At 38.3% G+C, this 72,089-nt stretch overlaps 4 protein-coding genes and 2 pseudogenes across 4 annotated transcripts; all 6 read right to left on the reverse strand.

The window, feature by feature from the left end:
• Positions 1-356: 356 nt before the first annotated feature.
• On the reverse strand, positions 357-1,292 carry LOC123278075 (olfactory receptor 4D9-like). Its single transcript, XM_070503745.1, has one exon. The coding sequence runs from the start codon at positions 1,290-1,292 to the stop codon at positions 357-359; it is 936 nt and encodes a 311-aa protein (XP_070359846.1).
• An 8,161-nt stretch (positions 1,293-9,453) lies between these two features.
• On the reverse strand, positions 9,454-10,389 carry LOC123278079 (olfactory receptor 4D11-like). The gene has a single exon (XM_044750420.2). It carries the CDS (start codon positions 10,387-10,389, stop codon positions 9,454-9,456), a length of 936 nt encoding a protein of 311 aa, XP_044606355.2.
• A 6,498-nt stretch (positions 10,390-16,887) lies between these two features.
• Positions 16,888-17,823, reverse strand: LOC123277931 (olfactory receptor 4D10-like). The gene has a single exon (XM_070503746.1). The coding sequence runs from the start codon at positions 17,821-17,823 to the stop codon at positions 16,888-16,890; it is 936 nt and encodes a 311-aa protein (XP_070359847.1).
• A 10,987-nt stretch (positions 17,824-28,810) lies between these two features.
• On the reverse strand, positions 28,811-29,744 carry LOC123277917 (olfactory receptor 4D9-like; annotated as a pseudogene).
• A 16,700-nt stretch (positions 29,745-46,444) lies between these two features.
• LOC123278058 (olfactory receptor 4D10-like) lies at positions 46,445-47,380 on the reverse strand. Its single transcript, XM_044750367.2, has one exon. It carries the CDS (start codon positions 47,378-47,380, stop codon positions 46,445-46,447), a length of 936 nt encoding a protein of 311 aa, XP_044606302.2.
• Positions 47,381-65,043: 17,663 nt separating this feature from the next.
• Positions 65,044-65,950, reverse strand: LOC139044330 (olfactory receptor 4D9-like; annotated as a pseudogene).
• Positions 65,951-72,089: the final 6,139 nt, after the last annotated feature.

Here is a 72,089-nt window from a genome sequence, read left to right on the forward strand (position 1 = left end):
TGCACTTTGTCCATATCCTCTTATAGCATCTTGGAGTGTGCCTGTAGGACAGTGACTATCTTTAATCTTTCTGCAGCAGTCTGAATCCCACCTCTGCCAAGCACATAATATGTACTCTGTAAATATATGTGGAATGAATAATTGAAAGCGAGTAGTGGAAGACATAATGGGTCTCACCTTAAAGTGGTATCACCCATGGGTCCCCAGTACGTACTATAGGACCAGCCTCTTTTAGGACCCCATGGTATCCATAGATGCCCCTTTCTTCTTGGCTTTAAGGTGATCTCTGGACATTTTGAGGAAGTGAAATTTAATATCTATCTTTAAATTTCAGTGTTAGCACATCCTCATAGAATTTAAATCTTTTCTGAATGCCATAGTCGTTTCTTTAGTTTCCTCATGGCTGACTTCATTTCCTGATTTCTCAGGGTGTAGATCATAGGATTGAGCAACGGAGAGATGACAGTGAAGGTGACAGAAATGGCAGTATCTGTGGGGAGGGCAGTGAAGGGCCGGGCATAGACATAGATGCAGGGCACAAAGTGCAGGGTCACCACAGTGATGTGTGAGGTGCAGGTGGAGATGGCTTTCCTCCTGCCCTCTCCGGTATGAGATCTCAGCATCCTCAGGATGACTGTGTAGGATATGAGGAGAAAGAAGAATATAAACCAACTGACCAATCCATTATTAGAGATCATCAGGAGCTCCAGAGTGAAGGTGTCAGTGCAGGCGAGTTTGAGCACCTGGGGGACATCACAGTAGAAAGTGGCAAGAACATTGGGTCCACAGAAGGGGAGGGGCAGCAAGAGGGAAATTTGCACAATGGAGTGGACAAAGCCCCCCACCCAGGAGGCCACAACCGGGCTAGCGCATCGTCCCCTATTCATGATGGTCATATAATGGAGGGGTTTTGAGATGGCTATGTAGCGATCAAATGCCATCACAGAGAGAGAAAAAACATCCGCACCTCCCAGAAGGTGGAAGAAGAACATTTGAGTGACACAGCCACTGAAGGAGATGGTTTTTCTCTCTGACAGAAGATCAGCTAGGACCTTAGGCGCTGTGATGGAGAAAAAGCAGATGTCAAGAACAGATAGATTGCGGAGCAGGAAGTACATGGGAGTGTGAAGGTGAGCTTCGCAGGTAACTGTAACCATGATGAGGAGGTTTCCCATCAGAGTTGTCATGTACACGAAAAACAAGAAGACAAATGAGACCCAGCTCAGCTCTCGAGACTGGGTAATTCCCAGGAAAATAAATTCTTTCACTGTGGTATAATTTCCCTGCTCCATTGGGTCCCAGATCCTTTTTGAAGTATATCTCTGGAAGAAATAAAAGTGCAGTTAAAGAAAGTTTTATGAAATCTACTGTTGTCTTTCTGTCACTTGCGTCTGATGCTTTCCTGGGGAGGAAGTTCATCTTTTATGTATGTGGCCGTGCCTGCAATTCTGTGCCACCAGTGGAAGAGGACCCAGGTTTTTGACTCAGTCATCCAAACAGGTAGGTTCTATCACTGTGGCCACTGAAACACAGGTGACAGATCCGTGAACCTATTCAATTGTACTTTTAATACAAAATATGACAGTTATTAAAAAATAAGCATGAATTTGATATGAAGAATGTTTCTTCACAAAAGACACCATTATGCGAATTAACAGACAACCTGCAAATGGGAGGATATTTACAATACGTATACTAAGAAAAGCTTCAGGTCCAAAATATGTAAAGAATTTTACAAATCAGTAAAGAACGATAGATGTTGAAAGAGAAAACAGCAAAGACACTAACCAAAACTTTACCAAGGAGGATATTCAAATTCCAATTCAACTTCATGAATTATCAGGGAAATGTAAATTGAAATTACAGCAAGGAACTACTACCTACATACCAAAATGGCTAAACTGAAAAAGATGAAAAATATCTTGTGATGGTGAAGACGTGGAACAACTGGAACCTCTCATAGCCTGCTGGTGGGTGTGCAAATCGGGAGAATCACTTTGCTGTCTGATTATATCTGCTAACGCCATTATCTATATCCATATCCATATCTATACCTATATCTATGTATATCTATCTAATCACCTATCTTAGAATGGATACATATATATAGTTCATTCAGTTGTACGTATTGATTTTTCTGAGGATACATCTCCGTCCTCAGAATAATCTATTTCACTCCTAGGAAGTATGTACATATGTGCATATGTCATCTCCACCAAGATGTATCCTAGAATATTCATAGAAGCACTGTTTGTAATTGCCTCAAACTGGAAATGACGCAAATGCCCATCAACAGTAGAAAAGATAAATAAATTGTTAAATTCATACAATACCATAGAGCCATGGGAATGATCAATGTATGGTACATGAAACAACACAAATGTCTCATAAGCACAATGTAGAGTCTAAGCCAGGCACAACAGAGTGTGCACCCACTTATTTTGTTCACATAAAGAACAAAAAGTATACCAAACTAAAGGAAATATGAGGGAGGATTTTGAACTACTGAGAATGTTCTGTTTCTTAATCTAGGTGCTTGTTACAAAAATTTATTGCTTGTGTGAAAATTCATTGAGCTGTACACTAATGTGCATTTTTCTGTATGTTTGTATATTATCCTTCAGCAGAAAGTTAAAAATAATGAACATGGTGATTATAACATTTTAATCTCATGTCTAAAGAATGACTTTCATCCAAGTGAGGTTTAATTGACGACCCACTTCATAATGGTTACTTTTATAGTTATATAGTTACAGCCTTTACCAGCTACAACTTGAGTTACCTTTTTATCTTTTTCTCACCCACAGACTTTAGGTCCTCCCGAATTCTTGTGTTAGGCAGGTTGCCCTTCTGTCCACATGTAGTGCCTTCTCAGATTCTGATTTTTGTTTCTCTATGTTTTCTTTACTTTGTTCTTTAAACCTCAGAAAAAAATCCTTAAAAGACCATGTTTCCCCAAGCAGCACTCTCATTTTTGCTGACCTGGAAGAATAAGATAAGAGCCTCCTTTCGGATTCCATGGTCATCAGTTCGGATTCATCTCAGTCTCCTCGTCTTTGGTGTTTATGTCAATGGCACAGAGTGATACGAACACATGTTCAGAATAACGATTGTGGGAAATTTCAGGTCTCTAGCATCTCAGATGTAAGAATTCCCTACACTATACTTACCATGGCTAGAAGGTGGAGAAATCACCCCTAAAGCACTGTTCAGTTAATCTAGAGTGTGGAAACAGATTTTAATGAATGACAGCAGTCCACTCTAGAATCTTCCTTTTGGATATTGGACTGATAAGTCAATGGTTTTCAAATCTTCTGCTGAGGAAACCACTGCAACAAGCCTCATAGATTACGTTGTCACTTGTGCTCTCCTTTCCTCCTTTCTTTTCCTCCCCTGTTTCTCTTTCCTTCTTTGCTTCCTTCTTCTAGCTATTTCTGTGACCGTATGAGGGTTCAGCAGAGCAACAGAATCAATAGGACATATATAGATATACAAGGTAAAATTATAATGAAGAGTTGGCTCACGTGATTATGGAAGCTGAGAAGTCCCAAGATCTGCTGTCTGCAAGTTGGAGACCCCGGAAGGCTGATGGTATAATTCAGTGCTAGTTTGATGACCTGAGAAGTAGGGAAGGCAATGTGTAAATCGCAGTCCGAGGGAAGGAGACAATGAGATGAGATGTCCCAGCTCACGCTGTGAGGCAGGGAAAATGGGGCACATTTCTCCTTCCTCCACCTTTTGTTCTACTCAGACCCTCAGTGAATTGGATGATGTGTATCTTAATTGAGAAGGCAATTAGTCTGCTTTACGGAGTCCATCTATTCAACTGCTAATCTCATCTGGAAACACTCTCAGAGACACACCCAGAAATAATGTTTAATCTGGGTGCCATGTCGCCTGTCAAGTTGACAGAAATTAACCATCATAATGACATTGAGATGGTCTTTTTGAGTGAAAGGCGACTCAAACATAGATCTTTTCATCAGGAGGTTTACAGTTAAGACAATAAGAGTGTTGCAGGTGGTGGAGTCGGCAGAAAGAAAAGGGAGGAGGTCCAAAATCATGAGGATGTATATGAAAATAGCCCCATTTGGGCATACGATGTTTGTAAACTCCATCCAGGAGGTGTGCTGAACAGTATCATATCCCACACTTGCATTTTGGATACACATGTGTGGATCCTCTGGAACAGTCAGGCAATTTGGATTTTACCACCTTCCTAGTTGGTGTGGCCTTGGGCAAATCACTCCATAATTGTACCAAACTCATGAGAAATACATGGGAGTTCCACAGGGAATGGCTTAGAGTCAATTCTCAGCCTGCACCACTATAATTTATCTACCACACGAAAATAATGAGACCTACCTCATACACAAGGTGCTTCTAAGGAATAGATGAGATTGTATGTCTGTTTAGGAAACTGAAAGCAGCTGAGGAATCTGATTTTGCCAGTCTCATCAGCTCCAGGTGAGTGCTTCTTTCCTTATACATGCCAGGTTCATCTGTGGGGTTGTCTGGGACTGGTTCATCTTGCTATTGATTGTGTCGTTCAAAGCCCTCTTCTCAACACTTGAGGTAAGTGACAAATACTCTCTCTCCTCTAGGGACTTTTTTCTTTTTCACTTATGAATTTGTGCTAAGACGTGTTCAAAAAATCAGAGTATTGTATCATACACCTCCTTAGAAACATAAATAAATTTGTGTATGCAGTTTAGATATAGTTATTTATATTACAATCCTTTATGGAAAGAAAATAGATTATAATCCTCATTTACAAATCCAATCATCTTGATATCAGGCCCCAGGGGGGTCCATGCTACTTTCAAGGTCTCAACATTATGTAAATGTTGGCAAAATAATGGAGGTCTGCTTTGCTGAAGTTTGTTTTTAGAAAACTTTTGTGGAGTGATTCTTGTACTGACTGCTTCATTTTATCTCTCCAAAACCTATAATATCCATGTGAAATTGATATTATTGTCTTGATTTTATAGATGAGAAACTGAGACACAGAAAGATTAAGTAACTTGCTCAAGGTCTCCCAGCTGGTAAAGCCAGGTCTCAATCCTAGATTTGTCTCATTCCAAAGACTTATGCTCTTAACTACTGCAACTATAGTTCTTCCCAGTGTTGATCAGCCCTTCCCAGAAAATGGTACAAAGAAAAAGGCTCAGAAAAATCTTTTTCAAAACAAGTTAGTCTGTGGGTGTAAGGAGCCTGCAGGTGGTGAGTGAGAGCTGTGACTGAGACTGCCATAGTATGAGATGATGTCAGAAGTGACTCTGAAAAAAAAAAAGCAGAGTTTGAAGAAAGCAAATTTTATAGTCATTGTGGGTACCTCAACCAACTGCCTGGATCAGCTTCATAGTGCTTCAGTGGCAGGGGAAATGAGTTCTGAGTAGCATCTCCTCAAACATGAACTCTCAAAAGCAATGGATCTGGTCTGTTCCTATGGATGCTGTCTTTTTGTAAAGAGTGGGAAGGATACTTTGAAAGTATAGGATTATGCACATTGTAGTGAAACTCATGCATATAAGAGGAGGAAGGGGGCAAATGGATAGAGAAATATAATTTTATGTGTTGCAAGGTCAAAGTAAGGATCACAGGATTTCTTAAAAATCACACCAAAGGGGACCATCCTTTGGAAAGAAGCTTATCAAGCATCTCGTAAGAACCTGCAAACTGAATGTTATCCCTATACTCCAGCTTCCCACTGAGGAAATGCTGCTCCTTTTTCTCTTTCTTAACATTGAAAAGCCTCTACTCTTGAATGAATCTCTAAAAATTTTAGGAACATTATTCATATTCAGTTGCACATGAGGACACAGATAAGCTAGCCATTCAAAGACCTTGCTTAAAGCCCCAAACTTCTACTTCCAGACAAGAAGCAAAGCTGGCTAGGAAGCATATAATGAATTTAGGAAGGCTTTTAGAGTGCTGTTTTTCAAGGCAATCACCCTCCTGAGAGCTGGGGATATGAACACCTTCTCAATTGCCTTCAAATAATTTTCAACCTCAACATCATGCCAAGTAGAATACATCCCATCCCCTTGAGTCAACTGACCTTCTAATATTTTTCAAGCCACACCTCCCAATTTCCTAGTCATGAAAAACTAACCTTTTTCTTTTCTTCATTAAGAGTTTTGGTTTCAAAAGGAACATTCCACACAATGGCAGCATTTTTGACAAATAAGCCCTAACAGCTTATCAGTTTTAGAAGTTCACACACACCAACACTAACTGACATCAGTCTTCAAGTGGGAAATTGATCCTCTTATAATGCTCCAACTGCATCTTATAAGATGTAGGTTCTGGGGAAATTCATTGTTTAATGGAAAGCCTAGCTCAAGGCTAGTGATTTTTTTTTATCTTCTTCCTTCATATGGGAAATGGCAACCTCAGGGAATCATATCATTCAACAATTCCACTTTGCCTTACCATGACTCAACTACGTCTATTAGTCTGTCAGCCACAAGCCTATTAAAGTAATCAATAAAGGGAATATAGTTGCATATGGATGTGGAAACTGAGTGACCAATTCAATGGAGTTCCTGTGGGAGTCATTAAAATGTCATCAAGCCCTCCTCCTCTCTCTCCCTCATCTCCATGTTCCATCTCACATGTACATGCAGAGGCACCAGTGCACTTTCAGTACACATATGTTTCTCTAGACAGTGCATCATCCCTCTTGGTTCAAGAAGAAAGCATTTTAAACTACACCAGGGGCTGTGCTGTCTTCCTTCTAACCAAAATTGCTTTGCTTTAATTGACTGAGATGTAAAGCTTAATTAAAAGAGTAGTAATGGAAAAATCAAATCTTTGTGGCTACTGTCAGGGCAGCTGTCAGAGATTGATTGATGTGGATTTATATGTCCAATTTCGTTGAATGCAATGTGTTCATTTATACCACACAATCATATTAATCTACATCTCTAAGACCCACAGCTCCCTTAGAATCTAGGAAGGTAGCCTAGTGACAGCTGTTGATATTCATCAGGTTAATTACTTCAGAATTATTTTATGTTATTGTGTTCACAGGTACCCAGAGATGTTGATCATTGAAATATTTGATTCAGGGAGCAATGTAAGAAAGGGTATTTTGAAAGCTATGTGTGTGTCCAGAGCAGCCAGTCGACTTTTGCATGGGTCTTAGCAGCAGAGCTTAAAAATAATAAAGGCTGATTTAGTTGGAAAAAATGCAGCCCACCTTTGGATTTTACACCATCCAGATCAATGATAGATGTTTTTGTAATCAGATGTAATTCTTTCCCCTTCCCCTGGATTATTGAATCAGATTGTGTTGTGTGTTTAAACGTGGCTTGAGGAAGTCTCAGGGACAGTGATATGGCAAGGGTTCTTTGGTTCTTGGTCTCTTGGGGTTATGCTTCTGAGATACAGTTAGTGATTCAGACCCCATAGATCTTTGGTGCCATCCAATTCTGACATAGTGATAAAAATCTGATTTGAGTAAGTCACGAGACATAGGAAGGAGAGAAAAGGACACGTTGGCATGAAATAGACTATAAAGTAGTTTGTGGTATGCATTTTTCATAGGCAATTTCATATAGGAAAGCTTAGAGACTCGCGACCAGTGCTGCCTGAGCAAAGGAAGCAGGACCTTGTGAACGGTGACTCGACAAATGTGAATTATTCTTAGAATTTTCATTTTAGGGGAAGCAGGTTAATATTGTAAAAATTTAGTATTGATAGACCAGGTGACAAGCAATTGCAATGAATTGAACCAGTTTGGCAATGAATGCTTATGGTGCCATTCCAGATCCAAAGTGGGACATAAGTAAATTTTGTCCTCAACGCTCAATATACTTTGGCTAACTCTACTTGGGCCCTTCTCTGTCCTGGGTGCTCTGACATCTTGTTCTGATCCCTTATCTCTACTCTAGAAGCCAAGGGTTTATATTTGACCCATTACCTTCTTTTAATATGAAACTCTCCTATGCTTTATCTCAACAGTTTCTGGATGACTCTTTAAGTTGTAACAATAATAAGCAAAGCTATTGTCATATTTTAATGACCAAAAGCTGGAAATTTTAAGATGAAAGATGCTTTGAATTCAACGTACATTCCCATGTTTTCTACCCCATCAGTTTTTTCCCAATAATGAGGAGTATGGGTCCTGTAGGAGAAGAGTGTAACAGGTCGATGGGGATTAGGGTTAGGGTTGGGTCAGAATGTGCGTAATGCACAGCCATTTGGATGATATTAATAATGACATTAGCCTTTCACTGAGCATATACTACCTGCCAGGCATTGTATGTTTCACATATACCATCTCATTTTAACCCTGACAACAACTCCATGACATGTAAATAAGTACCTTTTTATAGGTGACCTATGACTTCTGAAGACATAAAATAACCTGCTCAAGATTAGGCAACTGGGGGATGGCAGAGATAGGATTTGGACCCAAGGCTATATGACTCTGAGGTTAGAGCATTCAGCTATAATGGTTTACTTTTACCATGATTTCCCAGACAAAAACACTAGCCTATACTTCTTCACAAACACCAATAGATTGAAAAACAGACTGTTTAGGGTTTTATCTTCTTTAATCCTTCCTTTCTCTCTTGGGCAGTGAGAAGTGGGAAGAGTGTAAATTCTCAATGGAGAAGCCAATCTGAGATTGGCCCTGGTAAGGCTGGACTAGAAGATCAGTTTTGGAATAATGAGAATGGCTTGCTCTTTGTGTAGGATCTCTGAGGTTCTGCCTTTGTCTAAACCTACCACAAGAATGTGAATCTGGTACATGTAGTTCTGCATGAGATAAATCCCTGTAGGCCATTATTGGAAATCTTTCAAGCCTTCTTCATTCCTGATAGGAATCCAGGAGGACAACCATTGTGCGCCTTTGAGGTTCTCAAGAGGTCACAAGCCCATGTAGAGTTCAACTAAGCAGAAAAAATGTCTTAATCTGTGATGGGCCATATGTCCCCATATATGTGTGCTTCAGATGCACTGATCATGAAATCTTTCTAGAACAGGATCACAGTTTGGCATAGACAGGTCCAGTAATGTAATAAATTACATCCACATAGTTTAAGAGCAATCAATCGGGTATATGAAGACTTATCTCTGTAATTAAGTGGATGTGGGATCTTGAGCAAATCACTCTAACTCTAGGCTTCTGTTTACCTACCTCTTGAAAAGGAGATGGATTCAATCATTCTCTTCACTTGCCATATAGTTGTCCTGATTGACACATTGTTACTTTGATCTTCGAATGGAAATACATCAATGAGCTCAAACGTATAACACTAGTTCCTTCATGCTTACCAGAAGCTTGGGTTACCAGCAACCTATTAACTTTACTAGGAAAATAAATTGTTACCTAGTAAATGTATATTAGTTTATTGACAACATATTTGAGTATGTAAATAGAACTTGTGGGAAAAATAATGTATTTAGTCCTTGGTGATGAAGAGGTTGGAAACTCTTACTCTATTCCACCACAGAAGGCATGAGTCTTCTCTTCAGTCTCTTCATGGCTGACTTCATTTCTTGGTTCCTCAGAGTGTAGATCAAGGGGTTCATCAGAGGGGAGATGACAGTGAAGGTGACAGAGATGGCTTTATCTGTGGGGAGGGCAGTGAAGGGCCGGGCGTAGACATAGATGCAGGGCACAAAGTGCAGGGTCACCACCGTGATGTGTGCGGTGCAGGTGGAGATGGCTTTCCTCCTGCCCTCCCCTGCCTGAGACCTCAGCATCATTAGGATGACTGTGTAGGACACAAGCAGGAAGATAAACCACAGGGTAGTCACTAAGCCATTGTTGGAAATCATCAGGAGCTCAAGTGCAAAGGTGTCTGTACAGGCGAGTTTGAGGATCTGGGGGACATCGCAGTAGAAAGTGTCAAGAACATTGGGTCCACAGAAAGGGAGGGGCAGCAACAGGGAAATTTGCATGATGGAGTGGACAAAGCCCCCCACCCAGGAAGCCAAAATGAGGGCAGTGCATCGTCCCCTACTCATGATGGTGACATAATGCAGGGGCTTGGAGATGGCTGCGTAGCGATCAAATGCCATCACAGAGAGAGAGAAAATATCCGCTCCACCAAGCAGGTGGAAGAAAAATATTTGCATCATGCAGGTAGTATAGGATATGGTCTTTATCTTTGACAGAAGGTCTGCATGGACCTTTGGAGCAGTGATGGAGGAGAAGCAGATGTCAAGGATGGCTAGATTGCGGAGCAGGAAGTACATGGGGGTGTGAAGGCGAGACTCACAGGTCACAGTGACCATGATGAGGAGGTTTCCCAGCAGAGTTGTCATGTACACAAAACACAAGAAAATAAATAAGACCAAACTCAGATCTTGTGACTGAGTAAGTCCTAGAAATATAAATTCTTTTACCCTGGTGCCATTTCCCAACTCCATTGAATCATATTTCTTCTTCTTCGTATTGCTTGGAAAAAATTAAAAGTGTTATTTCAGAAAGTGTTTACTTTCCCTTAATAGATTCATGTTTACAGAGTCAGGTATTAGGTCAGAAAACTAGTGAGGTGTTATCAGTACATGAAGAGCCTTTCCAAGGTTATTGCTAACATGTCCTACATGACATCTCATTACACAAGCATGCATTTAGTTATTGTCTTCTTCTGTAATTTATAAGTATTTCAGAAAATGCATAAAAATAGTGTTCTCAGAATATAAGTTCCAAGTATCCAAGATAAACAAGTGAATGTTAAATATTCAGAAATGGAGTATTTTGGCACAAGGGATACAAAAATGGATGCAGTTTGGTGTGTGGATAAGACAATGCCTATTAGGTACGACGGGGGTCCTTTGAGGATCCGCACGAGTATGGGTTTTTTTCCAGACTGGGTGCTCCGTTTAAATACTTTAAGAACTCCTATCTGCAACATGGTTGTCCTTCAACTGAATTTCACAGAAGCACTCCTCCTTTTTTTGAATCACAAGTTTAATGCTGTGAAAAATTAGAAAATTTTAAAGCTGTAAAATTCTTCTCTATTGTTCTTATCTTCCTTAAATGGATTTCTTTGTTTCTGTCTTTACTTTAAACTACTTTAGGTACCAAAAGCCCTGGAGTTGAATAACTCCTCAGCTATGAAATAAAAGTGGTAACGCAGAGCTTCTCTTATGTTCACTGGTCAAATTTATTTCCTAAATGCTATTTTTTTATTGTGCTGTCATTGACATAAAATAGAATCATATGTTTGAAGCGTACACCTTGATAAATTTTGACATAAGCGTATACCCACGAAATCATCACTGTGTTGAAGATAGTTAATATATTTATCAATGCAAAAATGTCTTTGTGGCCATTTATAATATGTCCCTTCTGCCCTTCCTTCTTCAGGTAACCATTGATCTGTGCTCTGTCGCTATGTATTAGTTTGTGTTTTCTAGAACTTTCTATAAATGGAATCCTACAATGTGTACTCTCTTTTTGTTTGGCTTCTTTCACTTACAAAATACATCCATGTTTTTGCATGCGCCAATATTTTTTTCCTTTTTATAGTATGCATGTGCCACATTTTGTTTTTCAGTTTGCCTGTTGATGAATCTTTGGATTGTTTCTAGTTTTTGGCTATTACACATAAAGCTTTTATGAATGTTCGTGTATAGGTCTTTGTGTGGACATATGTTCCCATTTCTCTTAGGTACGTACCTAAGAATGGGATGGTTGTAACTCTTAAAATTCAATAGGAAAACAAACCACCTAATTAAAAAACGGGGCAAATGCTTTGAACAGGCACTTCAACAAGAAGATATAGGGATGGCCGATAAGCACATGAAAACATGCTCAACATCATTCATCACTGGGGAAATGTAAATGAAAGCCATAGTGAGATAACAGTACACATCTACTAAAATGGCTAAAATAAAGAAGATGGATATATGAAGAGTTGACAAAAATGTAGAGGAATTGTAACTCTGGTGGGAATGTACAATGATGCAACCACTTTTGAAAACAGTTTATCAGTTTCCTAAAATGTTAAGTGTGTGCTTACAATCTAATCATTTTGCTTTTGAATTCCTTTCTTATTTTTTGTGAATCCTTGAAAGGGACTTAATTTCTTTCTTTACAGTTTATCTCTTTTTTATTACCATAATCAGAAAGAAAAGAAAGATGAAAGTCACTTCTTTCACTTTTGGGGTGGGTTTTCCAGTTCAAATGAAGAAATTTATTTTCACCTAGCTCACTTTCTGTTCAAGTTGTCTTTCTTCTGTATGTAATTTTGTTTAAAGTCTACTTAATATGGGAGACTAAACAAGCCACCAAGAGTAATCAGAGCATGCAGGCAGGTACCTGGCAGCCTCTGGCATCACACAGCCTGTTCAAATCCCAGCTGGGTACTTACTGGTTATGGTATAAGAGAAGTTACTTTACCCCTTTGGCCTCAGCTTCCGCATCAGTATTTGGAAACAATAGCATCTTCCTTGTGTGATTTTTGTGAGGATTAAATGAATTAATCTATGCAAAAGCATCAATACTTAGAGCATTGCCTAAGCAATAAGTGTGCTTATGTGTGTGTTACCTTAAAGTAAAACTCCAGGTTAGTAACTGTCACAGGCACACAGCTCCTTTAAATGTACTGACAATCTTTTAGAGGAGCTGTACATTTTCTAGAATATGTTTTCTAAAACAGCTTCAACAAAACATACTTTTTTGGGGGAAAATAGGGGGTATTTTTCTTTTACTGTCAGTGAGAGTGGCCCAGAGGGTGGTTTCAGTGTATGGTAGCAAGGAAAGTGCTTGCTTGGTTTGGTTTCTTATCTGACATCATCTTAGCAGACCAGAGAAATCTGGTGCAGGTCTCTGCAGTGAGAGTTATCTGTGCTCAAGTCCTGGCTTTGTCACTGTGTCATTTGGGTGAGTGAGAGACCTCATGGAGTCTCCACTTCTTCATCTGTGGAATGGGGATTATAGTAATATCCACCTCACAGGGAAGTTATGGGGATTAGGTGAATTAACATATGCAGAGTCTCAGCACACATGGCTGCTTATCTGTTGTGATTTGTATTATGCTGGGTAACCTTAACCCAGGAGGCTTATCAGGAAATAGAGTGTGTTGAACTAATTAGTAGCTGAGCTATCAATTCTGACTAAAGTGGGGAAATGATCACCAGAAAACACCAACTCAATCTAGTTACTACAGATATTGAGGAGGTCCTACCTAGTTATGAAAACACTCCACAGGGACCTCCACGTAAACCATAGACAATGGTCTACACAGAAGGGTAGAAGGTACAGTACCTCATACTCCAAGTCAGGCCTGTTTGTCAGAAAGGAATAGGTCCATGTTCACAAACTACCTTTCGTAATTCAGACAACATCCTCCACCTTCTGCTCCATTTTTCTGCTATTTTTACTCCATTTCATTATTTAACAAATATTGATAAAAAATTGGCAGAGGTCTAGGTTATTTGAGAGAAATGAATATAATCCCAAACCAGTGGAGAAACAACTGAAATATAATAGTGATACGGGTGTGATGGGGACCGTCATAAGACAGATGAGCTGTGTGTGAGAAAAGGGTGATTTCTCACCAAGAGGCTCAGAGGAAGCTGCATGGAGGAGGTGACATTTATGTTTGGGGCACATGGGAGTGGAGAGAAGGGGAGACCTGGCTTTAGGGGACCACTTGAATATATAACAGTTGCTGATGAGTGGGAGGTTTGGCTGGAAAGAAAAGGATGCAAATATGTAGGCATGGAAAGAAAATCATTGTTGTAAAAAAAAAATTTTAGTTCTTGATAAATCTAAGGACAGGCATGTAGGTGTTCATTGTCCTATTCTTTCAACTTTTTTTGAAATATTTTATTTTCTTTCTAGTTTTAAATTTAGCATTTCAGTTTGAGGAGATCCATCTACATGAAATAAGCATGAGAAAAATCTCGTTTGTGCAATTCAAGGGATCCCAGGAAAAAAGAGTTTCCTCCTCCCTACTTCCAAACTGAACTCATTTCTATGACTCTCCTTTCACAATATCTTCTTTGATCATATTTCTTAGCTGCGCTGTCTGCCACTGATAGTTCACCTTGGAATGCAGCATCTTGGGTATATATTGCATTATTTTTAGTCAAAGTGTATTTATTAATCTTAACGATTCCATCTAGATTTCAGCTTTTCTCACTCCTCTTCTCATGCTTATTCATTGACGCTCAGAGACCATAGTCATTCACACTCATGTAGAGTTATGTTTCTTACCTAAAATTTCCAATCTCCTTCTCCAACATCTTAAACAATGTTCACACGAACCTTGGGAATCATTTGGCTTCAGAAAATTCTGTTAAATACCCCTCTGAAAGCCAGTGATTTCAGTGGCTTTCTTTATGTGGAAAAGGGCAGACTCAGGGAATAATATTTCCTTGGCTCTTCCACACTGATTCACAGTGTTCCATCATATGTACCAATTTGTCAATCTCAGAACTAGTGTGAGAATTATCAGAGGGCATATAATTGGATGTGGTTGTGGAAAAATTCTACTGATGGCGAGGTGGTTTCAGTGGGAGTAATCAAGATGTGACTCAGGCACATGTCCTTAGGAACACACTTTTTGTGTAGGATCTAAAAGTTTTTAGCAGTGACAAAGATTCTCCCCTTGACCAAACTCTACTCAGGCTCCCCTGAACTTCTCAACTAGGCCTCCACTTTGGGACCTCCATGCTTGTCTCTGCATTGTCAAATTTTAACAAGAATTCTGCTAATTCAGTTTAGCCAAAATCCCCCACCCTCCATGTTGATCACCATCAGTGTGTAATCAGGTTCCTCACCATCCACCATGCCCCAAGTGATATTTGATCACCCTGGCCTGCCTTCAGCAAGAATCCTGTTAGGTCACTTTACCCAGAATTCCACCTTACCTCTGATGTTTCCCCTGGTAGTTTTTCTGTTGGGACATAAATGCCTATTCTTAGGGATTCTGCACAACTTCCTTAGGCAGTTTCACCCATGTAGGGTAATTCCTCAAGTGTGACACACAAGTATTGGAAGGAGCCATTGGACCTGAAAGGATTATGTAGATGAGAGTGAAGGAGATCTCAATGGGCGGATGAAGAAAGTGTGTGATGGAGTTCTCACAGGACATACACATCACCAGGAAATCCACACTGGATCCATCAGCAACTCCTACTTGCTCGACTTTCAGAGTTCTTCACCATTCTCACCACCTCCACTGTTACTACCCTAAGTTGTGTCTTCATTATTTCTTTCATGGGACTTTTGCAGTAGCTTCTTAATTGGTCTCCCTGTTTTTGTCCTTGCCCCACCTCAGTCTATTCATAACAGTAAGCACTGCATTTCTGCTAAAACATTCATCACTATTCTGCTCTTCAAAATGCATCGCATCTTATTTAGGTGAAAGTCAAAATCCTCACAATGTCTAAAAGGTCCTAAGGACCTGATCCCGTGGCCTCATTATCTCTCTGACTACAATTATTACCTGTCTCCTCCTTGCTTCCTCTCATCTTCTTATGAAGGCCTGGGCACATCCCCACCTGAGGACCTTTGCATGTCTGATTTTTGAACTGACATTTGTACTGTGACATGAACATTTGTCTAATTTCAAAAATTTTAAGATCTAGGATCTACCTGCAGAAATGAAGGGCAAAAAAGAAAAACTCCCAAATGCTGTAAATAGCAGGACAAGAAAACAAATAAAAACCAAGTTCATGTATTGAATAATGTATTTCCGTTCATGCCAACTTTTTGAATGTATATGCATAGTCTGAAGCAGCTTCATAGGTTTCTGTCATTTTTAGGGAGTCATGTTAACAGAGAATAATAACAAATCCATTGTTTTCTTACTCCTATTCTCCAATGATTTGAGAAACAGAAAGGAGTGAGAGGTGATATTCATTCACTGAGTTCTTTAACTCAACCATTTTTTGGTCAGTTTTCTACGTTCTACTTGCTGTGCCAGGTGCTGGGGATGCAATAAATAAATCATAGCCCTACTGGGGGAATAGGAGGAAGGAGGACAGGGAATTGGAAACAAGGTCCTGAGTGTGGTGCTTGAGCTGAGCCCCGGTCGCTGAGGCAATGTCATGGAAGTGTGGTCAGTAGGTGTGGGGTTCAGAGGAAGGTCAGGGTAAGGACCTACATGACGTCATAGAACCCATAGTTACTGGGGTCCACATTCTAACTCAAGCTGTGCTGGCTTCAAAGCACTTGCACTCAACCACTGGAGTGTGGGCTTCAGACGGAAAAATCTTCAGGTAATAGTTATTTAATTTACTCATATCAGAAAGTCAGAGGAGGAACTTAATTTGAGTGTGCTTACTTCATTAAAATGTGATTACTTCATGAAAGACCTTAGCAATCCAATGCCCAAGCTGCATTATGTTTCTCAGCTCCCTTCCTGGTAACAAGAATATAGTGGGAATGTCTGAGTATATATATATATGTTTGCTTTTTCTTATTGTTAATTTTATTTAGACAATTGGAGATTTCCATGTTGTTGTAAGTAATAACCAAGAGAGGTCCCACCTTAATCCATTTTCCCCCAATGATCATTTCACAATCTATATGTATATCAAAACATCAAGTTGTACATCTGAAATAAACAACATTTGTATTTTTCAATTATATGCAATAGAGCTGAACGAAACCCCCACAACAATTCCAATGTGATAAAATTTCTGAGTGCATACATATTCTCTTTTCTTTATTTCTTCCAAGGCTTTATTGCATAAGCATTATGCAACTCTTCAGCTAACAGTTTGATTTCTCTGCTTCCTTTTGCAACATGAAACGTATCTTTTTACATTATTATTGCATGCCAAACAGAATCTTTGAAAGTCATGTGCATCTTAGTAGAAATATCAAAATTATTTAAAAATCCTTTAGTCAATGCTGTTTATTTGATGGACATTTTCAAAGGTGGTGAGAAGGAGTGAGCGACCAGTCTATATCCTCTCAGAAGGTACACATCTTCTTCTCAGTTTCCTGATGGCTGACTTCATCTCCTGGTTCCTCAGAGTGTAGATCAAGGGGTTCAGCAGAGGGGAGATGACAGTGAAGGTGATGGAGATGGCCTTATCTGTGGGGAGGGCATTGAAGGGCCGGGCATAGACATAGATACAGGGCACAAAGTGCAGGGTCACCACAGTGATGTGTGAGGTGCAGGTGGAGATGGCCTTCCTCCTGCCCTCCCCTGCCTGAGACCTCAGCGTCATTAGGATGACTGTGTAGGACACAAGCAGGAAGATAAACCACAGTGTGGAGAGCAGCCCACTGTTGGAAATCATCAGCAGCTCAAGCACAAAAATGTCAGTATGGGCGAGTTTGAGGACCTGGGGGACATCACAGTAGAAAGTATCAAGAACATTGGGTCCACAGAAGGGGAGGGGCAGCAACAGGGAAATCTGCACGATGGAGTGGACAAAGCCCCCCAGCCAGCAGGCTACAATGAGGGCAGTGCATCGCCCTCTGCTCATGATGGTCACGTAGTGCAGGGGCTTGGAGATGGCCACATAGCGATCAAATGCCATCACCGACAAAGAACATACATCCACCCCTCCAACAAGGTGGAAGAAAAACATCTGAGTGAAGCACCCATTGAAGGAGATGGTCTTTCTCTGTGACAGAAGGTCCACCAGAACCTTGGGAGCTGTGATGGAGGAAAAGCAGATGTCGGCAATAGACAAATTACGGAGCAAAAAATACATGGGGGTGTGAAGGCAAGATTCACAGGTCACCGTGACCATGATGAGGAGATTTCCCAGCAGAGTTGTCACATACACCCAAAGTAGGAAAAGAAATAAGACCCAGTTCAGTTCTTGATTCTGGGTTAGGTCAAGGAAAATAAATTCTTTGACCCTGGTGCAGTTTTTCAGCTCCATTGAATCACCTTCTTTCTCTCACTTTGTTTTCAAGCTACTCCATATGAAAATGTTTGGCTATTTAATTTGTTTTCATTCTAAGCACTAAGAACCCAATTCAGATTGTTCCTCCTGTGGTTCCAGTGTTTACAATTTGTTGACTTGTCCCAATTTTTGAGATTGCCTTCGGTTTCACGATCAAACCAAATTATCACATGCAAAGTTATTCAATAATTCTTTCCCTATAAATCTACTTTTGAAAATAATATCATTTATGTTCAGTAGTTAAAATTCCATAGCATATTTTATTTTATTAATTTATTATAGTTTTTAAATTTTATCATTATTTTTTATTCCACACAAATTTATTGAATGTCTGGAATTGTGTGAAGCACTATATACAAAGATAAGGAAGACATGGCTCCAGCCATTGAGGACTTATTGTTCACAAAGTCAATATTCATATTAGCAAATATTCTGGTGACTTCAAGAGGTCTTGCTTTTTTGAATAAAAGGATGTCATTCAGTTTCTTATTGCAATGTTTCTCTGGCATGAGTCATTTTACTTGCTGTTGGCTGTTTTACATTGAATTTCTTAAAATTGCAGATTGTTCCACGTAGGTAGCTCATTATTGTGATTTCTTTATACTAATCAGATTGTTTGATTAACAATTATTTTAAGATGATTAAAATTTATGACTGGGAAACACATTGAAACAATATGTAAATCCTAATCTCAAAGAATATCTTTACTTTCTTTTATTGAGATAAAAACACTTAAACATGAGACCTACCTTCTTAACAAGATTTTAAGTGCATGAAACTGTATAGCTGCAATATTGTACAGCAATTCTCTACAGCTTATTCACCTTGGATAATATGATGTGATCCTTGCTTGAGTGTCAGGGAGAGAATAAAGATAGTGACCTACTTTCTAGAGGTGGTTCATACTATATCAACCACACTCTCCTCTGTGTCTTTCCATTTGTGGATCTAAGCTAAGAGAGTGGAGGGATCCCACAGCAGTGAGAGATGATGGTATCATTAGAATAATGCCTTTGTTTTTTGGTGAGGATGATTGACCCTGAGCTAATATCTGTTGCCAAGTGGAGCACACGAACTTAACCACTGTGCAACAAGGCTGGTCTCAATAACGCCTACTTTTAATAAGCTGTTATCGATCATTCTCAGGACATTTTACAATTATTATTTGTTCCACTTTGTTCTTAGAAAGTGAACGCTTCTTGCAATTTTAAATGTATTTGGATAAGTTGGACCACATTCTCAAAGTGTTTGCAGGCTAACACATGTGGATGATTTGTATAAATTGATGGACATATTGCAAGATAAACTGTGAAACGTGTCACGAGAGAAGTAGAGGTAGATTTGGGTGGGATAGGAGATATCACGATTTCCAGCAGTAAAAACGGGTACTATTTTTTTTGAGGATTTAGTATGAGTGAAGACTCAAGAAAAGTTGACTTATTCAATTTCCCCACCATACTTTAGTAAGTATTAATGTTATAGTTGTGTTCTTATGGCATATATAATGAATCTATATTTTGTTGAAAGGAAGGAAGTGATGGAAGTAGGAAGGAATAAACTATTTTTACTCCCTTCAATCTTATATGTATAGGATCTAATTTTGTATAACAGGAATATTTGATAGAGTCTGTCTGAAGATAAGAATTTGGCTGAAAGGGGCTTTGGAAACCCAATTTACATTGACTTTGTTCTGAGGTGGACTCACCAACAGCAGCTCAAAGGATCACAGCAAATGAATGATGCCTTCTCTCACACTGCATGGACCACATTTCTGAATCCCTCCTCACACATCACCCCTCTTCCAATAGTTAACACCCACCTTTGTTGTTCCTGTCACTGAGAAGATCATTTTGGCTTTGAAGAATTTAATATACCTGGAAAATATCAAAGTCAAACTATTTGTACATAATCAATCATGACAACTCAATTTCACTATCCATAACCTTTATATTAGCTAAAAGCTTAATGTCTTTACCTCACACCTTTGACCAAAACTCCAACTACAAATAGTAAGTTATTAGATACAGAGCAGAACAGAACACTGGTGACTTTAATTCTTGAAAGTGTTGTTTGTGAAAGCAGAGCCTCTTGGAAGACTAAATATCTTAGTGTCTTTACTCCCCTTTCAGGAGAGAAAGGGCAGATTCAAAGAAATCACAGTTTCAAGAATTTCCACTGTATCCCTGTCTTATGTACAAATCCCTCAGTTTGAGGCTTAATATAAGACTTACAAAGGGAGTGTTATTGGACGAGAAAGTGGAAGTTGGTGCCTGATTCTGCTGTTGGTGATGAGGTTTCAGTGGGAGTTATTAAGAAGCTACTGAAACATGTTCATGTGTAAACACACATACACACACACAGATGGACACATTTTGGTTGGTGTCCAAATTATTTAGAGGCAGTAGAGGAAATCTATCTGTTTATCCATCGCTCAATTAGAACTATTTTAAAATGTGCCAAATACTGTGCCCAAGAGATTACAAGGGTCCAATTTTCATTGCTTGTAAAGCTCAGAGGACACTATATAGAAATGAGTTTCAATTTGACTGTCAAAAACCTAGAAGAGAACTGGACCTAAAATTCTTTGCTCCTAGTCTAGTTTCTAATTATACGCAGAATTGTTATAGTCTCATGATGTTGCTACAAGTCTCCACATGTAGAGAAACATGACTTAGATGATATTTCAGGAATGTAATTTTTCCTGTTTTCCAATGCTCTATTCATATGGAATCTCTCAATGTGGATTACTGCTAGATAAGTTATTATAACTGTCTACAATATTACAATAGTTACTCATTATTAACTCAGATTATTGAATGGTTCTGTCTTATGTAGAATGCGCTTCCACTGTTTCCAGAATGCTGACCGGTTTGGGTTTACTTGATTTTCCATTTTGTTTTAGTACATTAAACTAGTCTACACAGATTAAAAACCACATGAGACAGGTTGTATGTTTGAGATGGGTAATTCTTTTTTCCCTCCTCTTTACTTAGATATTATTGATGTGTATCATTGTGGGTGTTTAAGATATACAATGGTTGATTTGATACATTTATATGTTGCAAAACGATTATCATCATAGTGTTAGCTTATTCCTCATCACCTCACATAATTACTACTTTTTTGTGTATGGTGAGATCATTTAAGATATACTCTCAGCAACTTTCAAGTATTATTAACGATCATCACCATCTGTACATTAGAGCTCCGAACGTATTCATCTTATACTTGGGAGTTTGTACACTTTCACCAACATCTCTTCATTTCACCCACCCCCCAGTACCTGGTAACCACCATTCTACTCTCTGTTTCTGTGAGTTTAGAGTTTTAGTCTACACAGATTTATGAAATAATACAGTATTTGTCTTTCTCTATCTGACTTTCTTCACTTAGCATAATGCCCTCGACGTCCACCTAGTTGTCACAAATGGCAGGATTTTCTTCTTTTTCATGACTGATAATATCCCATGGTATGTATACACCACGTCTTTATCCATTTATCCATCGATGGATGCTTAGACTGTTTCCATATCTTGGATATTGTGAATAATGTTGCAATGAACATCAGAGTGCCAATACCTCTTTAAGATCCTGATTTCATTTCCTTTGGATAAATAGCCAGAGATGGGATTGCTGGCTCATGTGATAGTTTTAATTTTAATGTTTTGAGGAAACTCTATAGTGTTTTCCATAGTGGCTGTACCAATTCACTTTCCCACCAACAGGGCACAAGGTTTTTCCTTTTCTCCACATCTTCACCAACACTTGTTATTCTTGTCTTTTTGATGATAGCCCTTCTTACAGGTGTTAAGTGATATCTTACAGTGGTTTTGATTTGCATTTCTCTGCTGGTTAGTGATGTTGAGCACCTTTTCATATAACTGTTGGCCATTTATATGTCTTGTTTGGAACAATATCTATTCAGGTCCTGTGCCCATTTTTATATCAAATGGTTTGTGCTTTTGCTATTGAGTTCTTCACATATTTTTGATATTAACCTCTCATCCCATATGTGATTTGCAAATATTTTCTCCTATTCTGTAGGTTGTCTTTTCATTTGTTGATTACTTTTGCTGTACAGAAGCTTTTTAGTTTGAGGTAGTCCCATTTATTAATTTTTACTTTTGTTGCTTGTGCTTTTGGTGTAATATCCGAAAAATTATGGCCAAGGCCAATGTCAAGGAAACTTTCCACTATTTTTTCTTCTAGGAGTCTTATAATTTCAGGTTTTATACTTAAATCTTTAATCCATTCCAAGTTAATTTTTGTGAGTGGTGTAAGATAGGAGTTTGATTTCTTTATTATGCATGTTGTTATCCAGTTTTACCTAACATTTACTGAAGACAGTATCCTTTCCCCATTGTATATTCTTGGCTTCTTTGTTCATACTTAATTGACTGTGTATGCATGGGTATATTTCTGAGCTCTTGATTCTGTTCCATTGGTCTGTACGTCTGTTTTTATGCCAGTACTATACTGTTTTGATTATTATATCTTTGTAGCATGTAGTGTGAAATCATAAGTGTGATGCCTCCAGCTTTGTTCTTCTTTCACAGGATTGCTTTGGCTATTAGTTGTCTTGTGATACTACACAAATTTTAGGATTCTTTTTCCCTTTCTGTGAAAAATGCTATTGGAATTTTGATATGGATTGCATTGAACCTGTAGATCTCTTTGGGTATCACAGACATTTTAAAATAATTCTTCTAACCCATGAGCATGGAATATATTTCCATTTGTTTGTTTCTTCTTCAGTTTCTTTCATCAATGTCTTATGGTTTTCAGTGAACAGATCTTTCACTTTGTTACTTATGTTGGTTGTGTTTCTTACCCTTTGATGCAATTGTAAATGCAATTGTTTTCTTTTTTTTTAATTGTTTTTAAACATGGTATTTCTATATATTTTATTTACATTTTATTTTTAATTTTTTTATTGTGGTAACATTGGTTTATAACTATATACATTTCAGGTGTACATCATTATATATTTTGATTTCTGTGTAGATTACAACATGTTCACCGTCCAATGACTAATTACAATTCATCACCACATGCATGTGCCTAATTGTCCTTTTCACCCCCCTCCCTCCCCGCCTTCCTCTCTGCTAACCACCAATCCAATCTCTCTTTCTATGTGTTTGTTTTTCATTGTTTTTATCTTCTACATATGAGTGAGATCATACAGTATCTGACTTTCTCCCTCTGACTTATTTCACTTAGCATAATACCCTCAAGATCCATCCATGTTGTCAAAGATGGCTGGATTGAATTGTTTCTTATGGCTGAGTAGTATTCCATTGTGTATATATACCACATCCTCTTTAGCCGTTCATCCTTTTTGGGGCACCTAGATTGCTTCCAAGTCTTGGCTATTGTAAATAGTGCTGCAATGAATATAGGGGTGCATGAATATCTACACATTCGTGTTTTCATATTCTTTGGATAAATACCCAGCAGTAGAGTGGCTGGATCATATGGTAGATCTATTTTTATTTTTTGAGGAATCTCTGTACTGTTTTCCATAGTGGCTGCACCAGTTTGCGCTCCCACTAGCCATGTATGAGAGTTCCCTTCTCTCCACATCCTCTCCAACACTTATTGTTTCCTGTCTTGTTAATTATAGCCATTCTGATGGGAGTGAGGTGATATCTCATGCTCGTTTTGATTTGCGTTTCCCTGGTAGTTAATGACATTGAACATCTTTTCATGTTCCTGTTCGCCATCTGTATATCTTCTTTGGAGAAATCTCTGTTCAGATCTTTTGCCCGTGTTTTAATTGTGTTGTTAAATTTTTGGTGTTGAGATGTATGAGTTCTTTATATGTTTTGGATATTAACCCCTTAATAGATACAGGGTATGCAAATATCTTCTCCCAGTTGTTAGGCTATCTTTTCGTTTTGTTGATGGTTTCCTTTGCTGTGCAGAATCTTTTCAATTTGACATAGTCCCAATTGTTTATTTTTTCTATTGTTTCCTTTGCCTGTTCAGACATAGTACTTGAAAATATGCTGCTAAGACTGATGTCTAAGAGTGTACTGCCTAGGTTTTCTTCTGGAAGTTTAATAGTTTCAGGTCTTTAATCCATTTTGAGTCCACTTTTATGAATGGTGTAAGATAGTGGTCTACTTTCATTCTTTTGTATGTGTATTTAATTATGACATATTTTCTGAGCACCTCCATGTTCTAGACCCTGTGGTTCTAGAGATCCTAAAAGCAAAGAATTCCATTTTCCCTCTTGTCTCATTCCCAATGTCATTTCTGAAACCTTGTCTCACTATAGGTCTATGGATAGTCTCACTTGGATATATGGCACACCTCCCACTTAAAATGTCTAAAATAGATGTGAGCATTGTTATCAAGAATTAAATACTTTCCGTTTGTAGCTGGCACTATCATTCTCCTTGTCACAAGGGCTCAGTTTATCTGAATTATCTATGACACTCTCCCTTACCTCCTCTTCCTTTCTTGTTGGTCTTTTGTAACCCTTCTTGAACAAATAACTTTTAGGTTTCTTTCATGATTTCCAATGATTTTTCATAGTTTATTTATTTATTTACTTATTTTCAGATGTACATCATAATATATTTCAAATTCTGTATAGATTACATCATGTTCACCACCCTAAAACTAATTATAGTCCATCCCCTCACATGTGAGTCTAGTCACCTCTTTTGCCCTCCCCCTCCCCCCTTCCCCTATGGTAACCACCAATCCAGTCTCCAATGCTATGTGTTTGTTTGTCATTGTTTTTATCTTCTACTTATGACTGAGATCATATGGAATTTGACTTTCTCCCTCTGACTTATTTCATTCAGCATAATACCCTCAAGGTTCATCCGTGTTGTCACAAATGGCTGGATTTCATCATTTCTTATGGCTGAGTAGTATTCCATAGTGTATAAATACCACATCTTCTTTATCCATTCGTCCCTTGATGGGCACCTAGGTTGCTTCCAAGTCCTGACTATGGTGTATAATGCTGCAATGAACATAGGGATGCAGGTATCTTTATGCCTTTGTGTTATCAAGTTCTTTGGATAAATACCCAGCAGTAGGATAGCTGGATCATATGGTAGATCTATCCTTAATTTTCTGAGGAAACTCCGTTCCACTTCCCATAGTGGGTGCACCAGTTTGCACTCCCACCAGCAGAGATTTCTCCAAAGAAGATATACAGATGGCCAACAGGCATATGAAAAGATGTTCAACATCATTAGCTATCAAGGAAATGCAAATCAAAACTACAATGAGGTATCACCTCACTCCAGTCAGAATGGCTATAATTAACAAGACAGGAAACAACAAATGCTGGAGAGAATGTGCAGAGAAGGAAACCCTTATTTTTCATAGTTTTTTTCTAGAAACTTGCAGTCCCTGCCCTGATATTAACAAAGGTGTGCAATTCCTTCCTCTTGTGTGTAGGCTGGACTAGTGACTTGCTTCTGGAAGAGAATATATAAAAAGTGACAGGATGCCACTTCCAAGAGTCTTCTTTCCTGCTAACACATTCTCTTCTGCTTTGATTGTTCTCTCTGATGAAGGAAGCCGCCATGTTGGAGAGACCCACAAGACCAGAACCTGAGGAAGACCTCCAGCCAACAGCCAGTAAGGAACTGAACCCTCAGGCCAATAGCTCTTGATTCTGACCACCAACCATGTGAGTGAGCTTGGAAGTAGATCCTTCCTCAGTTAACCTTCATATGACACTGCAGCTCTCAGCTGACACCTTGACATAGCCTTGTGAGTGACCCTGAAGGAGAAGACTTAGCTAAATCTTACCTCATTCCCCACCACACAAACTGCAACTTAAGAAATGTGTGTCGTTATAAGCCACTACATTTTGCATTGATATGTTATGCAGCAATAGATTACTAATACAGTACTAAATTAATAGTTTGCTTTATTGAATAAGAGTAATGTTGACAACATTACCTTTCAGACTTGAAAGAACAGTCACACAACAACAATAACAACAAAACTCTGAAGATCCCTCCAGCCTATAGTTTCGTGACTGGAACTTCATGATGCTTAGAAATAGTTTCTGTTTTGCTGACTATCCTAGAGTCTGAGAAATAAAGTTTCAATAACCTGAACATTCTTTGAATTTCTCGAACAAGTCCATAACAGCAGGATTGCTCCTAAACCAGCCAGTTTGTCTGTATAGATACATTTATTTGCTTATGAAAAACATTGTGCAAGTTTAAAGCCAACCTCTCTTATATAGAAAAAAAATCACAGATGGTAGGAGCAAATATGTGCAACCTTTGTACGATAAGCTAGAATCAGTGTAATATCTAATATTTCTCTAAGAAAATGTCTCCACCTGGAGAAAAATATAGATTAATCCAAATAATTAATTGGTGTCATGTTGAAAGAGAAGTAAATTTAATGGTGTTGTCCTGAATTCCATGCTTTTCATCACTGTGTGTGATCAGATTGTTTTGCCTGTGTAAACAGTCCAAGGCAGCTTCCTGGGCAGCATTTGCTGGGTTTCTGTCATTTGTAGGTCCTATACTTGGGAACATAACTCTGATTGTATAAATCGTTGGTTGCTTAAAATTCCGCCTAGTCACAAAGGTTTTGCTTGAGGTGAAGTCAACAGAGAGATAAGAAAAAGGCATCAATGTGAAAAGTAGGGAGGATTTGAAGAACAGTGATGCCAGAGGAAACATGTAGCCAGGCAGTAAATAGTCATTTGGTCTGCAGATGGATACAGCTGAAGACAAATGTATGTCTTTATTTAATTTTATGCTTGAGGAAGTATGTCTAATATTAGAAAATAGTTCAGAAAATGTTTCAATGATGGGCATAAAGTAGAACACATGAAGGAGCAATCAACAAAGAAGATGACACTCATCTCTACAGGAGCTTCTGCATGATTAAATATTGGTTTATAACTAGCTTATAGAAAGTATGAGGATAAGTGAAGCTTGTCTTCTTGATGAGTCTTCTTTGGACACTCTCCTCCAGTGTTCTATATTTTGGATCCTGACCTTCTAGCCTATTATCATCCTATTTCCCAGGCTTATCTTGATCACCTTTCCCTTCCTTTCAATTAAGTTTCCTTTCCTCATATCTCCTTCTTTTCAGTTTGGTTCTCTGTGAATTCCAAGGTTCCAGTAGTACTTCCAGCAAACATTTCTAGGTGTTAAGAGAATCCTTTTAGAGACAAAATCTTAGTCTTTGTCATGTAATCCAATTGTTATTTCTTAGTAATGAGTCACATATGTGGAAGAGATCGCTGGAGTTCATCATTATTCATGTTCTCCTCTTTTTACTGGGAACAGAGTAGGATTACATTCTCCAGGCTCCCTTGCAGTCAGTTGAGGCCATATGACTACGAGCTGTCCTGCGGAATGTGGTTCAAAAGTGATACATGTTACTTTCAGAATGCCCTATAACTACCCTCCCCCTTCTCCCCATAATTCTTAGTCCTCTTTCCTTTTCTCCATTTTCTGGATGAATAGAGAGGTTTCTGAGGATTTAGAGAGAGCCGGAGTCCAGGATGGAAGAAAAAGATCCTGTTGCTCCTAATTATTGCATGCAATAGCTCTTTCTGAAGACCAGCATTAGTTGGTGACATGAGCAGTAAATAAACTTTTACTGTGGTTAACAACTTCAATTTGGACATTTTTGTCACAGCATTGATGTGTCTGATTAATACATGAGTGCCAGCATCTATGGCTTCAGCTTTATCATGATGGGAGACATTGTACAGTAAAGTCAACAGATTGCCACAAAATACCAGCTGGATTATTAGATAAACCTTCTCCTAGCACCATTCTCATGCCTTATATTTCACAGAGACTAGAAAATTCTGATTTGTTGATTAAATCTTCATGCTTTTATTGCCCTTACTTTTCCTTTTAATGAGGTATAAAGAAGTTTCGAGGTCTTTATGTGAGAGACTATGAGAACCATGAAGAAGAAATGTTAATTGTGTGATGTGATGGAGGTGGTAACTCATGCTATGGTGGTAATCATATTTTCATATATGTTTATCAAATCAGCATGTTGTACACCTTAAACTTACACAATGTTACATGTCAATTATATCTCAACAAAGCTGGAAAAAAAAAACCCAAAATCAAAAAGCAGAAACAATGAGAAATTTGGGCCTGTCCCGTCTGTGATTGGGATAATTCTGCTACATAATTGGGAGTCAGTTGCTTCCCAAGGGAGTGCCTAGCACCTGTCTTTGGTTAAGGCTTTCTCCAGTCCAGGTGAGCTGTCACAGCCTCTACTCATCAGTCTTATTTCTTTATGAATATTCCCACTTACAGCATTACCTCCTTCTGCCCCAGAGGAAACCATGGCCTTGGAATGATTTGGGGATCCTCTCTCCAATAGAAATCAAGGATTTGCATTGCTCAGGAGACCACAGAAGGAGTTCTTTCCAAACTTTTCTTTGAATGGTATTGACTTCATGAGTGTACTACCTCGTGACTACAATGAACTGACTGTCGCATAATGTGGCACACACTTATACCATTCTCTCCCTCTGCACATAGTGATTTCTTTGCTTGGATTGTCCCTCTCTGCCTTTATCCCCTTACTCTCAAATGTCTTCTGAAGTTCTCAAGTAAAGTGACTACAATATTTCCACAGCACTTGGTTCATATCTTCATTAAAGCCTCTTGGAGTATGCATGTAGGTCAGTGACTATCTTTAATCTTCCTGCAGCAGTCTGAATCTTACCACTTTCAGGCATATAATATGTGTTCTGTCAATATTTGTGGGATGAATAATTGAAAGTGGGTAGAGGAAGACATGAATGGGTTTCACCTTAAATAGCATCACCTATAGGTCCCCAGCACGTACTATAGGATCAGCCTCTTTTAAGACGCCATGGTAACCATAGATGCCCATTTGTTTTTCACATTAAGTTGATCTCTTGCCATTTTGAGAAAGTGATATTTAAAATCTATCTTTAAATTTGAGTGTTGTCTCATCCTTATAGAATTTAAACCCTTTCTGAATGCCGTACTTGTTTCTTTGGTTTCCTCATGGCTGACTTCATTTCCTGATTTCTCAGGGTGTAGATCACAGGATTGAGCAAAGGAGAAATGATAGTGAAGTTGAAAGAAATGGCAGTATCTGTGGGGAAGGCAGTGAAGATCCGGGTATAGATATAGATGCAGGGCACAAAGTGCAGGGTCACCACAGTGATGTGTGAGGTGCAGGTGGAGATGGCTTTCCTCCTGCCCTCTCCAGTATGAGATCTCAGTATCATCAGGATGACTGTGTAGCATATGAGGAGCAAGAAGAATATAAACCAACTAAGTAATCCATTATCAGAAATCATCAGGAGCTCCAGAGTGAAGGTGTCAGTGCAGGTAGGTTTGAGCACCTGGGGGACATCACAGTAGAAAGTGTCAAGAACTTTGGATCCATAGATAGGGAGGGGCAGCAACAGGGAAATCTGCATGATGGAGTGGACAAAGCCCCACACCCAGGAGGCCACAACCAGGCTAGTGCATTGTCCCCTACTAACGACAGTCATACGATAGAGGGGTTTTGAGATGGCTATATAGCGATAAAATGCCATCACAGAGAGAAAAAACATCCACACCTCCCAGAAGGTGGAAAAAGAACATTTGAGTGACACAGCCATTGAAGGAGATGGGTTTTCTCTCTGATAGAAGATCAGCTAGGACCTTAGGAGCTGTGATGGAGGAAAAGTGAGTGTCAAGAACAGATAGACTGTGGAGCAGGAAGTACATGGGAGTGCGAAGGTGAGATTCGCAGGTAACTGTAACCATGATGAGGAGGTTTCCCATCAGAGTTGTCACATACACCAAAAACAAGAAGACAAATAAGACCCAGCTTAGTTGTTGAGACTGTGTAACTCCAAGGAAGATAAATTCTTTCACTGTGGTATAATTTCCCTGCTCCATTTGGTCACAGATACTTTTTGAAAGGAGATCTTTGCAAGAAATAACAGTGCAGTTAAAGAAAGTGTTGTGAAATCTACTGTTATCTTTTCTGTCACTTGAGTTTGGTGTTTTCCTGGGGAGGAAATTCATTTTCTATGTATGGTTTGTGCCTGCAATTCTGTCTGCTTCCATTAGATGGAAGAGGACCCAGGTATTTGACTCAGTCATCCAAACAGGTCGGTTCTATCACTGTGGCCACTGAAATGCAGGTGACAGGTCTGTGAACCTATTCAACTGTACTTTTACTCTAAAATATGACAAAAAGTAGTGAATAATAAGCCTAAGTTTGACATGAGGAACTTTGGTTCACAATAGACACCATCATGAGAATTAAAAGATAACCCACAAATGGGAAGATATTTACAATATATGTAGCTGAGAGAAGATTCACACCCAAAATATATAAAGAACTTCTACAAATCAGTAAAAAGAAGATAGATGAACAAACTGGAAAATGGAAAAAGACATGAACTAAAACTTTACAAAAGAGGATATTTAAATGCCAATTCAATTTCATTCATTATCAGGAAAATGCTTATTAAAATTACAGCAAGAAACTACAACCTACGTACCAAATGGCTAAACTGAAAAAGATGAAAAATACCAAGTGATGGTGAAGATGTGGAACAATTGGACCTTTCATTAGTCTGCTAGTGAGTGTGTAAAATTGGCATAACCACATTGCTGTTTGATGGTATCTGCTAATATTATGTATCTATATCTTTATCTGTAGATATATTTGTATCTATTTAATCATCCATCTTAGAATGGATATGTACACATTGTTAATTCAACTCTTAGCATTGTTATATATATAGGTATACATATATCCATTGTAAGAACAATCTATTTCCCTCCTAGGTAATATGTACATATGTTATATCGACCAGATATATATGCTAGAATATTCATAGTAGCACTGTTTGTAATTGACTCAAAATGGAAAATGACACAAATGCCCACCAACAGTAGAAAAGATAAACAAATTGTTAAATTCACACAATACTATAGAGCAATGGGAATGATCCACATACAGTGCATGAACCACATAAATGAATCTCACAAACACAATGTCGAGGCAAATAGTCCAGTCACAAAAGAGTGTGTAATCTCTTTTTTTTTCATATAAAGAACAAGAAATATATAAAACTAAAGGGAATATGAGGGAGGCTTTTGAGGCATTGATGATGTTCTGTTTCTTGATCTGGGTGCTTGTTACAAATATACGATCAGCTTGTGTGAAAATTCATTGAGCTATACACTTACGTACATTTTTCCATAGGTATGTACATCATCCTTCAGTAGAATGTTAAAAATAATTAATGTGGTCATTTTAATCTCACATCTAAAGAATGACTTTCATTTAAAGTGAAATTTAATTGGCCACCCACTTCATAATGGTTTCTTATAGTTATATTGTAATGGCCCTTACCAGCTACAACCTGAGTTACCTTTTTATCTTTCTCTCACCTGCAGACTTTAGGTCCTCCCAAGTTCTTGTGTTATTCAGGTTGCCCTGATGTCCACATGTAGTTATTTCTCAGATTCCGGTTTTAATTTCTTTCCTGTTTTTTTTCATTTTTCTCTTTAAATCTTAGAAAAAATCCTTAAGAGATAACATTTGCCCAAGCAGCACTCTTTTTTGTTCACACAGAAGAATAAGATAGGAGCCCCCTTTCTGATTCCATTGTCTTCAGTTCAGATTATCTCAGTCTCCCCTCTTTGATGTTTATGTCAACAGTACAGAATGATAAGAGTAAATGATAATGATTGTAGAAGATTTCAGGTCTCTGGAATCTGAGAAGTAAGAATTCCCCACACTATACTTACCATGGCTAGAAAGTGGAGAAATTATCCCCAAAGGAGTCTCGGTTAATTTGGCATGTAGAAATATATTTTAATTAATGATAGCAGCCCGCTCTAGAATCTTTCTTTTGGATATTGGAATGGTATGTCAGTGGTTTCAAATCTTCTGCTCAGGAAACCACTGTGACAAGCCTAATAGCTTCCTGTGTTGCCTGTGCTCTCCCTTCCTCCTTTCTTTTTCTGTCCTGTTTCCTTTACTTTTTTCTCTTTTCTTTCCTTCATTGTTCCTTCATCTAGACAGTATTTTTATGATTGTATTAGGGTTCACCAGAGACACAGAACCAATAGGATATATATGGATGTGTAAAGGAAAATTATCGTGAAGAACTGGCTCACATGATTGTGGAGGCTGAGAAGTCCCATTATCTGTGGTCTGCAAGCTGGAGACTCAGGAAAGCTGGTGGTGTAATTGAGTCCTAGTTTGATGGCCTGGGAACCAGGGGAGACTATGGTGGAAATCCCAGTCTGAGGGCAGAAGATGAGATGAGATGTCCTAGCTCAAACAAAGAGGCAGGAAAATGGGGATGAACTTCTCCTTCCTCCACCTTTTGTTCTATTCAGGCCCTCAAAAGATGATGTCTACCTTTGTTGAGGAGGCAATTAATCTGCTTTACTTGGTCCATCAATTCAAATTCTAATCTCATTTGGAAACACTATCACAGACACAGCTGGAAATAATGTTTAATCTGGGCACCCTGTCGCTCATCAAGATAACACATAAAATTAACTGTCATAATGACATTGAGATGGTCTTTTTGAGGGAAAGGTGACTCAAATATAGATCCTTTCCTCAGGGGGTTTACAGTTAAGCCAATAAAAGTGTTGCAGGCTGTGGAGTCAGCAGAAAGAAAAGTGAGAAGTTAGAAAATCAAGGAGATGTATAGGAAAATAGTCCCATTTGGGCAAAAATGTTTGTAAACTCCATCCAGGAGGTGTGCTGAACAGTATCATTGTCTCCTACTTGCATTTTGGATACACAGGTGTGGATTGTCTGGAGCTTTTAAGCAATTTAGATTTTACCACTTTCTAGTTGGTGTGACCTTGGGTAAGTCACTCAATACTTGTACCAAACCAAGGAGAAATATATGTGAGGTTCACAGGACAGGATTTGGAGTCAGTTCTCAGCCTGCACCATTATAATTTATCTACAACGTCATGATAATGAGACCTACCTGATACACATTGTGCTCTAAGGAGTAGGTGAGATTGTATGTCTGTTTAGGAAACTGAAAGCAGCTGAGGAATCTGATCTTGCCAATCTCATCAGCCCCAGGTGAGTGCTTCTTTCCTTACACATGCCAGACTCACTTGTGGGGGCTTGTCTGAGATCGGCTCATCTTGCTATTGACCCTGTGTTTCAAAGTCCTCTTCTCAACACTTTGGAGAAAGTGGGAAATGCTCTCTCTCCTCTGGGGATGTTTTCCTTTTCTCTGAGGGATTTGAGGCAAGACATATCTTCCAAAAATCAAAGTATTGTTATCACACACCTGCTTATAAACATAAATAAAATTTTCTTTGGAGTTGTAAATATAGATATTTATATTATCAAACTTTACAGAAAGAAAATAAATTATAATCCCTAAATGCAAACCCAGTCACCTGTCTATCAGGTCGCTGGAGCAGGGGAGGCTCCATGAAACTTTCAAGGTCTCTGCATTATGGAAATGTGGGCAGAATGATGGAGCTCTGCTTTGCTATTTTCCTTGCTTTAAGAAAACATTTGTGGAGTGATTCTTATGCAAACTGCTTAATTTTATCGCTTCCAAAACCTATCATATCCATGGGAAAATGATATTATTGTCTTGATTTTATAGATGAGGAAACAGAGACACACAATGATCAAGTAACTTGCTCAAGGCCTCACAGCTGGTAGAGCTAGTCTCTGTCAATGATTCATTTTATTCCAAAGACTTATGCTCTTAACTACTGCAACTATAGTTCTTCCCAGTGTTGATCTGCCTTCCCAGAAAATCCTGTGAAGAAAAATCTCAGGAAAATCTTTCTCAAATCTAGTGAAAGTGGTATGTGGGTGTAAGAAGCCTGCACAGGGTGAGTGAGAGGTATGGCTGAGAGTAATGTAACATGAGAGGACATCAGAGGTGGCCTTGAAAAGAGACAAAAGCAGAGTGTGAAAACACAAACTTTCTAGTCTTTAGAGGCATCTCCACCAAGAACCTGGATCAACTATGTAGTGTTCCAGTGGCAGGGGAAGAAATGAGTTCTGAGTAGCATTTCCTCAAACATGAACTCCTGTTGAACATAATTGATCTGGTGGGTTCCTATGGATGCTGTCTTTTTACAAAGAGTGGGAAGGATACTGTGAAAGTCTAGGATTAGGTACGTTGCATTGAAACTCATGCACCATAGAGAGAGAGAGGGGGGAAATGGATAAAGAAATACTATTTGATGTGTTTTTGCAAGGTCAAAATAAGGATCACGAGGATTTCTTAGAAGTCACCCTAAAGGGGACCATCCATTGTGATGAGGATTTTTAGGCTGCTTAATTTTAAAATGGTTTATGATGAGGATTTTTAGGCTGGTTACTTTTAAAACTGCAGATGAGAAGCAGGCTCTGAGGACTGGAATTTTGCTTGCCCTTTTGAGACATTTGCGTTTGTGAAGGAAGGGGGGGTGACCTTGTAGGGACCCGAAATTGGCCACCCCAAGATATGTCTCTTTGGCATCGGGATTGTTTGGGCTGATTGCTTTCGATAAACTAGGACAGGGAAGGAGGCTCTGGGGAATGGAACTTGCCCTTGTTGGGACACATTTACATTTGTAAGGTAAATCTCTATCTGTAAAAGGTGCCTCCCTCTCTGTACCAGGAAGAAGAAGAGAGATGACCTTGTCCCTAGAAGCTCTTAATGGGGAAGGCAAGAACTTAAGTTGGTTGCTGTCTGGCAATCTCATGTAACTGGTTTAGGGTGGTGGCGTCTAACCTTTCTAACCTTTACTTAATCCGATTTGATTCTTGTCTAAAAGTCATGGGATCACTCAATGACCAGACCCCACCTGCACTGATACCATTTTAACTTTTTTTTCGTATTCTTTCCTTTGTCTTGTAAAGAGATGAATCATATATCTATGCCTTAAATTTAGCTCTAACCCTCAACTGGGGGCAGCAGAAGCTCTGACTGCCCATGGGTCCTGTCCCCATGCTATTCCACACTATTCTCTAAATAAAAGAGCACTACTGCCAGATCTTGAGAGTCTAAGAAATCTTTCTTTCGACTCCTCAGCTCACCGACCCCGCATCATTTCGGAAACAAGCTTATCAAGCATCTTGGAAAGAACCTGCAAACTGAGTGTAATCCCCATACCCCAGCTTCCCACTGGACAAGGCTGCTCTTTTTTTGCATTCTTATTACTGGAAAGCCTCTACTCTTGATTGAATCCCTAAAAGTTTTAGGAGTATTATTCATATTCAGTAGGCCATGAGGGCATAGATAAACTAGCCATTAAAACACCTTGATTAAACTCCCAAACTTCCATTCCCAGCCAAGCAGCAAAGCTGACTAGGCTGCACATACTGAATTCAGGTATTGCTGTCTTTGAGTGCTGTTTTTCCAAGGCAATCGCCCTCCAGAGAGCTGGGGACATTAGCAACTTCTCAATTGCCTTACAAACACCTCCAACCTCAACTTTCTGGCAAGTAGAACATCACATCCCCTGGAACCAAGTGACCCTCTTCCAATATTTTACAAGCCACGCCTCCCCTCTTCCTAGTAGTGAAAAACTACCTCTTTTCTTTGCTTCATTAAGAGTTTTGGTTTCAACAGGAACATTCCACACAATTGCAGCATTTCTGAAAACTCAACTCTAACAGATTTTCAGTTTCAGACGTTCACAAACACCAACACTATCTGATGTCAGTCTCCAAGTGAGAAACTGATCTTCTTATAATGCTCCAACTGCATCTTAGAGGAACTGAGTTCTGGGAAAATTCTATGTTTAATAGAAATCATACCTCAAGCTAGTGATTTTGTTATCTTCTTCCTTCAGACAGGAAAAGGCAACCTCAGGGAATCAATCAATTCTGATTCTTACACTTTGCCTTACAGTGCCTCAGCCACTGCTATTATTCCTTCAGCTACAAGCCCAATAAAGAAATTAGCAAAGGGATTATTTTGGGGTATGAAAGTGGAAGCTGACTGTCCAATTCAATGGAGTTCCTGTGGGAGTCATTAAAATGTCACCAAGCTGTCCTCCTCTCTCTCCCTCATCTCTTCTTTGTCCCATCACATAAGTACATACAGAGGCACCAGTGTACATTCAGTAATTATCCTTTTCTCTAGACAGAGTATTATCCCTCTTGACTCAAGAAGGAGGTGTCATGCACACCAAGGACTGTGCAGTCTTTTTCCTGATCAAAATCAGTTTGCTTGCAATTGACTGGGAAAGAAAACTTAAATAAAACTGTAGCAATGGAAAAATCAAAGCTCTGTGGTGGCTGTCAGGGCAACTATCAAAGACTGAATGATGTAGATTTATAAGTGCAATTTCTGTTGAATGCAATTGTAGGGGAGGAAGACATTTCCTCTACCTGCTCTGGGTCCTTCTGGCCAGACAATGAATTAAATTCACATGAGACAGAATAACAGGGGAAAGTTAAACAAAGTTTCATAACATGTATACATGGGAGAGGCTCAGGCAAACTGATCAATTCACCAAAATGGCAGAAGTTCTCATCTTAAACACCACCCTCAGCTAAAGACAAAGGAGGATGTTGGGTGGGGGGTCAGTTATGGGAAATTACCAGACAAGTACAGTAAACAAGAGTCAGGTTATTATATTGATGAGAGTTTCTAGAGATAAGGTCATCCCTCCTTCCTGGTACGGAAAGGGAGACACCTTTTCAGATGGAGATTTCCTTTACAAATGTAAACATCTCTTAACAAAGGGTAAGTAAAATTCTACTTTTCAGAAACTTTTCAAAAACTGTCTGCAGTTTTTAAAAGTCACCAACCCAAAATAATCCTCATGCAAAAGAGACATATCTTGGGGTGGCTAATTCCACTCCCCCACACAATATATACATTGACCCTATGCAATTATCTTAATCTACATCTCTAAGATCCACAGCTCACTTAGAATCTAGAGAGGTATCATGGTGACAGCTCTTGATATTCATCAGTTTAATTATTTCAGAATTATTTTATATTATTGGGTTCATTGTTACCCAGAGATGTTGATCACTGAAATGTTTGATTCAGGGAGCAATGAAAGAGAGGGTAGTTTGAAAGCCATGTGTGTGCCAAGAGACAGTTGATGTTTATGGCTCTTAGCAGCAGAGCTTAAAAAATAATAATAACTGATTTAATTGGACAAAATGCAGCCCGGCTTGTGATTTTATGTCATCCAGATAAATGATATATGTTTGTTCAGTCAGAGGCAATTATTTCCCATTCTATTGAAATAATGAATTAGATTGTGTTGTGTGTTTACATGGTTTGATGAAGTCTCAGGGACAATGATGTGGCAGGAGTTCCTGGGTTCTTGCCCCTTGGGATTATGCTTCTGAGATACAGCCAGTGATTCAGACCCTACAGATCTTTGGCATCATCCGATTCTGAAATAGTCATAAAAATCTGATTTGAGTGAGTCACAAGAGATAGGAAGGAAAGGAAAGGATCCATTGGCAGGAAACAGGCTATAAAATTGTTCATGGTATGCATTTAGCATAGGCAATTTCGTATGGAAAAGCTTAGGGACTTGAGACAAGAGCTACCTGAGCAAAGATAGTGGGACCCTGTGAATAGTGACTTAACTTGTGAATTATCGTTAGAATTTTCATGCTAGGGGAAGTAGATTAATATTGTAAAAGATAGAATGGATTGACCTGGTGACAGGAAATGGCAATCAATTGAGCCAGTTAGGTGACGAGTGCTTCTGGGACCATTCCAGATTCAATGTGGGACGTAAGTGAAGTTTGTTTTCAACACTCCGTATCCTTTGGCTAACTTTCCTTGAGTTCTTTTCTATCCCATGGGATCTGACTTCATGATCTGATCTTTTACCTCTACTCTAAAAGCCAAGGGTTTATCTTTGAGCCATTACCTTCTTTTGATATGAAACACTCTTTTGCTTTATCTCATCAGCTTCAGGATGATTCTTTAAGCTATAAAAATAGCAAGCAAAGCTATTTTCACATTTTAATGACAGAAAGCCCAGATTTTAAGATGAAAAGTTATTTGAATTCATTGCACATTCCTATATTTTCTACCCCATTCATTTTTTCCGTGTAATGATGAGTTTGGGCCACACAGGAGGAGAGTGAAACACATTGATGAAGGACAGAATGTGTGTTTGTTAGGCAGTGCAATATGGATGATATAAAAAAAAAAATTTGGTTTTTCAGTGAGCACTTACTGTCTTCCAAACATTGTATGTTTCACATATACCATCTCATTTTAACCTTCATAACAACTCCATGAGATGGATATTATAAGTACCTTTGTATAGGTGAACTATGACCTGTGAAGAGATACAATAACTTGTTCCAGTTCCCACTCTGGTGGATGGCAGAGATAGGATTTGGACCCTGGTTTGTATGACTGTGAAGTTACAGCTTTCAGCTATAGTACTTTACTTTTACCATGTTTTCCCACACAAAAACACTAGCTTGTAATTCCTGTTCACAAACACCAACAGACTGAAAAATAGATTCATTAGTGTTTTATCAACTTTAACCCTTCCTCTTCCTTTCTTGGAAATGAGAAGTGAGAAGAATGTACATCCTCAATGATGAAACCAGTCTCAGATTGGCCCTGGTAAGGCTGTAACTGGAAAATCAGTTCTTGAATAATGAGAATGACTTACTCTTTGCTTAGGATCCCTGAGGTTCTGCCTTTGTCTAAACTTATCACAAGAATGTGAATCTGGCCCATCTATTTCTATGTAACACAAATTCCTTTAGGCTATTACTGGAAATCTTTCAAAGCTTCTTCATTCCTGATGGGAATCCAGACAGACAACCATTATGTACCTTTGAGGTTCTCAAGGACATAAGCCCTTTTGGAGTTTAAGCAGAAACAATGTCTTAAACTGTGATGACAAATATGTACCCATATATGTGTACTTCAGATGCACTGATCATAAGATCTCTCTAGAAGAGGACTGCAGTTTTCCATAGACAGGTACAGTAATGTCATAAATTATATTCAAATGGTGGAAGAGCAATTGATTGGGTTTTGGAAGACTCTATAATTAAGTTGATATGAGATCTTGAACAAATAACTCTATCTCTAGGCTTCTGTTTACTTACCTCTTGAAAAGGAGTTGGATTCAACAATCTCTTCATCTGCCATATAGTTTCCTTGATTGACACACTGCTACTTTGGTCTTTGAGTGGAAATACATCAATCAGGTGAATCCTATAACACTAGTTACATCATGCTTACCAGAAACTTGGGTTACCAGCAACCTGTTAACTTAGCTAGAAAAATATATTGTTACCTAGTAACTATAGTTGATTTATTGACAAAATATTTGAGTATATATATAGGACTCTATGAGAAAAATAATGAAAAGAGCCTTTGGTGATGAAGAGGTAGGAGACTCTTACTTTGTTCCACCACAGAAGGCATGAGTCTTCTCTTCAGTCTCCTAATGGCTGACTTCGTTTTCTGGTTCCTCAGAGTGTAGATCAAGGGGTTCAGCAGAAGGGAGATGACAGTGAATGTGACACATGGCCTTATTTGTGGGAAGGGCAGTGAAGGGCCAGGTATAGACATAGATGCAGGGCAGAAAGTGTATAACTGGGATGTGTGAGGTGCAGGTGAAGATGGCTTTCCTCCTGCCCTCCCCTGCCTGAGACCTGAGTATCATTAGGATGACTGTGTAGGACACAAGCAGGAAGATAATCCACAGGGTTTTGAGTAAGCCGTTGTTCGAAATCATCACGAGCTCAAGTGCAAAGATACAGATGAGTTTGAGGGCCTGTGGACCATCACAGTAGGTGTCAAGAACACTGGGTCCACAGCAAGGGGTGGGGGCAGCAATAGGCATATCTCCACGATAGAGTGGACAAAGCCTCCCACCCAGGAAGCCAAAATGAGGGCAGTGCATAGCCCCCAATCATGATGGGCACATCATGCAGGGGCTTGGTGATCGCTATCTAGCAATCAAACACCATCACAGAGAGAGAAAAAAATGTCTGCTCCACCAAGGAGATGGAAGAAAAACATCTGTGTCATGCAGCTTGTATAGGATATGTCATGCAGCTTTGTATTTGACAGAATGTCTATTAAGACCTTCAGAGCAGTGATTGAGGAGAAACATGTCACATGTGGCTAGATTGTGGAGGAGGAAGTATGTGTGGGTGCGAAGGTGAGATTCACAGGTCAAGGTGACCATGATGAGGAGGTTTCCCAACAGAGATGTCAAGTACACAAAGTATGAAAAGGGAAACAAGACCAAGCTTATGTCTTAGGACTGAGTAAGTCCCAGAAATATAAATTCTTTTCCCCTGGGGCCATTTCCCAACTCCATCGAATCATGTTTGTTCTTCCTCATGTAACTTGGAAAAAATTAAACGTGTTATTTCAGAAAGGGTTTACTCTCCCCTAATAGATTCAGGTTTATGGAGACAAGTATTAGGTCTGAAGACATGAAGAGCTGGTCGAGGTTATGTCTAACGTGTCGAAAATGACATCTTTTACACAAGCATGCATTTAATTATTTCTTGTGTAAATTACAAATATTTTAGAAAATGCATAAAAACAATGTTCTTAGCATATAATTTCTAAGTATCCAAGGTGAACAATTGGATGTTAAATATTCAGAAATGGACTATTGTGGCATGAAGGATATAAAGATAGAGCACTTTTGTGTATGGATAAGGCAGTGCCTATTTGGTATGACTGGGGGCCTTTGAGTTTCCACGGGAGTGTGGGGTTTTTTCCAGACTGAGTTCTCCATTTAAAGAGTTTAAGAACCCCCATCTGAAAAATAGTTCTCTTTGGACTGAATTCTACAGAAGCATGCCTCCCTCTTTTAAATCACAAATTTAATGCTATGAAAAATTAGAAAATTTTAAAGCCAGAAAATTTTCTGTTCCGCTATTCTTCATTAAGGGGACTACTTTGTTTCTGTCTTTACCTTAAACTTCTTTAGGTACCAAAACCCTTGGCTGTTGAATAGCTCCTAAAGTATTAAAAGAAAAGTGGTAACTTAGAGCTTCTCTTCTTTTCATTGTTCAAATTTATTTTTAAAAGTTATTTTTCTATTGTGCTATCAATGACATTCAACAGACTCATATTTGAAGAGTACACTTTGATATGCTTTGACATAAGCATATACCTATGACATCATCACTATGTTTAAGATAATTAACATTTTGTTGACACCAAAAGTGTCCTTGTCACACTTTGTCCTATGTCCTCTCTACCCATTCTTCTTCAGGCAACCATTGATATGCTTTCTGTCACTATCCATTCATTTGCATTTTCTACAAAAGAATTCCTACAATATGCACTCCCTTATTGTCTGGCTTGTTTCACTCATAAAATTCATCCAAGTTTTTGTGTGTACCAATATTTTGGGTTTTTTTATTGCATAGATATGCCAGTTTTGTTTATCCATTTACTTGTTGACGGACATTTGGGTTGTTTCTGGGTTTTGACTATTACACATAAAGCCGCTACGAATATTTGTGTACAGGTCTTCGGGGGACATATGTTTTCATTTCTCTTGGGTAAGTACCTAGGAGTAGAATGGCTTTAAGTCTTAAAATTCAATAATAAGAGAACAAACAACTGAATTTTTAAAAAGTGACAAAAAGTTTCAACAGACACCTCAACAAGAAGATACACGGACAGCATATAAGTATAAGAAAAGATGCTCAGCATCATTTATCATGGGAAATGTAAATTAAAACACTACTGAGATAAGAGTACACACCAATTAGAACATCTAAAAGAAAAAAGACTTGTACCAACAGTCAACAAAAATGCAGAGGAACTGAAACTCTGGTGGGAAAGTACTATGGTGCAATCACTTTTGAAAGCTGTTTGTCAGTTTTTTAAAATGTTAAGCATATACTCACTATATAATTGTATTGTTTTTAAATGCCTTCTTTTTTTCCATCAATCTTTGAAATGGACTTTAATTTCTTTCTTTGCAGTTTATCTTCCTTTTCTTACCATAAAGAGAAACAAAAGGTGAAAGTCACTTCTCCCACTTTTTGAGTGTGTTTCTCAGTACAAACGAAGATATTTCTTTTCACCTTGCTACATTCCTTTCAAGTTTTCTTTTGTCTGTACTCAATTTTGTCCCAAGTCTACTTAATATGGAAAACTAAAATAGCTACAAAAAGGTATCATAGCATACAGGGAGATACCTGGGAGCTTCTGACATCCCACAGCCTGATCAACTCCTAGCTGGCCACTTACTCATTATGCTACAAGAGAAGCTAATTTAGCCCTTTGGCCTCTGCCCCTGCATCGGTATTTGGAAACAATAGCGTTTCCCTCATGTGATTTTTGTGAAGATTAAATGAGTGAATCTATGCAAAAGCATCAATATTTAGAGCATTGCCTAATCAATATGTGAGCTTACACTTGTGTTACCTTAAAGAAAAATTCCAGGTTAGTAAGTGTCACAGACACACAGCTTCTTTAAATATACTGATAATCTTTTAGAGGAACTGTACATTTCCCAGAACGTGTATTCTGAAAGAGCTTGAACAGAACATACCATTTTGGGGGAAATTGCAAGTGTTTCTCTCCCAGTGTCAATGAGAGTAGCCCAGAGGGTGGTGACAGTGTATGGTAGCAAGGGGGTACCTTCTTGGTTTGGCTTATTATCTGACATCATCGTAGCAGACCAGAGAAGTCCAGTGTAGTTCTCTGCAATGAGAGCCACCTGGGCTCAAGTCTTGGCTTTGTCACTGTGTCATTTGGGTAAGTGAGACCTCATGGAGTCTCCCCGTCTTCATCTGTGGAATAGGGATTATGGTAACACCCACCTCACAGGGAAGTTATGAGGATTAGGTGAATTAACATATGCAGAGTCTCAGAATATGTGGCTGGTCATCTGTTATGATTAGTACTATGTTGGCTAACCTTAACACTGGAGGCTTATCAGGAAATGGATTGTGTTGAACTAAATGGCAGCTGAGCCATCAATTCTAATAGTTAAAGAGCAGAAATGATCACCAGAAAACATCTCCTCCTTTTAGTTACTAGAGATATCGTGGAGGTCCAAACTAGTTATGAAAGCACTCCACAGGGACCCCCATGTAAATAACAGATTATGGTCTACACAGAAGGGTAGAAGGTAGATAGTACCTTAGACCCCAAGTCAGGCCTATTTGTCAGAAAGGAATAGGTCTTGTGTTCACAAACTACCTTTGGTAATTCAGGCAACATCCTCCATCTTCTACTCCATTTTTCCCTATTTTTAATCCATCTAATTATTTAGCAAATATTGATATAAAATTGACAGGGTTCAAGGTTATTTGAGAGAAAGGAATATAATCCAAAAGCAGTAGAAAAAGAACTGAAATCTAACAGTGATATGGGAGTGTTGGGGACCGGCTAAAGACAAATGAGCCATGTGTGAGAAATGGGCGACTTCTCACCTAGAGGCTCAGAGAAACCTGCATGGAAGCGGTGACATCTATGTTTGCAGTATATGGGAGGGGAGAGAACAGAAGATCTGGCTTTAGGGGATCACTTGAATATATACAAGTTGCTCATGAGACAGAAGTTTTTCTGGAAAGAAAGGACACAAGTATGTGAGCATGGAAAGACATATGAAAGATATCATTGCCATACAATTTTTATTCTTTGGTAAATCTAGGAAGGGTATGTAGGTGTTCATTGCACTATTCTTCCAACTTTTATAAGTTTTGACACATTTTATTTTCTTTCTAGTTTTAAATTTAGTATAAGAAGCAACTCTGTAGATTTCAATCTGAGGAGATCCATCTACAGGAAAGAAGCCTGACAATAATCTCTTCTTTGTGTAATTCAAGGGATTCAAGGAAAAAAAAAGAGTTGCCTTTTCCCCAATTCCAAACTGAATTCCTTTCTATGACTCTCACTTCACAATATTCTCTTTGTTCATATTTCTTAGCTGTGCTGCCTGTCACTGAAGTTTCACCCTGGAATGTAGCATCTTGTGTACTTACTACATTATTTTTAGACAGAATGTATTTATGAATAGTAACGATTACATCTAGAGTTCAATTATTCGCACTCTTTTCTCATGCTTGTGCATAGATACCCAGACAGCACTGGCGTTCACCCTCATATACAGCTATATTTCTTGCCTAAAGTCTCCAATCTCCTTCTCCAATATCTTAAATAATGTTCTCACGTACCTTGGGATTCACTTAGCTTTAGAAAATTCTGTTAAACACCCCTCTCAAAGCCAGTGATTTCAGCAGCTTCCCTTCTATCGTTACATGGAAAATGGCAGACTCAGGAAATAATATTTTCCAGGGTCTAAAATTTTCTAGCAGTGATAAAGATTCTCTCCTTGACCATATTCTACTCAGGCTCCCCTGAACTTTTCAACTGGGCTTCAACTTTTGGACCTCCATGCTTGTCTCTGCATTGTCCAATTTTAGCAAAAATCCTGCTAAGCCAGTTTAGCCAAAATCTCTCATCCTCCATATCCTATCACCCTCTATTCAGATTCCTCAACCTCCACCATCCCCCAAGTGATGTCTGATCACCTTGGCCTGGCTTTAGCGATAATCTTGTTAAGTCAATTTAGCCAGAATTCCACATTACTCCCGACATTTCCTCTTGATAGCTTTTCTTTTGGGATGTTAACGTTGATTCTTCAGAATTCTGAGCAACTTCCTTAGGCAGTTTCATGCACACAAGGTGATTCCTGAAGCGTGATACTCAAGTATTGGAAGGAGCTGTTGGACCTGAAGAGGTTATGTAGGTGAGAGTGAGGGAGCTCTCAAAGAGCTGATGAACAAAATAGGTAATGTAGTTCTCACAGGATACACATGCAACCAGAATATCCATGCTGGATCCTTCAACAAATCCTACTTGCTTGCCTTCAGAGTTTTTTGATATTCTCACCACCTCCACTGTTACTACCCTAAATCATGTCTTCATTATTTGTTTCATGGGACTATTGCAGCAGCCTCTTAATTGGTCTCCCTGTTTTTGTCCTCATCCCTCTTCAGTCTAGGCATAACAGTAGCCCCTGCAATTCTGTTAAAACATGCATCACTATTCTGCTCTTCAAAGCCCTCCAATTGCCTCCCATCCTGTTTAATGTGAAAATCAAAATCCTCATAATGGTCTAAACCTTCCTAAAGACCTGGTCCTATGGCTCCATTATCTCTCCGACCTCAACTACTAGCTCTCTCCTCCTTTCATTTACTTACAAAGGCCTCCTTGCTGTTTCTTGGATGCTCTGGGCACATCCCCACCTGAGGACATTTGCATGTCTGATTTTTGGACTGAGATTTGTACTGTGACATGAACATATTTCTAGTTTCAAAGATTCTAAAATCTAGGATGTACCTCCAGAAATGAGAGGAAAAAATATCCAACTCCCAGCAGCTGTAAAAAGTAAACAAATAAAAGCCAAGCTGATATATTGAATAATGTTTCCCACTTCATGCCAACCCTTCTGAATGCATATGCATAGTCTGATGTAGCTTTGTATGTTTCTGTCATTTTTAGGGAGACATGGTAACAGAGAATAATAACAAATTAACCGTTTTCTTAACCCTATTCTCCAATGACTTGAGAGGAGCAGAAGAGAGTTAGAGGCAATATTCATTCATTGAGTTTTGTAACTGAAAAACTTCTATGAGTATTTTCCATGTTCTACTTTCTGTGCCAGATGCTGGGGATACAACAAGTAAAGCCTCTTTCTACCGGGGGAGATAGGAAGAAGGAGGACAGGGAATTGGAAACAAGGTCCTGAGTGCTGTGCTCAAGCTAAGCCCAGGGCATGGAGGGAGAGTGGTGGAGGCATGGCCAGTGGACCTGTGGTTCAGAGGAAGGTTCGGGTAAGGACCTCGCATGAGGTCACAGGATTTGTAGTTGGTGAGGTCCATATTCTAACTCCAAATGTGCTAGCTTCCAGGCACCTGCTCTCATCCATGGGAGTGTGGGTTTATATGGAAAAACCATCAGGTGATAGTTATTTGTCCTATCATAGAATCAGAGGAGGAAGTTACTTTGGATGTGTTTACTTCTTTACGATGTGATTACTTCATGAGAGAATTTATAAAATCCAATGTCCAAACTGCATTATTTTCTAACATGTGTCTCAACTTCATTCCTGGAATGGGAATGTCTGAGCATATATATTTTTCCTTTTCCTTACTGGTACTTTTATTTAGAAAGTTGGAGATTCCCGCACAGTTGTAAGAAATAAGAGAGAGGGATCCCACCTTAACCCATTTCCCCCCAATGTTCATTTCACGATCTATATGTATATCAAAACATCAAGTTGTACATCTTAAATATATGCCATTTTTATTTGTCAGTTACACCACTAGAGCTGGGAAACAAACCCCACAACAATTCCAATGTGATAAAATTGTCCGAGTGTATTTCTATTCTGATTTCTTTATTTCTCCCAAGACTGTGTCACAAAAGCAATAAACACTTCTCTAGCTAACAATTTGAGTTTTCTACTTCCTTTTGTAATGTGAAATTCATCTTTTTACATTATTATTGCATGCTGATCAGAATCTCTGAAAGTCATGTGCATCTTAGTAGAAATATAATGATTATATAGAAATCCTTTAGTCAATAGAGTTTATGTGATGGACAAACATTTTCAAACGTGGTGAGGAGTGAGAGACCAGTCTATACCTTGTCAGAAGGCACAAATCTTCTCTTCAGTCTCAACATGGCTGACTTCATCTCCTGGTTCCTCAGAGTGTAAATCACGGGGTTCAGCAGAGGGGAGATCACACTGAGGGTGGCGGAGATGGCCTTATCGGGGGGGAGGGCAGTGTAGGGCCGTGCATAGACATAGATACAGGGCACAAAGTGCAGGGTCACCACAGAGATGTGTGAAGTGCAGGTGGAGATGGCTTTCCTCCTGCCCTCCCCTGCCTGAGACCTCAGGATCATTAGGATGACTGTGTAGGACACAAGCAGGAACATAAACCACAGTGCACTGAGCAGTCCAGTATTGGAAATCATCAACAGCTCAAGCATGAAAACGTCAGTGCAGGCCAGTTTGAGGACCTGGGGGACATCACAGTAGAAAGTGTCAAGAACATTGGGTCCACAGAAGGGGAGGGGGAGCAACAGGATGATCTGCACGATGGAGTGGACAAAGCCCCCCACCCAGCAGGCCACTATTAGCCCAATGCAACGGCCTCTACTCATGATGGTCACATAGTGCAGGGGCTTGGAGATGGCCACATAGCGATCTAATGCCATCACCGACAAAGAAAATACATCCACCCCTCCAATGAGGTGGAAGAAAAACATCTGGGTGAAGCAGCCATTGAAGGAGATGGTCTTTCTCTGTGACAGAATGTCCACCAGAACTTTGGGAACTGTGATAGAAGAAAAGCAGATGTCGGCAATAGATAAATTACAGAGCAAAAAATACATGGGGGTTTGGAGGCGAGAGTCACAGGTCACGGTGACCATGATGAGGAGGTTTCCCAGCAGGGTTGTCACATACACCCAAAGCAATAAGAGAAATAAGAGCAAGTTCAGTTCTTGATTTTGGGTTAGGCCAAGGAAAATAAATTCTTTGACCCTAGTGTAGTTTTTCAGCTCCATTGAGTCATCTTTCTCTCTCCTTTGTTTCAAGCTACTTCATTTGAAAAGACTTCGCTATTTATTTTGTTTTCTTCCAACGCACTAAGAATGCAATTCAGGATGTTCCTCATGTGGTTGTACTGTTTGCAGTTTGTTGAGTTGTCCCAATTTTAAAGATCCAGTCAGTTTGGTGATCAAATCAAATTATCACAAGCAATGTCATTCAATAATTCTTTCCCTATAAAACTATTTTTTGAAAAGAATAATCATTTATGTTAAGTAGTGATGGTTACATATTTCATTTAATTAACATATTTTAGTTTTTAAATTTTGTTATTATTTTTTATTCCACACAAATTTATTGAATGTCAGGAACTGTCTGAAGCATAAATACAAAGTTAACTAACCATGGTTCCAACCACTGTAGACTCGTAGTCTACAACTTTTATATTCTTATTAGCAAACATTCTGTTGACTTCCACAGCATCTTATCTTGCTAAAAACAATGGATATCGTTCTGTTTCTTACTGCAATGTTACTGGGACATGAGTCAGTTTCCTTGCTGTTGGCTGCTTTGTTTGAATTTCTTAAAATACAACCTATTGTTCCATATAGGTTACTTGTCACTGTGATTACCTTATACTAATCAGATTATTTGCTTGATAATTATTTTAAAATATTTAAAATTTATTATTGGGAAACAAATTGAGACAATATGCAAATCCAAATCTTAAAGAATATCTGTAATTTCTTTTATTGTGTTAAAAAGACTTAAACATGAGACCTACGCTCTTAAAAAATTTTGGGGTGCACAATACAGTATTAGACACAGCGCTGTACAGCAGTTCTCTAGAATTTATTCATTTTGCATAACTGATATGATCCTTGCTTGATTGTAGGGAAGAGAATAAAGATAGTGACCTGCTTTTGAGAGGTGGTGCATACTGTATCAATCACATTCTCTTCTTCCTCTTTCCCTTTGTGGGGAAAGCCAAGAGAGTGGAGGCATCACACAGCAGGCAGAGATGTACACATCTTTAGAATAATGCTTATTTTTTATAAGGTGTTATTGATCATTCTTAGGAAATTTAAAATTATTATTTGCTCTACCTCATACTTAGCAAGTGGACATTTATTGCAGTCTTCAAATGTATATGGATAAATGGGACCACATTGTCAAAGTGTTTTCAGCTTAGGAAAAGTGGATGATTTTTATAAATTAATGAACATAATGCAAGACAAAATGTAAAATGTCAAGAGGAAAGTAGAGGTAGATTTGGGCTGGATAGGTGATAATTTAGGAGATATGATTTCCAGCAGTGACAAAGATACTATTTTTTGAGTGTTTACTGTGTGTGAAAAGTTATGAAATGTTGATTTATTGAATTTTCATCACTGTCCTCTGGTAAGTATTAATATTATTCCTGTTTTTCATGTGGATTATATTATGAATCTATGTTTGACTGAGACAAAGGGAAATCTTGAAAAAGGAGGGAAGACACAACGGTTTGTTTTCCCCCTTCAATCTTATAAATATGGGGTCTAATTTCGTATAACAAGAATATTTGGTAAAGTCTGCCTGAAGATAAGAATTTGGCAGAAAGGGGCTCTGGAAACCCAATTTATGTTGACCTTAGCCTGAGGCAGCCTCATCAATAAGCAACTCAAAGAGTCACAGCAAATGCATGATGCCTTCTCTCACACTGAATGGACCACATTTCTGAATCCTTCTTAACACATCACCTCTCTTCCCAATAGTTAACACCCACCTTTGTTGTTTCTGGCACTGAGAAGATCATCTTGGCTCTGAAGCATTTAATATACCTGGAAAATATCAAAGTCAAACTATTTATATGTAATCAATACGACATCTCAATTTCACTATCCACAATTTTAACCTGAGCTAAAAGCTTAACGTCTTTACCTAATTCTTTGATCCTGAAACTCCAACTACAAATTGTATATTATTAGGTACAGAGCAGAATGAACACTGGTGACATTAATTCTTGAAAATATTGTTTCTGAAGGTATAGCCTTTTAGCAGACTAAACATCTTAGTGTCTTTACTTCCCTTTCAGGAAAGAAAGGGCAGATTCAAAAAGTCACGTTTTCAAGAACTTCCATTGTGTCCCTGTCTTATGTGAAAATCCCTCAGCCTCAGGATTAATATAAGAATTGCAAAGGGAATAATATTGGACAAGGAAGTGGAAGTCAAGTGTCTGATTCTGCTGCTGGTGATGAAGTTTCAGTGGGAGTCATTAAGAAGTTACTGAGATATGCACGTGTGGAAACACACACACACACACACACACACACGGACACATTTTGATTGGTATCCAAATTATTTAGAGGCAGTAGAGGAAATCTATCTGCTTAACCATAGCTCAAAGAGAATTTTGTTAAAACATGCCAAATGCTATGCCTGAGAGAGTACAAGGGCTCGATTTTCATGGCTTGTAAGGCTCAGAGAGCACAACATACAAATGAGTTTCAATTAGATTGCCAAAAACCTAGAAGAGAACTGGACCTCAAATCCTTGGCTACCAGTCCAGTTTTTAATTATATGCAGAATGATTATAGTCTCATAATGTTGCTATAAGTTTCCACATGTAGAGAAACAGACGATGTTTGGGGAAAAATGCTTGCCCAGTTTTCCTCTTTTCCAACACTCTACTCATATGAAATCTCTTAATTTGGATACAGCTAGATAAGCATGTTAGTGAAGCTATCTACAAAATTACAGTAGTTATTTAAGATTAGCTGAATTTATTGAATGGTTTGATCTTATATAGAATGCACTTCCAGTGTTTGCAGAATGCTCATGGATTTGGATTTACCTGCTTTTCTGTCTTGTTTTAGTACATTATGCTAGTCTACACTGATTAAAAACTGCATGAGACAGCTTGTGTGTTTGAGACGGGTAATTCCTTTCCACCCCCCAGCTTTACTGAGATACTATTGACATGTATCATTGTGTTTGTTTACGGTATACAATGTATTGATTTGGTACATTTATAATTGCGAAATGATTATCATCTTAGTGTTAGCTAATGCTTTCATCACCTCATGTTAATTACCAGTTCTTTTTAGAGTGAGATGATTTCAGACATACTGTCTCAGCAACTTTCAAGTATTACCATGTTGTTGACTGTAATCACCATCTGCACATTAGATCTCGAAAACTTACTCTTCTTATAACGGAGAGTTTGTACACTTTGACCAACATCTCTTCACTTCTCCCCATCCCCAGCACCTGGTAACCTATGTTCATTCTACTCTGTTTCTGTGAGTTCAGATTTTTAGATTCCACATATATTTGAGATCATACAATATCTGTCTTATCTGACTTGGTTCACTTAGCATAATGCCCTCAAGGTCCATCCATGTTGTCACAAATGACAGGATTTTCTATTTTTTATGACTGACCACATCTTCTTTATCCATCCATCCAGTGATGGACACTTAGATTGTCTTCATATCTTGGATATTGTAAATAATGCTGCAATGAACATAGGAATGCCGATACTTCTTCAAGATCTTAACTTCACTTCCTTTGGGTATGTACCCAGTGATGGTATTGCTGGACCATATGGTAGTCCTATTTTTAATTTTTTGAGGAATGTCTATACTGTTTTCCACAGTGGCTGTACCAATGTATATTTCTACCAACAGTGCACAATGGTTTCCTTTTCTCCACATCCTCACCAACACTTGTTATCCCTTGTCTTTTTGATGATAGCCAATCTAGCAGGTGCGAAGTGATTATCTCACGGTGGTTTTGATTTTAATTTCTCTCATGCTCAGTGATGTTGAGCACCTTTTCATGTACCTATTGGTCATTTGAATGCCTTGTTTGAAAAAATATCTATTCAATTCTTCTGCCCATTTTAAAATCTGATTTTGTTTTATTGTGCTATTGATTTTATCAGTTTGTTTAAGTATTTTGGATACTAACACCTTATCTGATACATAAATTGCAAATATTTTCTCCCATTCTGTAGGTTGTCTTTTCATTTGTTGACTGTTTCTTTTGCTGTGCAGAAGCTTTCTAGTTTGATGTAGTGTCATTTATCAATTTTTGCTTTTGTTGCTCGTGCTTTTACTATCAATGCCAAATAATTATTTCCAAGACCAATGTTGAGGAGCTTTTCCACTATTTTTTCTTCTAGGAGGTTATGGTTTCAGTTCTTATGCTTAAATCTTTAATCCATTTCAAGCAATTTTTGTGAGTTGTGTAAGATAGGGGTCTGATTTCATTATTATGCATGAGGTTATCCAGTTTTCTCAATATTTATTGAAGAGAGTATCCTTTCCCTGTTGTATATTCTTGACTTTGTTGTAAATTAATTGCCTGTATATGCATGAGTTTATATCTAGGCTGTTGATTCTGTTGCATTGGTTTGTATGTCTGTTTTTATGCCAGTACCATACTGTTTTGATTATTGTAGCTTTGTAGTATATAGTTTGAAATCATAATTATGATGCCTCCAGCTTTGTTCTTCTTTCTCAGTATGGTTTTTTCTATTCCTGTAAGAAATGCCATTGGTATTTTGAAAGAGATTGCATGGAATCTGTAGATTTCTTTGGGTAGCGTGTATACTTTACAATGGTAATTCTTCCAGTCCATGAGGATGGGATATCTTTGCGTTTATGTATATCGTCTTCACTTTCTTTCATCAATGTCTTAAGGTTTTCAATGAACAGATCTTTCACTTCCTTGAATAAATTTCTTCCTGGGCATATTATTCTTGTGATGCAATTGTGATTGGGATTCTTTTCTTTTCCTTTTAAATTTAAAGATACATTTTTTTCTAGTATCTTTTTTCTTCTTTTTTTTTTTTTTTGGTGAGGAAGATTGTCCCTGAGCTAACATCTGTTGCCAATCTTCTTCTTTTTGCTTGAAGAAGATTGTCACCGAACTAACATCTGCGCTAATCTTCCTCTATTTTATGTGTGATGCCACCACAGTATGGTTTGACCTTCAGTGCTAGGACCATGCCTGGGATCCAAACAGGCAAACCTCCAGTGGCTGAGTTGGAGCACGTGAACTTAACTACTACACTACCAGGCGGGGCACAATGGTATTGTTTTCTTAATTTCTTATTCTGAGTGTTGCTAGTGTATAGAAATGATGTGCTTTTTGTCTTTGGTGATGTGCAGTTTTGCTACAATGTGAGTATAAGTGGATTACTTTTTATGTATTCTGTCAGGATATGTTGTACATCTAGGAATTTGTATTTTTCATCAGTTGTGAAAATTTCTCAGTTATATCTCATAAAATAGTACTTCTTCCTCATTCTTATTTTTTCCTCCTGAAACTCATGTCACATATAATATTTATTAAATGCATTCGTTTTCTTCTCCATGTCTCCTAACCACCTTTCTTGTGTATTCTCTCTCTTTGTATGTGATCTATTTCAGGGAGTTTCTTTAGTTCAGTATAGTTTTCATTTCTAGAATTTCTGTTTTATTCTTTTTACAAATCTCCTTTTTTCTTTTATAATATCTTGTTTCTTGCTCATGTTTTTAAAGTATCACCTTTAGACTTTTTCTGTTAGCGTTCATATTTATACTGTATGCTCTATCTGATTACTCCAGTACTCAAAGTCCTTGAGAGTGTGATTGTGTTTTGGTTGTCTCTTTTGATTCTTGCTAATAATGGCTTGTTTCTTCATGCTTTTTGTTATTTTGAATTATGAATTTATGCTCAGCTATTTATGTGGAAACTTTGGAAGGCTTGTGTTCAGTGTGCATTCCTTAAGAGAGGGCAGATATTTGTTTCTTTCAGGCATCATAGGGCTTTACTAACCCTGAATCATTCTTAGTTAATTTCTCACTTTGGGGCTTCCCATTCCATGTAGGCATTGCAAACTCGAATCCCAAACTCACATCAGGATTTTGAATTCTCTGAAGAGATTATCTTTCTTCCTCTCAAAGCCCAGCCTGAGGCAGACAAGTTATACTGTTATCTTCTTTGCTGGTAGGTGGATTTTTTTCCAGTTTACCCTTTCACTGATGGACGGGTATTAACTTCTCTGCTTTCTATCTATGTTTGGTCCTGAGCCTTTCCCTTCCTTTCCTGTGATTCCTGACGTGTGTTTAAGTGGATGTTTGGTAGAAGCAATTCTAATGTGTGTGTGCACATTTAGATCATGACTTTATTTTATGATACATGGTCTTTCATTTTGCCTGAGGAAGCTCTATTACATTTTCTCCATGGATAGTGGTGGTGTATAGGAAACCAATGATGTACATAATTTGATTTAGCATGTTACCACCTGACTGAACTCTTTTATCATTTTCCATAATTTTTCAGTGAATTCCTTTAAATTATTTTGGATACATCCTTTCAATACCAGGGAACAATGATTTCTTTTTCTCCAGCTTTCCAAAATTTATATACTTTCTCATTTTTTCTCGTGTCTTTTGAACTGTAGTGAATTAAAGTTTAAAGATTAATGTTAGTGGTAATAAAGTGCATCAGTGTCTAGCCATGGATGGTAATGGAAAGTGTTTTATTGTTTATTCATTAGGTATAATGTTTACTATATAGTTCTCGCAGATATTCTTTATCAAGATAATACTTTTTTTCTTCAGTTCCTGGCTTCTTAAGTGTTTTTTTCTTGCAAGGATTTGGGCTGAATTGTATTGAATACTTTTTGCATCACTGAGGTAATCCACATTATTTTTCTTTTAAATCTGCTGTTTCAGCATTAATATTTCTCCTTGAATTTCTGGACTAAACTCTTCCCAATAATGATTTTTCATTGCTTTATTTCATTGATATGTAATTTGCTAATGTTTTATAAGAAGTTTACATCTATATTCGAAGATGTGATTGGTGTGTATACATATATTAGATGTGTGATGTTATCAGATATATTAGGTGCTATTATCTGGTTTGCAGAGAGGGTTATGCTGTCCTAACAGAATGAGTTAAGAAAAATTCATAAGAAAACTGAAAGTTTCAGGATCCTTAAATGTTTATTGGAAATCACCCACAATACAATTTGGGCCTGATGCCTTTAAAAATGGTCTGTCTTTGACAACCTTTTCAATTCATTTACAATTAATGATCTCCCTTGGGGCTGGCCTGATGGCGCTGTGGTTAAGTTCGTGCATTCCTCTTCTTGGTGGCCTGGGGTTTGCTGGTTCAGATCCTGGGTGCAGACCTGGCACTGTTAGGCACGCCATGCTGTGGTAGGCATCCCAGTATAAAGTAGAGAAAGATGGGCACGGATGTTAGCTCAGGGCCAGGCTTCCTCAGCAAAAAGAGGAGGGCTGGCAGTAGTTAGCTCAGGGGTAATCTTCCAAAAAAAAAAAAAGATTTTTCCCCTTTTTTTAGTCCATTTTGGTAGCCTATATTTCCATGAAAATTATATGCTCTATTGTATCCTATAAGTTTTAAAAATTACATTTCAGTGAACTGCGTTTACCTCTTTCTCTTAATTGGCTGGAAGTCCATGGAGTGCATTTGTTTATATGTTCAATCAGAAAAGCGTAATTATTGAATGTGCCTGGATCTTTGGGAAACAAATGGAGGGTTTCTAGAAGGGAGTATCTTAGATTCCCATAAGATAAGGATTTTCATGGCTTCCAAAATAAGGAACTGTAGCAGTAGGATCTTTGGTCCCCTAAAGTGAGGAAAAATAGGAGTTTCAAACTTTCTTTTAATGCCAAGAAAAGGATGACCTGCACATAAAAAATGTAATGTGTTATCAATGATCAGAATTTTATTATGAAAAATCTATGTTGTACTGGTGAGTTCATGGCAGTCTTATGTGTTCCTAAAACACATGGGGGTGGAGAAAAGAAAACTTGTTTTCCTTTTTCTATTGCTCTTTTGTGTTTCTTTTCAAAAAATTTTATTGAGGCCATAGGATTTTATAACTCTGTGAAATTTCAGTTGTACATTATTATTTGTCAGTCACCATATATATGTGCTCCTTTACTCCTTATGCCCACCCCTAAACCCCTTTGCCCTCTGGTAACCAATAATCTGTTCTCTTTGTCCATGTATTTGTTTATCTTCCACATATGAGTGAAATCATATGGTGCTTGTCTTTCTCTGTCTGGCTTATTTCACTTAACATCATACTCTCAAGTTCCATACATGTTGCAAATGGGGCAGTTTTGTCTTTTTTATGGCTAAGTAGTATTCTATTGTATTTATATACCACATCTCCTTATCCATTCATCAGTCGATGGGCACTTGGGTTGCTTCCACATCTTGACTATTGTGAATAATGCTGCAATGAACATAGGGGTGCATAAGTCTCTTTGAATTGTTGGTTTCAAGTTCTTTGGATAAATACCCAGCAGTGGGACAGCTGGGTTACATGGAATTTCTATTTTTAATTTTTTGAGAAATCTCCATACTGTTTTCCATAGTAGCAGCACCAGTTTGCATTCCTACCAGCAGTGTGTGAGGGTTCTCTTCTCTCCACATCCTCTCCAACATTCGTTGTTTTTTGCCTTGGTGACTATAGCCATTCTCACAGGTGTAAAGTGATATCTCATTGTAGTTTTGATTTGCATTTCCCTGATGGTTAGTGATGTTGAACATCTTTTCATGTGCCTGTTGGCCATCCGTATGTCTTCTTTGGAAAAATGTCTGTTCATACCCTCTGCCCATTTTTTTATTGGGTTATTTGTTTTTGTTGTTGTTGAGTTGAATGTGTTCTTCATATATTTTGGAGATTAACCCCTTGCTGGATATATGATTTGTGAATATTTTCTCCCAATTGATGGGTTGTCTTTTTGTTTTGTTAATGATTTCCTCTGCCAAGCAGAAGATCTTTAGTGATGAAGACCCATTTGTTTATTTTTTCTTTTGTTTCCATTGCCTGAGTAGAAATTGTGTTCAAAAAGATCCTTCGAAAACTGATGTCAAATTGTGTACAGCCCATATTTTCTTGTAGGAGTTTTATGGTTTCACGTCTTACTTTCAAGTTTTCCATCTATTTTGAGTTGATTTTTGTGTATGTTGTAAGATAGTGGTCTACTTTCCCTCTTTTGCTTGTGGATGTCCGGTTTCCCCAACATAATTAATTGAAAAGAATTTCCTTTTTCCATTGTATGTTCTTAGCTCCTTTGTCAGAGATTAGCTGTCCATAGATGTGTGGTTTTGTTTCTGGGCTTTCAATTCTGTTCCATTGATCTGTGTGTCTGTTTTTGTACAGTATCATGCTGTTTTGATTACTATAGCTTTGAAGTATACTTTGAAGTCAGGGATTGTGATGCCTCCAGCTTTGCTCTCTTTTCTCAGGACTCCTTCAGCTATTCAGGGTCTTTTGTTGTCTCATATGAATTTTAGGATTCTTTGTTCTATTTCCATGAAGTTTTCATTGTATAGGTCTTTCACCTCCTTGGTTAAATTTATTCCTAGATATTTTATTCTTTTTGTTGCAATTGTAAATTTGATTGTATTTTGAGTTCTCTTTCTGTTAATTCATTATTAGAGTATAGAAATTCAACAGATTTTTGTAAGTTGATTTTGTACCCTGCAACTTTAATGCAGTTGTTGATTAATTTTAATACTTTTCTGATGGATTCTTTAGGGTTTTCTGTATATAAAATCATGTCATCTGCAAACAGCAAAGTTCCATTTCTTCCTTGTCAGTTTAGATATCTTTCATTTCTTGTTCTTGCCTAATTGCATTGGCCAAACCCCCCAGGACTATGTTGAGCAGGAATGGCAAGTGTGGGCACCCATGTCTTCTTCCTGTTCTCAGAGGGATGACTTTCAGTTTTTCCCTTTTGAGTTTGATGTTGGCTGTGGGTTTGTCATATATAGCCATTCTTATGTTGAGGAACTTTCCTTCTATATCCATTTTGTTGAGAGTTTTTATTGTAAACGGGTGTTGGATCTTGACAAATCCTTTCTCTGCATCTTTTGAGATGATTAACTGATTTTTCTTCCTCATTTTATTAATGTGGTGTATCACATTGATTGATTTGCAGAGGTTGAATTATCCCTGCATCCCTGGAATAAATCTCACTTGATCATGGTGTATGATCCTTTTAATGTGTTGCTGTATTCGTTTTGCCATTATTTTCTTGAGTATTTTTGTGTCTATGTTCATCAGCCATGCTGGCATGTAATTTTCCTTCTTTGTGTTGTCCTTGTCTGGCTTTGGGATCAGGGTGATGTTGGCCTTGTAAAATGTGTTAGAAAGTGTTCCATCTTCTTCAGTTTTTTGGAACAGTTTGAGCACGATAGGTACTAAATCTTCTTTGAATGTTTGGTAGAATTCTCCACAGAAGCCATGTGGTCCTGAACTTTCATCTTTTGGGAGGTTTTTGGTTACTGTTTCAATCTCTTTACTTGCGACTAGTCTTTTCAGATTCTGTATTTCTTCTTGGTTCAGTTTTGGAAGGTTTTATGTCTAAAAATTTATCCATTTCTTCTAGGTTGTCCAATTTGTTGGTACATAGTTTTTCATAGTATTCTCTTATAATCCTTTGTATTTCTCTGGTATCCATTGTATTTTCTCCTCTTTCATTTATAATTTTATTTATTTGATAGTTCTCTCTTTTTTTCTTAGTGGGTCTAGCTAAGGGTTTGTCAATTTTGCTTATCTTTTCAAAGAACCAGCTCTTCGTTTTATTGACCCTCTCTATTGTTTTTTTTGGTTTTAATTTCATTTATTTCTGCTCTAATTTTTATTATTTTCCTCCTTGTACTGACTTCAGTCTTTGTTTATTCTTCTATTTATAGTTATGTTAGGTATAGTTTAAGATTGCTTATTTGAGATTTTTCTTATTTGTTAATGTGGGCCTGTATTGCTGTGAATTTCCCTCTTAGGACCACTTTTGCTGCGTCCCATGTGAATTAGTATGGTATATTATCATTTTCAGTTGTCTCCAAATACTTTTTGGTTTTTCCTTTAATTTCTTCAGCGATCCGTTCATTGTTCAGTTGCATGTTGTTTTGTCTCCATGTTTGTCATTTCCCCATCTTTTTTCTTGTAGTTGATTTCTAGTTTCATAGCATTATGTTCAGAAAAGATTCTTGATATGACTTCAATCTTCTTACATTTATTGAGATCTGCTTTGTTTCCCAACATATGGTCTATCTTTGTGAATGTTCCATGTGAACTTGGGAAGAATGTGTATTCTGGTGAGTTTGAATGGAGTGTTCTATATTTACCTATTAAGTCCGTCTGGTCTAGTTTTTAATTTAGTTCCACTATTTATTTGTTGACTTTCTGTCTGGATGATCCTTCCATTGATGTAAGTGGGATGTTCAGGTCCCGTACTGTTATTGTGTTGCTGTTAATATCTCCTTTTAGGTCAATTAATGGTTGCCTTATGTACTTTGGTCTTACTGTGTTAGGTGCATATATATTTATATGTGCTTTGTCCTCTTCATAGACAGCCCATTTTATTGTTATATACTACCCCTCTTTGTCTCTCATTGGCTTTTTTATCTTGATGTCTACTTTGTCTTATAGAAGTATGGCAACACCAGCTTTCTTTTGTTTGCCATTAGCTTGTAGTATCATCTTCCGTCCCTTCACTCTGAGCCTGTGTTTGTGGTCGGAGCTGAGATGTGTTTCCTGGAGGCAGCATATTGTTGGGTCTTGTTCTTTAATCTGTCTCGCCACTCTGTGTCTTTTTATTGGAGAATTCCATCCATTTACATTTAGGGTGATTATTGATATATGAGGGCTAATGCTGCCATTTTATCACTCGTTTTCTGGTTCTCCTGCATTTCCTTTGTTTCTCCTCCTGTGTATTTTGGTCTACCAATTGAGTTACGTACTTTTTGATGTTTTTTTTCCTTGTTTTCGCCTTATTTATTATTTGTGTCTCTGTTCTGCTTTTTTGTTTAGTGGTTATCATGGTTTGTATTCAAAATCTTGTAGATAAGATAGTACATTTTCTGATGGTCTCTTTTTCTTTGACTAAACTGATTCAATTGCTTTCTTCTTCCCCTCCTAAGTTGTTTTTCTCACATCTTATTCCATCTTGTGTTGTCAGCTTGTGGGTAAAATGAAAAGATTATCTTTGTTTTTGGTGTTTTACTTCCCTTTATCTTTAATGCTATTCTTCAGTATTTGCTAACCTGTTCTGATGTATAGCTACAATTTTCTGATTTTGTCTGCCTTTTTATCTCCTTCTTTCATGATTTGTAACTGTTTTCTCCTTTTTTTTCAGGTATGAGGGGCTTCTTGAGGATTTCTTGTAGGGGGAGCCTCTTATGGCTATGAACTTCCTTAGCTTTTGTTCATCTGGGAAAGTTTTTATTTTTCAATCATATCTGAAGGATATTTTTGCTGGATAGAGTATTCTTGGCTGAAAGTTTTTCTCCTTCAAAGATTTGAATATGTCATTCCTGTCTCTCCTAGCCTGCGAGGTTTCTACAGGGAAATCTTCTGAAAGCCTGATAGAGGTTCCTTTGTAGGTTATTTTCTTCCACCATGCTGCCCTTAGTATTTTTCTTTGTCATTCACTTTTGCCAGTTTCACTACTATATGCCTTGCAGTAGGTCATTTTTACATTGACATATTTAGGAGATCTGATAGCTTCTTCCACTTGGATTTCCATCTCCTTCCCAAGGCTTGGGAAGTTCTCTGCTATTATTTTTTTGAACAAGCTTTCTACTCCATTCTCTTTCTCTTCTCTCTCTGGAATACTTATAACTCTTATGTTGCATTTCCTAATTGAGTTGGATATTTCTTGGAGATTTTCTTCATTTACGCTTAGTCTTAGTTCTCTCTTCTCCTCTATCTGGAGCATTTCAACATGTCTATCCTCGATTATGCTCATTTGCCCCTCTATGATATCCACTTGAGAATTCAGGGAATCCATATTTTGTTTTATCTCTTCTATTGTGTCTTTCATCTTCAATATTTCTGACTGATTCTTCTTTATAATTTCAATCTCTTTTGTGAAGTAGCTCTTGAACTTGTTGAATTATTTCTCTACATTCTTTTTTAACTTGTTGATTTTTTTGATGATAGCTATCTGGAATTCTTTGTCATTCAGATTGCATATTTCTGTGTCCTCAGGACTGATTTCTGGGTACTTGTCATTTTCTCTCTGGTCTGGAGATTTAAAATACGTTTTGATACTGCTAGAGGGCATGGCTCTGTTTTGTGCAGTGTAGTAGTATTTGGTCACAGTTACTGCCTGTCACCTCTGGGTGGGGGTCAAGAGCTATGTATTCTGTGTCCTCTGCGTTCTGGTGAGATCCCAGGTGCTGGAGCCAGCACTTGGTGGGTTGAAGTGAGGAGTGCTTTTTTCTGCATGCTTTCAGGGTTTTCTCACTCTGCCCTTGATAACTGCTCTCCTGGAGTGTTGGCCTGATGAGGCCACCCCCGCAGTAGCTTTCACCTCCATAGGGGCTTTCCCCTAGGCTGTGAGGGCCCTTGGGGATCTTCGATGGTCCCTTGAATGCACGTCCCCTCCTCTGTTCCTTCCCTCTCAGTGCTGCCCAACGTCCCAGATCCCTGTCTTTTGGGCAAGTGCATGAAGTTTTCTCTTATCCCATTCCACCTTCTCTGAGGAGGGCTCCAGCCTCTGCACCCTCCGTTGTATGGCTGCATAGGTCTCTCAGACGTCCTGTGTTGTGTTTGGATAAACCTCTGTTGGAGTATGAATGTCCTTTTTGTTGTATGGTGGAGGGGAGAGATTACTGGGAAAGCTCACTCTGCCATGATGCTGACTCTTCCTTGCCTGGGGCTTGCATCATGGCTTGTCTCATTCCCAATGTCACTTTTGAAACCTTGTCTCACCACAGGTCTATGGATAGTTTCACTTGGATATATTGCACATTTCCAACTTAAAATGTCTAAAATCGATCTGAGCATTGTTATCAAGACCTAAATGCTTCTCTTTTGTAACTGGCACTATCATTCTCCTTGTCACAAGGGCTCAGTATATCTAAATTATATCTGACACTCTTCCTTACTCCCTCTTTCTTTTTCTTGGTCTTTTGTAACCCTTCTTGAATCAACAACTGTTAGATTTCTTTCATGATTTTCAATGATTTTTCACAGTTTACTTCTAGAACTTTCTAGTGCCTGCCCTGATATTCACAATCTTGTGCAATTCCTTCCTCTTGTGTGTAGACTGGACTTAGTGACTTGCTTCTAGAAGAGAATATAGAAAAAGTCATAGGATGTCACTTCCAAGATGAGGCTATAAAAGACTGTGGCTTCTATCACGTTCTCTTTGGCTTTAATTGCTCCCTCTGATGAGGTCAGCTGCCATTTGGAGAGGCTCACAAGCCTAGGACCCGAGGAAGGCCTCCAGCCAACAGCCAGTAAGGAACCGAGCCTTCAGTCCAATAACTCTTGATCCTGACCAACAATCATGTGAGTGAGCCTGGAAGTGGACCCTTCCTCAGTTGAACCGTCATATAAGACTGCAGCTCCCAGCTGACACCCTGACTATAGCCTTGTGAGAGACCCTGAATCAGAAGCCTTAGCTAAGCCTTGCCTGATTCCCATCCCACACAAACAGTGACTTAAGAAATGTGTGGTGTTTTAAGCCACTATGTTTTGGGTTAATATGTTACACAACAATAGATTACTAATACGGTAGTAACCAATAGTTTGATTTATTGCATAACAGCGTTTTTGACAACATTCCCTTTCAGACTTAAAAGGTTAGTCATGCATTGACAATAACAAAACAAAACTCTGGAGCTCCCTCCAGGATAGTATTTTGTGACTGGAAATTCATGGATGCTTAAATATAATTTCTGTTTTGCTGACTATCCTAGAGTCTTAGAAATTAAGCTTCAAAAACCTGAACCTTCTTTGAATTTCTCAAAGAAGTCCAATATGGCAGGATTACTCTTAAACCAGACACTTTGTGTATATAGATACATTTATCTGCTTATGAACAACATTGTAGAGGTTTAAAACTAATCTTCCTTATATAGAAAAAAAATCACAGATGGTAGGACCAAGTATATGTGATCTGTGTAGGATAAGCTAGAATTAATTTAAGATGTAACAGTTCCAAAGAAAATGTCTCCACCTAGAGAAAAATATAGATTACTCCAAATAATTAATTGGTGTCATATTGAAAGAGGAATAAATTTAATTCTATTGTTCTGAATTTCATCACTTTTCCTCATTGTGTGTGAGCAAATTGTTTTTCATGTGTAAACAGTCCAAAGCAACGTTCTGGGCTGCTTTTGCTGGGTTTCTGTCATTTGCAGTGTCCTACACTTGGGAACATGAACTCTGATTGTATAGATTGTTGGCTGCTTAAAATTCTGTCCAGTCACAAAGGTTTTGCTTGATGTAAAGTCAACAGAGAGATGAGAAAAAGGCATCATTGTGAAAAGTAGGGAGCATATGAAGGACACCAGAGGAACATGGATCCAGAAAGTAAGTGTCATTTGGACTGCAGATGGATACAGCTCAATTCAAATATATGTCTTTATTTACTTTCATGCTTGGGGGACTATGTCTAATATTAGAAAGTAATTCAGGACGTGTTTGAGTGATGGGCATAAAATAGAACACATGAAGGAACAATCAAGAAAGATGACACTCATCTCTACAGGAGCTTCTGCGTGATTGAATATTGGTTTATAACTAGCTTATAGAAAGGATGAGGATCAGTGAGGGTTGTCTTCTTGACCAAACTTCTTTGGACACTCTCCTCCAGGGTTCTATGTTTTGGAACCAGACTTTCTAGCTTATTTTCATCATGATCACCGTTCCTTGATCACCTTTCCCCTCCTTTCAATTAAATTTCCTTTCCTCATGTCTCCTTCATTTCATTTTGGTTCTCTGTGAATTCCAGGGATCCGATAGTACTTCCAGCAAGCATTTCTATGTATTAAGATTATCCTTTTAGAGTCAGTCTTAGCCCTTCTCATCTAATCCAATTGTGGTTTCTTAACAATGAGTCAAATGTATGGAAGAAATTGCTGGAGTTCATCATTATTCATGTTCTCCTCTTTTTACTGGTAACAGATCAGGAGTACATTCTCCAGACTCCCTTGCAGTCAGTTGAGGCCATATGACTAAGTGTTGGCCAGTGGAATGTGGTCAAAAGTGATACACCCTCCTTTCATGACTGGCCTGTAACCATCCCTCCCTTCTCCCCATAATTCTTGGTGCTCTCTCCTTTTCTCTTTTTTTCTGGATGAATGGAGAAGATTCAGAGTCTCTAGAGAGAAGAAGAGCCCAAGATGGAAGAAAAAGAAGGCTGTCTCTCTAAATGACTGTGTGACACACCTCTTTCTGAAGACCAGCAGTGGACTGTGAAATGAGTATTAAATAAACTTTTCCTGCAGTTAACTCCTTCAATTTGCACATTTTTTTGGTCACAATGTTGATGTGTCTGATTAATACATGAGTGACAGCTTCCATGGCTTGAGCTTTATCATAATGGGAGATATTGTACAGTAAAGTCAATAGATCCCAGAAAAATACTAGCTGGATTGTTAGATAAACGTTCTCCTAGCACCATTCTCATTCCGTTCATTTCACAGAGACTCTTAAATTCTCAGATTCACTGATTAAAGCCTCATGCCTTTTATTATCCTTTCTTTACCTTCTAATTTATTGAGTGCAAAGTGTGAAGAAAGTGTGAGGTCTCTGAGGGCAGAAATAATGAGGACCACAAAAAAGAAATGCCAATTATATGATGTGATGTGATGGAGGTGGTAGCTAGTGCTATGGTGGTAATAATATTGTAATATATAAGTTTATCAAATCAATATATTGTACACTTTAAGCTGACACAATGTTACATGTGAATTATATCTCGACAAAGCTGGAAAAAAACTCCCAAGAAACAAAAAACAGAAACAATGAGAAATTTGGACCTGTCCAGTCTGTGATTGGGATAATCCTGCTCTCTAATGGGGATTCAGTTGCTTCCCATGGGAGTGCTTAGCATCTGTGTTTGCTTAAGCCTTTCATGAATCCAGGTGAGCTGTCCAAAGCCTCTACTCATCATTTTTATTTCTTTATGAATATTCCCACTTATGGTGTCACCTTCCTCTGCCCAGGAGGAAACTATGGCCTTGGAGTGACTTTGGAATCCTCTCTCCCCAATAGAAATCACAGATTTGCATTGCTCAGGAGACCACTGATAGAGTTCTTCTTTCCAAATGTCAAATATTGGTATTGACTCCATGACTGTATTATTTTGTGGCTACAACGAGGTCACTGTTGCATGAACATGAACACTTTTACACCAGTCTCTCCCTCCGCAAATACTGATTTCTTTGCTTGTATTGTCTCTCTCTACCACGTTCCCTCTGAAACGGTCTCCTCACTGTCAAATGTCTTTTGAAGCTCTCAAGTAAAGTGCCTACAATATTTCCACAGCACTTTGTACATTCCTCTTATGGCATCTTGGAGTATGCCTGTAGGACAGTGATATCTCTAATCTTTCTGCAGCAGTCTGCATCCTACCTCTGTCAAGCATATAATATACACTTTGTAAATATTTGTGGAATGAATAATTGAAAGTAGGCAGTGGAAGACATGAATGGGTCTCACCTTAAAGCAGTATCACTGATAGGTCCCCAGCATGTACTATAGCACCAGCCTCTTTTAGGAACCATGGTATCCATAGATGCCCCTTTTTTTTGGCATTAAGGTTATCTCTTGCCATTTTGAGAAAGTGAAAGTTAATATCTATCTTTAAATTTTAGTGTTGACTCATCCTCATAGAATTTGAATCCTTTATGAATGACTTAGTCATTTCTTTAGTTTCCTCATGGCTGACTTCATTTCCTGATTTCTCAGGGTGTAGATCATAGGGTTGAGCAAAGGGGAGATGACAGTGAAGGTGACAGAAATGGCAGTATCTGTGGGGAGGGCAGTGAAGGGCCGGGCATAGACATAGATGCAGGGCACAAAGTGCAGGGTCACCACAGTGATGTGTGAGGTACAGGTGGAGATGACTTTCCACTTGCCCTCTCCAGTATGAGATCTTAGCATCTTCAAGATGACTGTGTAGGATATGAGGAGAAAGAAGAATATAAACCAAATGAGTAACCTACTATTGGAAATCATCAGGAGCTCCAGAGTTAACGTGTCAGTGCAGGTGAGTTTGAACACCTGGGGGACATCACAATAGAAAGTGTCAAGAACATTGGGTCCACAGAAGGGGACGGACAGCAACAGGGAAATCAGCACAATGGAGTAGACAAATTCCCGCACCTGGGAAGCCACAACTAGGCTAGTGCATTGTCCCCTATTCATGATAGTCATACAATGGAAGGGTTTTGAGATGGCTCTGTAGTGATCAAATGTCATCACAGAGAGAGGAAAACATCTACACTCCAAGATGGTGGAAGAAGTACATTTGAGTGACACAGCCATTGAAGGAGATGGTTTTTCTCTCTGACAGAAGATCAGCTAGGACGTTAGGCGCTGTGATGGAGGAAAAGCAGATGTCAAGAACAGATAGATTGCGGAGCAGGAAGTACCTGGGAGTTGAAGGTGAGATTCAGTGAATTGTAACCATGATGAGCAGGTTTCCCACCAGAGTTGTCATGTACACCGAAAATAAGAAGACAAATAAGACCCAGCTCAGCTGTTGTGACTGGATAATTCCCAAGAAAAGAAATTCTTTCACTGTGGTATAATTTCCCTGCTCCATTGGGTCCCAGATCCTTTTTGAAGTATATCTCTGGAAGAAATAACAGTGCAGTTAAAGAATGGGTTAGGGAATCTACTGTTGTCTTGTCTGTCACTTGAGTTTGGTGTTTTCCTGGGGAGGAAGTTCATTTTTTATGTATGCAATTCTGTATGCTGCCAGTAGATGGAATATGACCCTTGTTTTTGACTCAGTCACCCAAACAGGTAGGTTCTATTACTGTGGCCACTGAAACACAGGTGACAAGTCTGTGAACTTATTCAATTCTACTTTTCCTACAAAATATGACACTTAAAATAGTAAAAAATAAGCATGAAGCTGACATGAAGAAGTTTTGTTCACAAAAGACACCATTATGAGAATTAAAAGATAACCTGCAAATGGGAGGATATTGACAATACGTATAGTAAGATAAGATTTAAGTTCTAAATATGTAAAGAATTCTACAAATCAGCAAAAAAGATAGACAGCCAAATAGAAAATGGCAAAAGACAGGCAGCAAAACTTTACCAAAGAGGATATTCAAATACCAATTGAACTTCATTAATTATCAGGGAAATGCAAATTAAAATTACAGCAAGAAACCTTTACCTATGTACAAAAACGGCTAAACTGAAAAAGATGAAAAATATGAAATGATGTTGAAGATGTGGAAGAATTGGAACTCTCATAGCCTGCTGGTGGGTGTGTAGAATTGGGATAACCACTTTGCTGTTTGATTATATCTGGTATTGTCGTATATCCATATCTATATCCATATCCATATCCATATCCATATCTATATCTATGTTTATATCTATCTAATCGTCTATCTTAGAATGGATATATATATATATATTTTCTCTCATTCAATTGTATGTATAGATTGTTCTTAGGATGGAGATCTATCTCCATCTTTAGAGTAATCTATTTCACTCTTAGGAAGTATGTACACATGTACATATGTTATGTCCAGCAAAAGGCATATCCTAGAATATTCAGAGCAGCACTGTTTGTAATTGCCCCAAATGGTAAATGACACAAATGTCCATCAGCAGCAGAAAAGATAAATATATTGTTAAATTCATACAATGCTATACAGCAATAGAAATGATCTACATACACTACATAAAACAATATAAATGAATCTCACAAACGTAATGTATAGTCAGATAATCCAGGCCAAAAACAGTGTGCATTTACTTATTTTGTTCATATAAAGAACAAAAAATATACAAAACTAAAGTGAATATAACGGAGACTTTTGAGGTGCTGACAGTGTTCTGTTTCTTGATCTGGGTACTTGTTACAAAATATATTCAGTTTGTGTGAAAATTCACTGACCTGTACACTCATGTATACTTTTATGTATGTATGTACATTATCCCTAAGTAGAATGTTAAAAATAATTAACATGATGATTATAACATTTTACTCTCATGTCTAAAGAATGACTTTCATTTAAGTGAAATTTAATTGGCCATCCTCTTCATAATGGTTACTGTTATAGTTATGTAGTTACAGACTTTACCAGCTACAACTTGAGGGTTACATTTTTATCCTTTTCTCACCTACAGACTTTAGGTGTCTCCATTGAAATTTGTCTTATTCCAAAGACTTATTCTCTTAACTACTGCAATTATACTTCTTCACAGTGTTGATAAGCCCTTCCCAGAAAATCCTGAAAAGGAAAAGGCTCTGGAATATATTTTCAAATCAAGTGAAATTAGTATACGGATGTAAGAAGCCTTCACATGGTGAGTGAGAGGTGTGGTTGAGAGTGCCTTAGTGTGAGATGATGTCAGAAGTAACTTTGAAAGAAACCAAAACTTTGAAAAAGCAAACTTTGTAGCCTGTAGAGGTACCTCCACCAACAATGTGGATCAACTTCATAGTGCTCCAGTGGCAGGGGAAGAAATGAGTTCTGAATAGCATTTCTTCAAACATGAACTCTCAAAAATAATGGATCTGGTGGGTTCCTACGGATGCTGTCTTTTTACAAATAGCGGGAAGGATAATTTGAAGGTATAAGATTATGCGCATTATATTGAAACTCATGCACACAAGAGCGGGTGTGGGGAATGAATAAAGAAATATAATTATATGTTTTGCAGGGTCAAAATAAGGATCACGAGGATTTCTTAACAATCACCCCAATGGGGACCATCCTTCAGAAACAAGCTTATCAAGCATCTTGTAAGAACCTACAAACTGAGTGTTATCCCTATACTCCAGCTTCCCACTGAGCAAATGCTTCTCCGTTTTCTCTTTCCTAATATTGAAAAGCCTCTACTCTTGATTGAATCCATAGCAGTTTTAGCAGCATTATTCATATTCAGTAGCACATGTGGACACAGATAAGCTAGCCATTAAAACTCCTTACTTAAAGCCCCAAACATCCATTTCTAGACAAGAAGCACAGCTGGCCAGGCAGCATGTATTAAATTCAGGAATTGTCATTAGAGTGCTGTTTTTCAAGGCAATCATCCTCCTGAGAGCTGGGGATATCAGCATCTTCTCAACATCTTTGAAATCACTTTCAGCCTCAAGATCCTGCCAAGTAGAATACATCCCATCCCCTGAAGTCAATTGACCTTCTTCTAATATTTTGCAGGCCACACTTCCCCTCTTCCTAGTAGTGAAAATCTATCCCTTTTCTCTGCTTCATTGTGTTTTGGTTTCAATAGGACAATTTCACACAATTGCAGCATTTCTGAAAAATCAGCACTAACAGCTTTCCCATTTCAGAAGTTCACATACACCAACACTAACTGACACCAGCCTTCAAGTGGGAAATTGACCCTCTTATGATGCTCCAACTGCATCTTAGAAGACTTAGGTTCTGGGGACATTCTATGTTTAATGGAAAGCCTACCTTAAGGCTACTGATTTTGTTATTTTCTTCCTTCAAATGGGAAAAGGCAACCTCAGGGCACCATATCATTTGGCTCTTCCACTTTTCCTTACAGTGCTTTGGCCACCTCTAATAATCCCTCAGCAAAAAGCCTAATCATGTAATCAGCAAAAGGAATATCGCTGGGTATGAATATGGAAACTGAGTGGCTAATTCAATGGAGTTCCTGTGGGTGTTATTGTAATGTTATCAAACCTTCCTCCTCTCTCTCCCTCCTCTCCTTTCTTGCTCATCTCACATGTACGTGCAGAGGCATCAGTGCACATTCAGTCCATATCTTTTTCTCTAGGCCATGCAATAACCCTCTTGGCTTATGAAGAAAATGTTGTGTTAAACCACACCAAGGACTGTGCTGTCTTCTTTCTAACAATAATTGCTTTGCTTTAATGGGCTAGGAAGTAAAGCTTAAATAAAATGGTAGCAATGGAAAAATCAAATCTTTCTGGTTACCATCAGGGTAGCTATCACAGAATGAATGATGTAGAGATATATATATGCAATTTCTGTAGAATTCAATATACACATTGTACATATAGAATTATCTTAGTCTACATCTCTGAGATCCACAGGTCCCTTAGAATCTAGGAAGGTAGCATGGTGACAGCTGTTGATATTCATCAGTTTACTTGAGAATTATTTTATGTTATGGGTTCATGGGTACTCAGAGATGTTGATCATTGAAACATTTGATCCAGGGAGCAATATATGAAAGATTAGTTTGATAGGTACATGTGTGACCAGAGCCAGTTGACTTTTCCATGGCTCTTAGCAGCTGAGCTTAAAAAATGATAAAAGCTGATTGAATTGGAAAAAAGTGCAGCCCAGCTTGTGATTTTATGTCATCCAGATAAATGATATAGGTTTATGTAATCAAGTGTAATTCTTTCCCTTCCCCTGAATTATTGAATCAGATTGTGTTATGTGTTTAAACGTACCTTGAGGATGTTTCAGGGACAGTGATGCAGCAGGAGTTCCTGAGTTCCTGCATCCTTGGGATTATGCTTCTGAGATACAGTGATTCAGACCCCATAGATCTTTGGTGCTATCCAATTCTGACATAGTGACAAAAATATGATTGAGTGAGTCACAAGAGATAGGAAGGAAAGAAAAGGACACATTTGCATGAAATAGACTATAAATTGGTTTGTGTTATGCATTTTTCATAGGCAATTTCATATAGAAAATCTTAGAGACTTGTGACCAATGCCGAGCAAAGGTAGCAGGACCTTATGAATGGTGACTTGGCAAATGTGGATTATTCTTAGCATTTTCATGCTAAGGGAAGTAGGTTAATATTGAAAAAAGTTAGAATTTGTTGACCAGATGACAAGAAATGGCAATGAATTGAGCCAGTTAGTTAATGAATGCTCATGGTGTCATTCCAGATCCAATGTAGAACATAAGTGAAGTTTGTCCCCAACACTCAATATCTTTCAGCTGACTCTGCTTGGGATCTTCTCCATCCTGGGATATCTGATTTCCTGTTCTGATGCCTTATCTCTACTCTAAAAGCCAACGGTATATCTTTGACCCATTACCTTTTTTTTTTTTTTAAGGAAGATTAGCCCCGAGCTAACATCTGCTGCCAATCCTCCTCTTTTTTCTGAGGAAGATTGGCCCTGAGCTAACATCTGTGGCCATCTTCCTCTATTTTATATGTGGGACTCCTGCCACAGCGTGGTTGATAAGCAGTGAGTAGGTCTGCATCCAGGATCTGAAACAGTGAATCCCGGGATGCTGAAGGGGAACATGCAAACTTAGCTGCCATGCCACTGGGCCGGCCCCCCCATTACCTTCTTTTAATGTGAAACTCTCCTATGCTTTATCTCAACAGCTTCAGGATGACACCTTAAGCTGTAAAAACAACAGGCAAACCTATTATCATGTTTTAATGACAGAAAGCTAGAAATTTTAAGATGAAAGATGCTTTGAATTCCATGTACATTCCAACGTTTTCTACCCCATTAGTTTTCTCCCAATAATGAAGAGTATGGTTCATATAGCAGAGTGTAACAGGTCAATGGGGTTTAGGATTAGGTTTAGGGTAAGAATGTGTATTAGGCGGATCAATAAGGATGATATTAATAATGACATTAGCCTTTCACTGAGAACTTACTATCTGCCAGGCACTGTGTGTTTCACATATTGCACCTCATTTTAGCGCTGACAAAAACTCCATGAGATGGGTATTATAACACCTTTGTATAGGTGAACCATGACCTGTGCAGAGATAAAATAATTTGGTCAAGATCACACAGCTAGTGGATGGCAGAGATGGAATTTGCAGCCAAGTCTGTATGACTCTGAAGTTAGAACTTTCAGCTATAATGCTTTACTTTTACCATTCTTTCCCAGATGAAAACACTAGCCTGTATTTCCTCTTCACAAACACCAGCCGACTGAAAATACATTTATTAGAGTTTTAATTTCCTTAAACCTTCCTCTCTCTCTCTCTGGGAAGTGGAAAGTGGGAAGAATGTACATCCTAAACAGTGTAGCCCATCTGAGATTGGCCCTTCTAAGTCCACAACTGGGAAATCAGTTCTTGAATGAGAATTTCTTACTCTTTGTGTGGGATCTCTGAGTGTTTGCCCTTGTCTAAACTGATCACAAGACTGTGAATCTGAAATGTCTAGTTCTACATCAGATAAATCGCTTTAGGCTATTATGGGAAATCTTTCAAAGCTTCTTCATTCCTGATAAGAATCCAGAAGGACAGTCACTGTGTACCTTTGAGATTCTCAATAGGTCACAAGCCCATTTGAACTTTAAGAAGAAATAGTCTTAAACTTCGATGGGACATATGTATCCCATCTATATGTGTACTTCAGATGCACTGATTGTGAGATCTTCCTAGAAAACGATTGCAGTTTGGCATAGACAGGTCCAGTAATGTAATAAGTTATATTCAAATGGCATAAGAGCAATCAATGGGGTATCTGAAGACTTATCTCTGTAATTAAGTTGATATGAGATCTTGAGCTAATCATTCTATCTCTAGGCTTCTGTTTATTTACCTCATGAAAAGGAGTTGCATTCAATCAATCTCTTCACTTGCCATATAGTTGTCCTGATTGACACATTGTTACTTTGCTATTTGAATGGAAATACATCAATCAGCTCAATCCTATAACACTAGTTACTTCATGCTTAGCAGAAGCTTAGGTTATCAGCAACCTATTTATGTAACTAGAAAATTAAATTCCCAACTAAGTGTAGTTTGTTTATTGAGCATATATTTGAGTATAT

The sequence above is a fragment of the Equus asinus genome, unplaced genomic scaffold (genome assembly GCF_041296235.1).
Source record: "Equus asinus isolate D_3611 breed Donkey unplaced genomic scaffold, EquAss-T2T_v2 contig_800, whole genome shotgun sequence".
Lineage (NCBI taxonomy): Eukaryota > Metazoa > Chordata > Mammalia > Perissodactyla > Equidae > Equus > Equus asinus.

Bases quoted from the DNA above. Each gene is read 5' to 3' on its own strand.
- LOC123278075 (XM_070503745.1), bottom strand. From the start codon at position 1,292: ATGGAGCAGGGAAATTATACCACAGTGAAAGAATTTATTTTCCTGGGA.
- LOC123278079 (XM_044750420.2), bottom strand. From the start codon at position 10,389: ATGGAGTTGGGAAATGGCACCAGGGTAAAAGAATTTATATTTCTAGGA.
- LOC123277931 (XM_070503746.1), bottom strand. From the start codon at position 17,823: ATGGAGCTGAAAAACTGCACCAGGGTCAAAGAATTTATTTTCCTTGAC.
- LOC123278058 (XM_044750367.2), bottom strand. From the start codon at position 47,380: ATGGAGCTGAAAAACTACACTAGGGTCAAAGAATTTATTTTCCTTGGC.